Raw genomic sequence first — 72,089 nt, 5'->3', positions numbered from 1 at the left:
GCACACGTATCTAACACCTATAACATAATCCAAAAAGGCATATACATGAAAACATTATTAATTTACCACTTCAGGAGCAATATACAACTTCATAGGGTAAATCTCAAATACAACAATCAACATGGTAACACTTGGACCTTCGGTCCTTTCATATCAATTATTACACTGAATGGTCATGCTCAATTATATTCTAGTCAGTTTCTTTATCATCACCCACATAGTCAAATAAAATAGACTAAATGAATAATAAAGTAAATTGAGTTGCCTCCCAAGTAGCACTTGATTTAATGTTGCAGCACGACGCATATATTCCGTGTTACTCAGACTTCACTAAGCTTTCATGCTTCCACAATTTTGATTTCACCCTCTGTGCCCATATATGCTTTGATTCATTGACCCTTCACTGTGAATTTTGAGCTATTTTTCTTTTATAGCTCGACTACACCATGTGGAAAAACTTCACTCACTCAAAGTGGTCCTAACCATTTTGACTTGAGTTTGCCAGGAAATAAACGCATCCTTGATTTGAAAATAAGGACTATGTCTTCGGGCGCAAATATTCGCTTTTTGATCTTTTGGTTGTGGTATTTCTTTATTCGCTCTTTGTACAAGGATGTGCTTTCATATTCATTTAGGTCAAATTCATCAAGATCATTTATTTGATTCATCATTTGTTTAGATGTGGCGTCCCAATCCATATTCAATTTCTTCAATGCCCATATAGCCTTGTGTTCTAACTCTATGGGCAGATGAAAAGACTTCCCAAAGACAAGTTGATAAAGTGACATACCTATGAGAGTCTTGAATGTAGTGCGGTAGGCCCATAGAGCGTCATCAAGTTTTCTTTACCAATCCATTCTATTTGCGCTCACCGTTTTTCAAGTATTTGCTTTATTTCAGATTGAAAACTTTAACTTGTCCACTAGTTTGTGGATGATAAGGAGTCACTACACTATGCCAAACCCCATATTTTTCAAGTAATGCTTTGAATAATTGATTACAAAAGTGGGAACCTCCATGGCTGATTATTACCCTTGGTTTACCAAATCTTGGGAAGATGTTACGCTTGAGGAATGAGGTAACACTCCTTGCTTTATTGTTGGGGAGTGCGACGGCTTCTACCCATTTAGATACATAGTCAACCGCAATAAGGATATACTTCATTCTACTTGAACTCACAAAAGGACCCATGGAATCATTTCCCCAATTATCAAATAGCTCAGTGACAAGGATAGGTGTGAGTGGGAGTTCATATTTCCTTGAGATTCTTCCTTCTCTTTGACTATGATCACAAGACTTGGCCAAATCATGAGCATCTTGATGAATTTTTGGCCAGTAGTACCCACATTGCAGAATTTTGTAGGTTGTCTGGATACCACTATGATGACCTCTGACCTGTGACTAATGGCATGATTCCAAAATACTCATCATCTCGACTTTGAGTGCGCATCGATGAATAATCCCATCGGCATAAAAATTGAACAAGTATGGTTCTTCCCAAAAGAATTTCTTTGTATCGGACATAGACTTGCGGCATTGGTGAACATTCAAATCAGATAACACTTTATCACTTACTAAATAGTTAGAAACTTTGGCAAACAATGGAATTAAGCTTTGTGATATTTCCAATACTTGTTCATCCGGAAATGTGTCATCTATCTCAACTCCATCTTCTAATTTTAACATTTCTTATTCTTCAAGCCTAGAATGATGATTAAAAACTTGATTTTCAGTTCCTTTTCGATCTTTCACTTTGAAGTCAAACTCTTGTAATATTCATACCCAACAAATAATTCTCGGCTTAGAATCCTTATTTGCCATGAGATTTCTCAATGCTGCATGGTCTGTGTGTACAATGAATTTGGTTCCCAACAAGTAGGATCTGAACTTCTCAAAAGCAAACACAACAACAAGCAACTCTTTTCAGTCATGGTATAGTTTATTTGAGCAACATTAAGGGCTTTGTTAGCATAGTATATTAGATATAGAATCTTCTTGCGCTTTTGTCCTAATACTACGCCAAGTGCTACTCTACTTGCATCACACATGATCTCAAACGGTTGCTCCTAATCTGGTGCAATGATGATTTGAGCTGATAATAACGTTTTCTTCAACTCCTCAAATGCTTTTAGACAGGCCTAATCAAAAACAAACTCCATCTCCTTCTCAAGTAGTTTGCATAAGGGGTGAGCTATTTTGGAGAAGTCTTTGATAAAGCGTCGATAAAATTCGACATGTCCCAAGAAGCTTCGAATGCCTTTGACAGAGATGGGAGGGGGTAATTTTGCAATTACCTCAATTTTTGCTCAATCTACCTTAATGCCTTTGTTTGAAATCTTATGACCTAACACTATGCCCTCTTTCACTATAGAGAGACACTTCTCCTAATTGAGCACAAGTTTGCACTCTTTATACCTTTTTAGTACATCTTGGAGATGAGCCAAGAAATCATCGAATGAGTCACCAACCACTGAAAAATCATTCACGAAAACTTTAATTGTTTCTTCTACCATATCTAAAAATATAGAGATCATACAACATTAAAAGGTCATCAGTGCATTATACAATCTGAAAGACATCCTTTTGAAGGCGAAGGTCCCATATAGACATGTGAAAGTGGTATTCTCTTGGTCTATGGGTGCTATAGAGATTTGATTATAGCTTGAATATTCATCAAGAAAATAAGACCATCTTTTACCAGCGAAATGGTCGAGCATCTAATCTATGAAAGGCATTGGAAAGTGATCTTTTTTGTCCATGAGTTTAGCTTGTGATAATTATACACACTACCCAGCCGGTGATAGGCCTCATTGGAATGAGTTCATTCTTTGTGTTTGGTACGACAGTAATACCACCCTTATTTGGTACACATTGGACAAGACTTACCCAATTACTATCTATGATTGGATAAACAACTCTAGCATCTAACCACTTAATGATCTCCTTTTTGACTACCTCTTGCATAGGTGGGATGAGACGTTGTTGGTGTTCAATATTTGGTTTGAAATTGGGTATGAGTTGGATTTTGTGAGTACATATGCCAGTTGTATGCCTATGATGTCGGCTATGGACCATCCTATTGCTCTTTTAAAATGCCTCAAGACGAATGTAAGAGCTTCTACATATTTTTGGTGAAGATCAGCAATAATTATGATAGGAAACGTGTTGTTGGGTCCCAAGAATGCATATTGCAAGTGGGATAGAAGTACTTTGAGTTCCAAAGTCAAATATTCCTCGATGGATGGTTTCACGGGCAGAGTTGCTCTATTCTTCAAGTCTAAGTCGAGTCTCTTGGGTGCGTGATTGAAAGTCCCAAGGCCATTTAATGCACAAACTATCTGATCATACTCTCCAATGTGATCTTTATCAAAGTTCATGATGACAACAGCTAGAGCTTCAACACTCTATCTCTCTCCAATAGGCATTTCTAGTTGTAAATCATCGATAACATCAATCACGAAAACAACTCTACATTATTTTGATGCTTCATTGCTCGGCACACATCAAAAATCACCTGTTAATTGGTTTGTCAAAACTTTAGTTGGCTAGTTTCTATGTCTACCAAAGCACGTTCAATTACCAAGAATGATCTACCCAAAATAGTAGGAACATCAAAGTCTACCTCGGAGTCAAGAATGACTAAGTCAGTAGTGGAATATAAATGATTCAACCTTCACTAGAACATCATAAATAATGCCCACGGGCTTCTTCATAGTACAATTTGCCATCACGAGCCATATTTACATCGATTTGGGGGCTCATAAGTCCAATTGTCGGAATACTGCTAGTGGCATCAAGTTAATGCTAGCACCCAAGTCGCACAACACTTTTTGCAAAGTTGAATACCCCAATGGTACATGGTATGGTGAATGCACCTGGGTCTTTTTTCTTTTGCATACGATTTTGAGTGGCGATTGCACTATAATAGTGCAAGTTATCAGCCATTTCAAAGCTTATCGTTCTCTTTTTTATGACAAGATCCTTCATAAACTTGGCATATCCCAACATTTGTTCTAGTGCCTCTATTAAAGGAACATTCACCGAAAATTGTTTCAACATAGAAATAAACTTAAGGAACTTTCCATCTTCAGCCTTCTTCTTTAATCTTTGTGGAAAAGGAGGAGGAGGTATTGGCATTAGAATTGGAGTTGGAGCAACCTTTTTTGAATTATCTGCATTTTACCATGCTTTGCATCTCCTTTTTAGGATATTTGGTGCTTATCTATTCACCTACTACGTCTTCCTCAATTCTGCTTTTTGTTTCATCCTCACTAACAGCCACATTGTGTGCATCATCCTCAAGTTCTGTTATAGGTAGATCCATTGTTTGAATGCCACTTCGAGTGGTTACCACCATGCATTGCCCATCGGTTACCACCATGCATTGCCCATCATTCTTTGAATTTTGAATTGTATTACTTGGGAGAGTTCCTTTCTGGCGTGGATTCAAAGATAACGAAATCGTTCCCAATTGTTGCTCAATAAGCTTTATGGATGTAGAGTGTGACTCAAATTTTTGATTTATTCCAAAAAAATTATTCCATATCTCCTTAAGATTATCCTCTGTTGCATCATACTTTTTCATCTTCTTAGGCATCATGTCTTTGATTCTCGCAAGTCCAGAACCCCCATCTTGATTTTCGAGAGGGATGTATGCCTCACTATTGTTATTTTCTCTCCTTCTCCAATCACCTTCTCTATCTTGCCCGCGGTTGCAATTATTGTATCCATTCTAATTGTAATTATTCTTGCAATTAGAGTTTCCTTCATGATTGTAGTTGTTGTCGCAGTTTTAATGGCTTGATTGAAGTCGTTATAGTTCCGATCTTGATTTCCTTAACCTTGGCGCTAAGAATCCTGATTGGATGCTTGGGCGTTAGTCTGGAAACCCCCTACTTGATCATTTACATAGTATTCCTCGTATCCACAATCGTCATAACTTGGTGCCCTACCTTGATGGTCGATTGCATTGATTTTCTCTAGTCCCATGCTTTAGAATGCCAACTTGATTTCAGTTTTTAATTAAGTGAGCTCTTGTGGTACTTCTCCATTTTGTATGTTGGGACTTTGATTTGTGTGAATAGAAAAGGATCTTTTTGAAGTTTATGTGTCCCTAGTTCTCTAAGTTCTGTTGGTCTTTGTAATACAATCAAGTCTCTCTATAGTATCTTAGAAGGTATTAACAAGAATGCTCCGCTAGTGATGGTATCTGCGACAGCCTTTCCATTATCATCAAGTTCACAAAAAAATAGCTCAAGAAGTGACTTGTCTTCTATTCTATGATTAGCATGCTTCGTAGATACTTTTCAAATCTCTCCCAAGCTCTATAAATTGACTCTCCGACATTTGTTGGAAGTTGTTGATTCGGTCTGTTAGTTTCAACTTCTTACACAATGGGAAATACTTCTCCATGAATGCCTTGTGTAATTCATCCCAATTTGTGATGGAATTATAAGGAAGTTCGAACAACCATATTGAAGCTTTGCAGTAAGTGATAATGGAAAAGTGCGCAGCTCAATGACATCCATATTTAAGCTTGCATCGCCAACACTGCTCTGACAAACGTACGCCACATTCTGGATATGAATGTGTGGATCATCGGATGGCAATCCAGAAAATAGTTCCCTATTATGAAGCATTTGAATCAACCCACTTGTGATACTAAACATAGTTCCCGACGGCAATGGAGGTCACAAAATAGCACCCATAGTTCCGATGGTGTTACGATTGACCCCATAGTTGTTCCATATGCTGAATTTTGGGCATTGTCTAGGTTGAGGACATTGTCTCTCCATTGGTGGATTGGTAAGGATGTTTTGTGGTTGATGTTGTGGTGCATTGTCATGTTACTCTCCAAGATGTTCTGGGTGATCACCAAGGTCGTGTCCGTCGTTGTTATTATTGTTGTTCACCATCCTACGTAATGCTCTTTCAATTTCGTCATTAAATGGAATCAAGAAAATACCTTAACTTCTCATATTGGGCATGCACTAGGAATCAAAACTTGTTTGAACACAAATAAAAAGAAAATAACGTAAAATAAGGAAATAATGACTACAAATTAAATAATAAAAATTATTCTTAATCTAAAAGCCAAATTCCTTGGCAACAGTGCCAAAATTTGATACTCTCAAATTACACCTCCCTAAAGAAGTATAAAACGATCGTTGATCAAATATAGAACCTAAGAAGGTTAGAGTTTATCCCACGAAGAAAATAGTTTAAATTTTAAATTAATCATTTATTATTTTATTTAGTAATCAAGTTATTTCCATAAAAAATGAGGATTTTTATAAAACTAATGAACATACCAAATAAGAAGCATCAACAAACAAAAGTACGATTTAATGTGGTTTTAATCAATATAAAATGAAACTAGGGTTTTATGTTTTCCCCATGAATCCGTAACTAAGTAGACTCTTTTATTAGTAATCCTTTCCTAATGTGTTACTAATCCTTTCCTAATGTGTTACATGTAGAATTGGTAAGTTAATTTTACCTAAGTCGTTGATCCGGCAAATAAGTGAATTTCACTATGCAACTTGATCCATCTACGAGTGTATGCTTTACTAAACCTTACCAATGATCCCAGATTTAGCTATCCCTTTGATCCATTCAAGCTAATTAGATGAGAATGATTAGCCTCAAATCTCCTATTTAATCCCTTTTCCCATTCATTACCTCCTTGATCCGGCAAGTAAGGATATGGCAAGTTCTAACATTGGCCACTGTTAAAAAGAAACCAAAACAAAGGAAAAAATAATACATGCATTCATACTATTCTCGAATGACTTTTTATTAAGTTCTACATTGTTAGTTCTTCATGGTTCCCACAACTCTAGCTGTAAAATTAGCTACTCATAACTAGTTGATCACAATCAATAATATTTAAATTAAAAGAAATCATAAACTTACCATGATAATTGTGAGAATCCAAAATTCTTCAATAAAATTCTAACATAAAATATCGATAACAAAAACCAAAATTCAAGAATAAAAGCCCAAAAGTAGTTCAAGCTCTATTCTCAAACCCAAAAAATGTGCATGCAATAAACTAAACCTAAGAAGTGTATTTATAGACAAAAAATCCTAAGTAAATATGAATTTGGAGAACATAGGAAACTTTAAGTCGGTTTGGGTCTATGGCTCATTTCTACGGATCGTAACAACTCTGACGAGTCATAGACCCAACTCATAATTCTTCACAGTGCACTAAGGAACTCTTCTTCTTCACGACCGCTCTATATCGCTTGTACCTCTGAGGGTGACTCATCAACTAGAGGCGTACAATTCATCATCAGTAACTTCAAGCTATGAGTGTGTTCTACGACTTGTAGGAATTTGGATGAGCCATAGAACTGACTCATATTCTTCTCGTTTACCTTAGTCATTCACTTCTTCTTGATGACCCGTAAGGCTGAAAATGAGTCGTTTACATCTCTCATAATCTTCAGTTCCATTTTTATTTTTTTTATTTTTGACGATTGATACCTACAACCCGTATAAATAAAGATAAGTCGTAGGATGAGCTCGTAAACACAAAAAATTCCTTCATTTAATGCGGTGATTCCTAAACCAATTCTGCGACTTACTTTCCTGCAAAATAAGCACCACTACCATCAAATATGCTAACAAATACTAAAAAGACATGCACATTCTTCAGTTTAAAGCATTAAAAATACTGTAAGTCCATGGTACATCAAGATACTCAACTTAAAATGGTTGCTTGTCCTCAAGCGACGCTACTATACTGAAACACTAAAATGATACAATGCAAAACAAGATTAAGAATGTACAGCAATCACAGGTTATTAACTCTATACCCTTTCCAATTTTCATCCATGATAATGTTGCAACCATTATTCAGATCAAACTAACTTATTAGATCAATATTAGACACTTCAACACCAATAGACAAATTATCATGCCCAAAACAACATTCACCATTTTTATGACTATTTAGACAATGCCACTTGTGCCCTTTCTAAATAGAAGTCCCTTTTTTACTCATATTTGTAAATATTTCTTTAAACTCAGGTTCGTGGAAAACACTCACACTCACACTCACGAAAGAAATTCAGACTTTCATGCACAATACCATAGGCTTGCCCTTATTTTCAATATTCAGACTCTTGAACCGTTGCATTAGGATCACTATAAGACTTTTTCGGCTTGTAATGTAGGCTCTGGGACAGGTGTGGTACATTTAGATTTTAGTGACTTTCGACCCTCCTTAAATACTACATTATCCTTGAGTCCACATATTACAACCCACAATTCATTTCACTCTTTTTCTTTGCTTTTTGCTTTTGATTTAGGTGTGGATTTTGTTTGTTTGTTTCTCAATATTTTTCTTATGCTTTGTACTTTTCATTACTAAATCTTGCTAAACCATTTATTCATCTTAGACATAATACCTTTTTCTTCCTTTTCACGCATCTCTTTTCAAACCTTTTCTTTTCTTGCTTTTCTTTTCTCATACCTCTTGTTTTTGTACTTTGCTCTCATATTAGCCACCCTCAACATAGGCTTTTGCCTGACTTGAGGTGTACATTATCCTAGGAGGGACCAGGTCTAAAATAAGAGATTACAATTAGCATTAAGGACGTTTGAAACACACATTTATTTAATCAAAAAAATCTTTTAAAAGCTCATATCTTTGGTTCAAAGGGTAAAAAAATGTCTGGTTGGTTATTTTAAGGATAAGTGGACTAATTCAAAGATGGACTATGATCCTTTCCTTACCAACAGTTCAATTATCACAGTACGACCAACAGGGCAAGTTCTAGATTAACCCAAATAGTCCAAATACACAAATACCTCACATACACTTGGTATCAAATTTCATTATCAATCATCAATCTTTGGTTGATATTTCAGTTTAAGTCATGTGTTATCATACCAGTTCACATCATATCACACAAAGATCCTACATAATCAATATATCAAAAAAATAGTCACAACATTACAAGTAAATTTTGGAGGGGTCTATTTGTTTTCATTTAAACCTTCTAGCCATCATGCCATAGATCCCTACTCTTATTTCACATTTACATCCTATACGTGCCAGTTCAACATAAATTAAACAAGTCCTATGGGGAAAAAGAACACAGGCAAAAAAAACCCAAGGATTAATTAAGTGTCTAGGGTACTCAAACTTCTCCTAGATACTCGTGCATTCATAACCACCCCACCCCTCCTTGAAAAAGCCTCACACTATCCTCAATGCAATACAACAAAAAGTAAAAAGTACTAGGAAGAAGAAAAGGAACCTGCGGCGCATAAGCGCCGAAGTCTATATAGTAGCATCCGGGTCTCTAGGTGTAGATCCTGGTGTTGTAGCATCTGGCACTATGGAAGTCTGTGCATCATCATGAGGGATAACTCGTGAGTTCAAAGCGCCAAAAGCACGCTGCCTCTCCTTCTCACGTCGTATCTTCTCGCATATTTTAGAGGCTTATGTGTATTCTTGTAGATCTTGGCGCTCATTTATCTTTATTTTCATTGCCCCATCCCTGTCCGAAGTATCATCATCAGTATGGGGCCATTTTTCTCTTTCCACCTTCATTTCATCATCTGCAAACAGATCAAATAAGTGTGGTGGCTGAACAACTAGCATTACGAATGGTATAGGGGCTAGTGTAGCCAAGGACGTGACCTCCGCACATAGTACTCCAAGCTTTGTACGAATGGTATCAATGTTACAACTGGATGAGGACTGCAACCTCGCATTCACCCTCAGCTCAAAAGCATCAATATTGAATTTATCTCTCTCGATCAGCTAATGCACCTTAAAACTTTGCCGACATGCACTTTTCTGATTCAGTAATGGCTTTTCGGACCTATGGCTTGTGCTGCTGAATCAACTGACCTAATTGGGTCTTAATTTATGCCTGACGTTGCCTCAAGTTGTGTAACTCTTCAACCGAGATGGTGACTAAACATGTATATTGTGGACACAACATACTCGTAGGTAGGACTATTGAGGCAGTCGAGACAACCTCTTATAGCTCTATAGGGGGTGTCTTGAGGTCCGGAGCTGCTGTCAATTCAGCTTGCACAGTCAACTGAACAGTCGCAAAATCAGGTAGCTGCATATCCGAATGGGGAGCACGCTGCTATCTAATAGGGTTTGTGTTATCTTTAATGAGCCATGGGTTTTTATTTTTGTTCACTTTAATCAGTGGGTCGACCCCTATAATCAGCAAAACTATAGCATCCGTGCACAGTGCAAACACAAGATAAGGAAAAGTGATCTTGGTGTTCCACCGAATAGCTCTCTCCTAAATCTCTGCAATGATGATTTTAACAATGTCCACTTTATATACCAGCATCAAGATAGCAATGATCACTACCCTAATCTGGAGTTAAATGATTGTCGGCATTGGTTGGGCAAAGTCAGTGGCAAACAATAGCCCACCAAAACTTAGCCACAAAGTTCAGCGATTCTTTCTTGATCAGAGTTGGGTGTGATATCCAATTTGGTATTATGCCATTCTCTACTATATATCCTTCTACCCATCTAAGTAGTTCTCCATGTTGCATCGGGTCCCGTATAATAGTTTATCCCTCACTACTTTCATTTTCTAATCAAACTCGATCGTCAAGGCTATTGGTGGAAATTTTGGGTCGTAGAGGACCTATTGGACTGTCTCCTCTGATAAATTAACCGAGATATCTCTGACAAATATAGTCAAAAGTACTGGCTTCTCTAGCTTCTTTACCTTGGAATAAGACATCTGTTTGATCGTAGACGCGTACGAAGCATAGACCTCACATACCATGTTATTTCTGTAACTCCTAAGGTGCTCTGCCATCCACTCTAGTTTGTGGTGATGAAACAAATCATGAATCTTTGGGACTGCCTTTAATCCGGTTGTTTTCACACGTGGTTCCTTAGTAATGGGCCTCCATAATTTATGGAAATTGTTCCTCTCTTTCCCATCCTGTAGAATTCAAGTAGCCCTGTAACACACCACTGCTTTTGTTATCCTCCTATGTGGATTAGTATGGAGGGACTCTCGATTGTCGACTTGCCCTTGGGGGGAAAAGATCCTGAAGCAGATTGGGGTATTGAGTCGCCATCGCTTCCCTCCGCTTTTGCTAAATCCCTTTCTCTCCAAACTGGAGAGGTGTAGATGTTGCTAATATATGGGGAGGGGAGGAGTGTCCGCTTGGTTTCGGTGATGAGAAAATATTTTTGGAGTGCTGTGATTTGGGATGTCAAATAAGGGGCATCTCAAATTCATTTGAGTGTTCCTCCTTGGACCTAGTATTGTCGACGTCCGTATATTGGTCCTATATTCGCTTCTTTAGAATCTCTCCAACTTTCTTTCGTGAAATTTGTTTCTTCCCACCACCTTTCTTTGGAGTTCATTTGGGAGGCATTGTTACCTATGGAGGAAGAGTTAGTACATAAACATAACTAGAAAAATAAAAAAAGAAAGAAAGAAGCAAGAAAAAAAATTTAACTGGGAAATGACTATTTTTTTATTCTACGAAGGGTTATCTACGGGCCGTAGAAGATTCTACATTTCGTAGAACCACCCGTAGACTCAAACCTGTAGGATTTTTATCTCTAAATCTTGTCTACGAATAGACCTTACGACTCGTAGAAGTTTCTATGGCTCGTAAGGTCATTCGTAAATTTCGGTCTGCTGCCTGAGTTTTGGTACTTAACTTGTACGAGTTATTCTTATGGGCCGTAGAAAAGTCCACGACTCGTAGGATTTACTTGTGCAAGTTGAGTATCCAAACACTTAGATATTTGAATTTTATCATTTTATTTGGACGAGTCCAATTTATGAGCCATGGAAGATTCTACGACCCGTAATTAGACTCATAACACTTATTTGTTGTGAAGACTTAACCACTGATCTTGATGTCTCATTTATGAGGGGTAACTATGACTTGTAAAATGATCTATGAATCGTAGGAAACCCTCGTCTGAAACTTTGCAAGTTCAGTGATTTCCTTATAAATGTAGTTCAACAACAAGTTCAAAAATCCCTCACTTGTTCAGTCTATTGAATTATAAACATAATTTCATAAAATACCCAATACCCCCAATTCACAAAGCAGTTCAACAAGGTAATTTCACTCGTAATTAGTCTCGTAAAAGTTGTTGCTTGTGAAAGTTGAACCACTGACCATGAGGTCTTTTGTTTATGAGCGGTAACTATGACCTGTAGAATGAGCTATGAATCATAGAAAACCCTAGTCTGAAAAACTTTCAAGTTCAGTGTTCCTTCACTAAGACAACAGACTGCCAAACTCAACATACCCAGCCATTCGTTTTTTTTCATTCATTGATTATAACATTAAATTTAGTATCTTTCTAGCTCCCTAATTCACACAACCAATTTAATAAATGGAATTCAAAATTGTAAAATCCCTAAGTTCATTACAACTGATAATAAACATAATAGCATTGGGAGATTTACTTATCACATTTGAAAATTTGATCCTTGGAGTCTTAATTTTGTGTTGGGACTTTTCACACAAAGAATGGTTTAGGAAACTGAGTTGTTTGACTGTTTTTTGGGCTTTAATGGGGGAGACGGATTTTAAAGTGGGTTTGGCAAATATGAGAATTTGAGAGGTTACTTTGGGAAGAAGGTGAACAGTGGTGAGGTATAAGAAAAAAATTTGAACTAATATTTGAAATTCCCCATTTTTATTTCATTTATCACGGGTTGGGTCAGTTAGCTTATTAAGCCCACGAAAATGAATAATTACGGATCGTAATATCTATTACGAGTCGTAGTCTAGCTTCGTAAATCACCTTAACACTTACACTTAATGAAAGAAAACATACATGGAGTCCACAAATGTAGGCTATGGGTCGTAGAATGTTCTACGAGTCGTAGAGTACACACGTAGACTTAAAGTTGCATCATGTTTTGAATCTGAAGTTTGACAAGTCAAGTTTACGAGCCATAGAAGTTTCTACAACCCATAGGTTTCTAGTATTTTCAATTCGACATGACCGCATACTCAACCTTTGGCCTATTTTTTTATGCTTTTTGTGACTCTAATTTGACACGGAACCTAACAAAGTCTATGCTATCCTACAAACTATCAAATGTAAATAGAAATAGACAAAATAATATAGACTAAATGAATAACAAAGTAAATTGGGTTACCTCCCAAGTAGTGCTTGATTTAACATTGCGTTATGACGCAAATACGCCTTCTTTTCTAGCTCGACTGCACCATGTGGAAAAACTTGACTCACTCGAAGTGGTCCTAACCATTTTGACTTGAGTTTGCCAGGAGATAAATACATCCTTGAGTTAAAAGAAGGACTAAGTCTCCGGATGCAATATTTCGGTTTTCAATCTTTTGGTCATGGTATTTCTTCATTCGCTCTTTGTAAAAGTAAGGATAATACAAGTTCTAACGTTGGACACCGTTAAAAAGTAATCAAAATGAAGGGAAAAACAATACATGCATGCACACCATTCAAGAATGACTTTTTATTCAGTTCTACTTCGTTAGTTCTTCATGGTTCCCACAACCCTAGTTGTGGAATTAGCTACTCATAACTAGGTGATCACAATCAATTATATTTAAGTTAAAAGAAATTGTAAACTTACCATGATAATTGTGAGAATCCAAAATTCTTCAATAAAATCCAAACGTAAAATATCGATAATAAAAATCAAAATTCAAGAATAAAAGCCCTAAAGTAGTTCAAGCTTGATTCTCAAACCCAAAAAACGTGCATGCAATAAACTAAACCTAAGGAACTCTTCTTCTTCACGATTTCTATCTACGGCTTATACCTCTGAGGACGACTCATCAACTCGAGGCGTAGACTTCATCATCAGTAACCTCAAGCTATGAGTGTGTTCTACGACTCCTAGGAATATGGACGAACCGTAGAACTGACTCGTTTTCTTCACTTTTCCCTCAGTCTTTCACTTCTACTTGATGACTTCACTTGACGACCCGTAAGGCTAAAATTTAGTAGCTTACTTCTCTTCTAATCTTCAGTTCCACTTTTATTTTTCTCTTCTATTTTTGACAATTGATACCTACGACCCGCAAAATAAAGACGAGTCATAGGATGAGCTCGTAAACACCAAAAATTCCTTCCATCATTGCTGTGATTCCTCAACCAATTCTCTGACTTAGTTTTCTACAAAATAAGCACAACTACCATCAAATATGCTAACAAATACTAAAAAGACATGCACATTCTTCAGTTTAAAGCATTAAAAATACCATAAGTTTACGGTACATCAATTTTCCTCTAAGTGTTCTCCACTGGTGAAAGAAACACTTAAATAGAATGGATTTATGTAAGGTATATGAATTGATAATGGTCATGTCCCTTTTCTCTCTTATCAAGTTCCAAGCAGAAGAGCAACTAATCTCTCATGTACAATTTGGTTTCCATATTGGTCTATCAGAATGTCACGACCCAAACTTAGGACCTAGACGTGACATGGCGAATGAGGAACCTAAAAGTACCTCAAACAAGTCTTTTTGCATTCTTTTAGCCTTTCATAGGTAATGACAATAAATAAACACGCAGAAATCATAATAGTAAATTTTCAACTTACATATGTCCAACAATACATCTAACTTTTAGATTTAATAGGGCTAACACAAGTCCCTATCTCACCCTTAATCATAATATAAAAAAATGCCATAGTAAGTGTCTAAAAATCTCAACATATCATAAGCTAAAAAGATAAAGGAATATTGTTCTCGGAACATGGGAACTCACCAAAAGTATCCTTTAAACAAAATCTCAACTAGCCACGTGGAGGAGAACAAGGAGGAGCATCGGTCCCTACATGGTGATATCATGTAGGCAAAAGAGTATGCATTACTACTTTGAACGTACTAAGTATGTAGGAATGCATTACAAAGTAAAACATTTAGGAAATTTATAAGGTAAAGTACATAAATGAGTGTATGCATGAGTAATCAAGTAGATATCATTTAAATCATATATATGTGGATATATACATGCACGAATAATCATGTAAATAGCATTTGAAAAGTTCATTTGTGAAAAATTGACTATAACCAACATTAAGACCATGTGAGCTATTACATGGAATTTGACATAACCCCCTACGTTGGCCTGGGAGTCTACTTGCCTAGGGTAGAATTCCATCAACTTTACATTTTAACTTTAACTTTAAGGGCTTTCATTGATCCATTAGCCTAAGCCTACAAGGGATCCTATGTTGGCACAAAGTTAATGAGACAAGGGGTTGCTACTAGGATTCCCTTACTGAATCCCACCTCAATTTTCCATTCGGTGCTAAGTCAATCCCACTGAATAATTTAATACTTCAAAATATTCATAGCATAAAGCTTGAGAATTCAAAACATCATATTCAATAGAATAGCTCATTAAAATATTTGGTGATTCAAATATGCAAGAATTGTCTGTATTGCATAAAGAATCCATCATTTATAGCATTTCATCATTCTTTTATTTAATAAGACTCCCTTTTGATCATAAACATTTATTTGGAGACAAAGCTTTCAAGTCAAACTTCAATTGAAAATATGGTAAAACTAGGTAGGTTCAAATCAATTCAACTTTCAAACATTTATGTAAATGAATATGCATAAATACTTTGAAATCCATCAATTAAAAACCATACTTTAAACAACCCACCATGAATTTTAAGAACCTTTAAAGAGCTAAATAGAGAAAATACTTGCAAACCATGAATTCATGCATATGAAATCATGTTGCATCAAAATAGATCAATAATCATTAGTTTAACCATGATTCATGCTATTAGGTAGAAATAAGAATTTACCCATAAAAAATCTTACTCGAAATTAAGAGATTTAGTCGATAGAGTTTTGAACTACATGGGTGGAAGAATCCATGGATAAACACCCACATAACTTAGAGTAAAGCTTAAAGAAATTAAACATAATTTATCATATAATCAAAATACTTTAGACATGAGAGTGGAAGGAATACTCTCATTGAAGCCTTACATACCTGGAATTCGAAGCGTTACTCAGAATCGAAGGATTTAATAAACACTCTTGAATCCTAGCATTTTCTACTCGCTGGAGCATTTTGTGTACTACCTAGAGTATATGAATCACTGGAAAAGTATTTCTACACTAGTAAGAACTAAAACTATATTTTGAGAATGAGTAAATAAGTGTATAGAGAGAAGAGTTGCTTGAGAAACTTGATGAACAAAATGATGAAATAAGGTGGGTATTTATAGGTGTTAAGGAGGGATCTAACAATAATTAAAATAATTATAAAGAAAAATCTAAAAATTTAATGGAGGATTATGATGTCATGGGTGATATCAAGCGGAGGACTATTGATGTCATGAGTGATGTCAAATGATCTAGATCTTCTATGATTGGTGAGATGAATCTCTTTTTTACGGAATACCCTTTTTCGGATCTATTTTTGAACAAGATAACTTGCTAATTAGGATTTGATGTATCACATGAATTGTATATCTAGAATTCTTATTTCATATCATTGAAGAATCAACTGATTTGTAGTAATCATAGTGAGATATGAGTTTTCTTCTATAAATACTCTATTTTGTCACAACACCAGATCTTGCAAAGATTAATTTATTTGACATACTTAGCCTCCAAATCGTAAGCTATGGTCTCACAAAAGTTGTAGGTAATGATGTTGAGGTTATTTAAAAATTTGAATCACCTAATTAATACCATTCTATAAAAAGTTTTGCCCAAAATACAGAAGCGGTATTATTTTTTATTGAGAATTGAAATACCATATACAATGTTTTTAGGGAGGGTTACATTACCTCCCCCTTGGAAACATTCGTCCTCGAATGACATAAGACTTAGCTTGAGTAGAGTAGAGTGCAAACCAACAACCCATCATTAATGAAATTGTGCAATTTAAAACATCGTTTGAAATATATTTCATAATTTTGTATGCACATGACAAGAAAAGTTGAAATGCAAGGATTTAAAGTAATTGAGCAAGAACAACTTAATACCTTAGGCTTGAGTAGAGGGAAAAAGATGAGGGTGTCACTTCATCACATCTGCTTCTCATGTATTACTTTCAACTTGTCTATTCCTCCCAAGGGCTTTGACGGATGCAACATCCTAGTTTCTCAACCTCTTGACTTGTTGGTCCAAAATCTCAATCGGGACTTCTCACAGGTCAGGTTTTCTTCAACATTCACTTCTTTCAAAGGCACAATGGAACTTGGATCACCTACCCGCTTCTTCAACATAGACACATGATATACCGGGTCAATCGAGACTAACTCCAATAAAAAATCACGTTCATAGGCCACCTTACAAAAAAAGCCTTAGGGCCCTATACCTTTATACGAAATTCTATTCCAAGAGTACTACCCCTTACTACCATATTCAACAAACCACGAGACCGAATAAAGAAATACCTAATACATCATACCTTCACCCACATGCCATCAATACCACATCAAGCCTAGTTCTATAACAATTCAAATACACTCATCTGAAAATTTTAACAAGAAGTCATCAATAGCATACTACAATCACTCACGTATCTACAACCACGCATTCAATTCTATCATTTTAACCACTTTATGGCTTCTTTGAAGTCAACATCACTTGAGAATTTTTATGCCTACCTTAGCATTTCTACTTCAAAATTTGCATTAACTCATACCAAGGGTACACCAATATACTCTTATCTATCTAATGCACACAAAAAGATCAATCTAGCTCTTCATCCATGTCTATAACCTTAAAAGAAATTAGCATGCCACCACCATCACTATATAGAATACCCACTCTATGTCTATCTATCATGACTCATCTAATGTCATCAACAGTAGAACACACAACTGACCTTGATAACTAGGTACCCTATCTCCCCCTTGTGAGAGAACTTTAATCTTCTTATAAACCACTAATTTCTTTAATTTAACTAAGGTTGGACCCATGTCTTGCCTTTCTTTAACATCCGCTACCAATGATGATTTTGAACTATTTAAAAAAAAATACCACCTTCATTAATATCAATCACCTTTTAGATTAAAACTCTACTTGAAGGCATTTTCTATAAATCGCAAAGAACAACTATTAGGGGGAAAATACCTAGATATGCTCTAATACACGACATGGATCATGAAAGAAAAGAAACTTACCTAAACGCCTCATAGTCTCTTATTCATAATTGTGGCGTGCTTCACAACCATAAACAAGACCCTACTCAACATAGTATATTGGACTTCGAGGACCATTCAATACCTCGGGTTCTGATATCAAGTTTATCACGACTCAAGCCTAGGTCCTCGACATGACATGGTGAATGAGGAACCCAAAAGTACCTCGAATAAGCCTTTAGCATTCTTTTAGACTTTTATAGGTAATGATAAGAAATAAACATGCGAAAATCATATTAGTAAATCTTTAACTTACATATATCCAATATTACCTCTAACTTTTAGATTTAACGGAGCTAAGATAAGTCCCTAGCTCACCCTTAATTATAATATAAAGAAATGTCATAGTAAGTGTCTAAAAATCTCAGCATATCATAAGCTAGAAATATAAAGGAGTATTATTTCCAAAACATGGGAACTCAACAAAAGTAGCTTTGAAACGAAATCTCAACTAGTCACTTGGAGGAGAACAAGGAGGAGCATTGGTCCCAACAGGTGATATAATATAGGCAAAAGAGTATGTGTTAGTACTTTAAATGTACTAAGTATGTAGGCATGCATTACAAAGTAAAACATTTAGGACATTGATAAGGTAAAGTACATAAATGAGTATATGCATGAGTAATCAAGTAGATATTATTTAAATCATACATATGTGGATATATACATGCACGATTAATCATCTAAATAGCATTTAAAAATTTCATTTGTGGGAAGTTGACTATAATAAACATTAAGACCATGTGAGCTATTACATGGAATCCAACATAATACCCTAGGTTGGCTGGGGAGTCTATTTGCCTAGGGTAGAATTCTGTCAATTTTACATTTTCACTTTAACTTTAAGGGCTTTCATGGATCCATTAGCCTAAGCCTACAAAGGCTCCTATGTTGGCACATAGTTAATGAGACAAGGGGTTGCTACTAGGATTCCCTTATCGAATTCCACCTCAATGCCCCATTAGGTGCTAAGTCAATCCCACAGAATAATTTAATACTTCAAAATATTCATAGCATATAGCGTAAGAATTCAAAATATCATATTCGGTAGAATAGCTCATTAAAACATTTGGTGATTCAAATATGAAAGAATTGTCTTTATTGCATAAAGAATCCATCATTCATAGCATTTCATCATTTTTTTTATTTTATAAGACTTCCTTTTGATCATAGACATTACTTTCATAAATATTCATTTGGAGACAAAGCTTTCAAGTGAAACTTCATTCAAAACATAGTAAAATTAGGTGGGTTCAAATCACTTCAACTTTCAAACATGTATGTCAGTGAATATGCATAAATACTTTGAAATCCATTAATTAAAAATTATGATTTAAATAACCCATCATGAAATTCAAGAACCCTTAAAGAGATAAATAGAGAAAATATTTCTAAATCATAAATTCATATATATAAAATCATTTTGCATCAAAATAGACTAATAATCATTAGATTAACCATGATTCATGCTATTAAGTAGAAATAAAAATTACCCTTAAGAAAATCTTATTTGAAATCAAGAGATTTCGTTGAAAGAATTTTGGACTCCATGGGTGGAAGAACCCATGGATAAACACTCACATACCTTAGAGTAAAGCTTAAAGAAAATAAATATAAGTTATCATATAATCAAAATACTTTACGCATGAAAGTGGAAGGAATACTCTCATTGAAACCTTACATACTCTAATATAAGATTGGTAATTAAACTTTAAATACTTAATAATCTATGCATTTGGAATCGTGATATGAAAACCCATAAAGTTTCATACTTGAATTAAATAGAAGACTTTGATAATTCATTTGGCTTCATGGATGAAAGGATTAATGAATCAATACCCACATACCTTAGAGTAAAGCTTGAAAATAATTGAGTAAATAAATATAATTTATTATATAATCAAAATAATTTAGGCATAAGAGTGGAAGGAATACTCTCATTGAAGCTTTACATACCTGGAATCTAAAGTTTTACTAATAATCGAAGGACTCAATGAACACTCTTGAATCCTAGCATTTTCTCCTCGTCGGAGCATTTTGTGTACTACCCGGAGTATATAAATCACCGGAATAGTATTTCTACACTACTAAGAACTAAAACTATATTTTGAGAATGAGTAAATAAGTGTATAGAGAGAAGAGTTGCTTGAGAAACTTGATGAACAAAATGATGAAATAAGGTGGGTATTTATAGGTGTTAAGGAGGGATCTAACAATAATTAAAATAATTATAAAAAAACTCTAAAAATTTAATGGAGAATTGTGATGTCAAATGGGTGACTACTCATGTCATGAGTGATGTCAAATGAATCTAGATTTTTTATGGTTGGTGAGATGAATATCTTTTTTACGAAAAACCCTTTTCTCAGATTTATGTTTGAACAAGATAACTTCCTAATTAGGATTTTGATATCTTACATAAATTGTTGATCTAGAAGTGCTATTTCATGTCATTGAAGAATCAACTAATTTGGAGCAATCTACAGTGTGATATGAGTTTTCTTCAACAAATACTCCATTTCATCACAGCACCAGGTGTTGCAAAGATTAATTTATTTGACATACTTAGCCTCCAAATATTAAGTTATGGTCTTCACAAAAGTTGTAGGTAATGATGTTGGGGTTATTAAAAAATTTGAATCACCTAATTAAGACCATTCTATTAAATGTTATGGCAAAAATACAAAAGCAGTATTATTTTCATCGAGAATTAGAACACCATGTACAATGTTCTTAGGGGGTGTTACACAGAAATTTGAGGTTGATACTGAATATGGTCAGCAAGAATGGTAGAGACACACTATGAGTGGGCCATCTGAGTGATCTTGTCCACATCCCATTGGCCATCTATGAGAAAAGATGACACTTTGGTGTTGTTTAATTTGTAGCTTTCAGTTTTGACATTGGTTAAGGAACAGTTCCCAAATAATTGCCCCCCCAAAACAAAAAAGAGCCAGAGTGAATATTTCATTCGATAAAAGGTTCAATCTTGTGCTTATTTTTCATCAACTACTTCCACACCAAAGATTTACCTATATGCCATTTTTTAGTGATAGGATTGGATTTCGTACAGTACTTTGCTTTTAAGAATTCACCCCATAAGGTACATCTAGTTTTGAAAATCCACCACTGTTTGTATTAGAAAAAAAGAGTCACATCAGGAATATATCTTACTCCTATTCCTCCTTCCTTATATGGATAGCTTAGGTTTTTCTAGGATGACCAGTGATACTTTCTTTTATCATTTTTCCACCCTCAAAAGAAATTGGCAGTGATGGATTTGATTTGCTTGATAGTAGTTGTAGGTGGGGATATAGAAAAGAGGAGGTGAATAGGGAGGGCTTGTATCACATGCTTAACAAGAGTAGCTCTTCCCCCAAAACTCAGGATTTTAGATTGTCATCTAGTGATTCTAGAACCACTTTAGTAATTAATTCAGAGTAGTAGATAACTCTTTGTCTACCAATATACAAAGGGCATCCACGGTATGTAATTGGACTATTCTTTTAGTTGAAACTAGTAACCTACTTGATCCTCACAATTGTTCACTTTAATGCATTGGATGGTACCATGAAATGACTCTTATCTCTATTGATGAGCTGTCCAAATACTTTTTCATAAGCATCCAAAGTCTTTATGATAAAAGTCAATGTAACTTTTCTCCCAGAAGAGAAGATAATTACATCATCTACAAAACTGAGGTGGTTGATCTAGGACCTTACTTCTCCATATAAAAACCATAGTACTAATGAAGATTATTCATGAGTCTTGATATAACTTCATCTCCTAGAATAAAAAGTGCAAGAAAAAAAGGGTCACCTTGCTTTAGACCTCTGGTTGAGTGGAAACAATAATGCCTTGACCCATTAATTATGATAAAGTATCAATTACCAGACATAATTCTCCAAGTCATGTCAATAAAAATTTCTCCAAACCCCATATTTCTAAGAATCATACCAGGAGACCCTATCATAGGTTTTAACCATATCTAGTTTGATCACAACATTACCTCCCACATTAGGCTTCTTAATATGAGGAATAATCTCCTGTGCCGGCATGATGTTCTCAGAAATACTCTTATTTTTGACAAAACTAGACTGGTTGAGGGACATGATATTGGGAAGGATGGGGGCTAATCATAAATAAAGAAGTTTAAAGATGATCTTATTAGTGAAATTGCTAAGACTAATAGGTCTGAACTCTGAAATCTTATTAGGATGGATCACTTTTAGGAGTAGAACCAAAGATGCATGAGTAAGGTACTTAGGAGCGGTCTATCCATATAAGAAGGAAGTAATCATATTTAACAAGTTAGACTTGATGGTCTCACAACACACTTGGAAAGAATTACCATTCATCCCATCAAGACCAGCAACAGAATTTGGATTCATTCAAAATACCATAATTTTTAACTCATCCATAGTAGACATAGTCTAAAGGTCCTTATTCTGCTCCTCAGTAACCATTTTAGGAATATATTATATAGTGTGCTCCTAAATATGCTTCTCCTAACCAGTGAAGATTTGATGGAAGTTTTCACATGCAGCTTTAGTATTAATATCATCTCCTTGTAACCATGCACCCTCTTCATTTTAGATTCTATGGATGTGAATTTTTCTCTCCTCCCTCTAATTATAGTATAGAAATAGTTAGAGTTCATGTCCCATTATTTAAACCAGTGGAGTTGAGACTTATGTTTGAGAATAGAATCCTCTATTTTTAAATGTCTTATGTATTTAGCATTTATGGCATGTAACTTGATTATGTTCCCCTCAATATTGTTGCTGATCAGGTCCTCCTCAGATTTTCCGGTCATTTCTTTATAATCTGTAACCTTGGCATAAATATCTCCCAGTTTAGTTCTAGACCAACTACTGAGAGTTGAAACCAACCTCTTCTTTTTCTGATGAAAAACCCATATGGGATTTACCTCCAATTTTCTCTCCCAACAGTTCTGGACAGTTTCCGAAGAAAAGGTTGATCTTTCCAGCAGTTAAGGAACTTAAAGTAATTGGTATGAGATTGTTACCTTTCCGCAACTTCCATAAGTAAGAGAAAAAGATTCGATCCTACAGAAGAAAGATGAGTGATGGAAATGTGTGGCATGATCTCCGACCATTTATCATTAACCATAGCCCTGTCCAATCTCTTTCAAATTCTAAAATTGATACCCCTCTAATTAGACAAAGTGTATTTTTATCCATTAAAACCAATATCCAGTAAACCACAGGCTGATGAATTCAAAACTTTTCTCATATTATAAGGTATGCCTCCCAACTTTTCTTCAGGGGTTGTGATTACATTAAAATCACCAACTAAACCCCAAGGTATGGTAGTGTTAGCATGTTAGAGGAGCTTACCCCATAAGGGTCTTCTCAAGGGGTCTTTACATTTTGCATAAACAAAAGTAATTCTGAACAAGTGAGGAGAAAATACATAGCTAATCTCAAAAGTTATATTTTGCCATTTGGATTATGGGTTGCATGATTCATAAAATAGGGCAGCCTAGTGCACTAAAGCTCCCGCTATGAGCAGGGTTCGGAGAAGGGCCTGACCACAAGGGTTTATTGTACACAGCCTTACCTTGCATTTCTGCCAGAGGTTGTTTCCAAGGATTGAACTCGTGACCTCCTGGTCACATGGCAACAACTTTACCAGTTACTCCAAGGCATGATTCATATTGAAATGAATTCTAGCATTGTTGAGAGAGGAATTATCAAAAAAAGGTTCAAGCAGGGTAATAAGAGAAAGTTGGTGAATATTTTTAAGGGTATTGAGTCTTTCCATGGCCTCCTGGGTATTGATACCCCTTACATTCCAAATAATGATACTAATCATTTGGAATTTTTGGATAGAAAAAGCCTAGTATTTGGTCTACCTCTAGGGGCAGAATTTGTGGGGCTAATATGCTTGGGAATGAACCTGGTTTGGTGTATCCCCCCTAGGTGATAGACCCTGATTGTTGGTGATTTGTCGAAGCTCATCATTAACTCTCATGTTAGTAGAGGGACTGAAATCTCTTATCAACTGTTCATTGAACTCATCCTCCTCATCTTTTTTCTCTTCTGATTGGTTATCTCAATCTATCTTATTTTCAGATTCAATAACCCCATATTCATCTATATAAGGAGGAGGTGTAGGATTTGTATATTTAGTAGTGGATATATCTGGAGGTTGTTTCTCAAGATATTTAATGTTGTACTAGAGAGGGGTTACATCCATACCAACTCTATCATCCTCAAGCATAAATTGTTGACATTGCTCAACTTTTTATTACTCTTGTTGGAATATATTCATTTGTGAAATCTGAACCTAATTAGTGCTTACCATCTACTCTTCAATTCTCCTCTGAAGATCATCTCATTTTTTTACTAAGCTTATTTTTCTTGCTAGTAGCTCCTTAAGTACTGGTGCTAGCAACTGAGCCCAAATATTTAGCTAAGGAGCCCCTGTTATGAGTCTGAATATGAGCTTCTAATCTGTTAGTAAGAGTGTTAGCATGTTGAACACTTCTTTGTTGCTCAGTTTGCATGTTGGTTGTCGTTGTCTGACCCAGTTGCAGCACCTTAGGTCCTGCAGGTTCCCCATTAAGATCCATACTGATATGGCTTCCACTCATACCTATTGTGTTACTCTGTCCATCCTCTGAATCACTGATGTGAACAATATCATTGTTTTGTTTTTTCTCTTGTTGGATATAATGTTGAAGTATAGCAAGGGCTCTAGAGTCAAACCTAGGGTCAGTCATTAGGCTCTCATGCAAAGCATGGGACCCTTCCCCCTCCCTTTGGACACCTCTTCCTATAGGTTAGTAGGTTCCTCCTTACCCCTATCATCCATACCTCTATTAACTTTATCATCCAGAATATGGAAAGCATTATTAATGGGGGCTTGGGGTTGTGGGAGCATTAAGTCAATACCCGGTCTCTTCTCTTTATGTTTGTTTTTGTCTCTTTCCTATTTTTGGTTATTGGCATCTATACAAGACTGATCAGATTCATCTTTTGGGTGAGGGGATGGGAGACATAAGTCAATACCTGACTCTTTCTCTTATTTCTCATGCTCATTACTTCCTTGCTGATTCTGCTTACTATTTTTTTCAAAGATCTGATTTTGTTGAGCATTATTTTGATGTTCCTTATTCTTTTGGTTTTTTTTTAAGTCTGCCATTCTTGTTTTTTTTCATTTTCTTTATTTTCCTCATGGTGCATTTGATGCATTGATCATAATTTTCTCTGGTACCTTTATCAATATCAGATATAGTATTCTCAGATTGTTGTGTAGAGTTCAGAAAACTTGCCTGATTATCAGTAACTTTCTTGGCCTTGGTTTTTCTTGCTTCTTCTGCTTCTTTCCTTTTTTTGTTGTATTCCTCATCTCTCTTCTTTACATTGTAGCCTATAGTAATATGCCCTTGATGCTTGCAATAAGAACAATATTCAGTTATACCCTCATACTGTATAGCATGTCACCTACCTTTTGTGTGATCCTCCTCATCAAATCCTATCCATACATGTGGGGGGTTTTCCTTGGTAATATCTAATTGGATCCTTACCTTTGCTACACTTCCCCTTAGTTTTTTGGAGTGAGGCTGCATCCAATATAATGTTTTACCGATAGGAGATAAGAGGGCAGTTAGGAACTCTTTGTTGTAGCAGTGCCATGGCAATTCTGGTAAAATGACCCAAATAGAAACTGTAGGTGTTTCTTTTTCAGCTTTGAAAGTTTGGGTCCATATTTGAAGCCTCATAAGTTTCCCTTCAATGTACATCTTTTGCTTATTACACACTAAAATATGGTCTTCCTCATTGTCTAAGTCTATGTAGATGTGCCTTGTATTGAAGTGTGCAATCTTAACACCTCCAGTAAGTTGAGTTTGGAGGATAAAAATTCTTCTAATAAGCTCAATTTTGGGCATAGTATTAGTAACTTACCCACCAAAATGTACATGCATCTTGAGGCAAGTTTCATAAGAAAGTCTTCATTTTTAAAGATTACAGCAGGTCATCCTTGCCTTGTAGTAATTGTAGGTGCTGAAATAGCAATTGGCACCTCATTTCTAGCTTGATTGGCTCTTAATCTTGTTGCATAATTTTGAATAACAGTGAAGGGATCTAGTTCAGAAACAAGACCTGTTTTAGGATTGTGGAACTGAGAAGGATGCTTTGGATTTTTGGAAGGCTTATCATTAGTAGTTTGGTTATTCTGCTGAATATAGGGGGGTATGTTTATCAAAGTTGGAGGTGAGTTTGGTTAGGTCTTGAGGGATATGAGTGTTAGCTTTTGGAGAGGTGCTAAGGCCAGTGTTGCCTTTTTTCCCATAGTCTGCACTCTCTGTATTAGTGTTATGACTATTAGACTCAATAGAGATAGGATTTACTCTATTTTCACCATTAGAAACATTGCCATCCTTAACAATATGCTTCATGGAGGGGGTTAAGTCATTCAAAATATGATCAATTGCATTAGATTGCAATTGATCAACATTATTAATATAAGAATCAGAGTTATCACCCTCTAGGTAATTATGAGATAAAAATTTAACTTGGTTTTCTTGTAGTGAATTCTGCATTTTATCCTTCAAATGTGTATGCACTGCATTTGATTGAGCTTTATTATTGTTCGTTTCATTGGTTCTATGATTTGCCATCAACACTTGATCTTTTAGATCATCCATAGTGCTCATGGCTCCTCCTTTAGTGTGAACCTTCATCTGTACTAAGTTTCTATTCAATGGAACAGTGATCTCAGCACCAACTGAGAAGTTGGAAGTGCTCAGTGCTTCCTCAAGCTGATTTGTAATCTCTTACTGCATTCTCAACCATTTGTAATCTCTTACTGCATTCTCAACCATTTCTTTACTTTTTTGATCATTTACTCCTTGTTACTCCATTGTTAAGTGCAGAGCCTCTAGAGTGCGATTACCAAATTCATTACTTTTCAAATTCAAAAAGTTCTGGCCTGATCCGAGTGAGGCTGTTGCATATGGGGAGTGTATCTCCTTCCCCTTGGTCTTTTGGCATTGAGTTTGACTATTTTGGTTGGCCAGAGCTCTGGCTACCATGTCAAAAACTACTCCATCGACGAAATCACCATTAAAATTAGTCAAATTTGGTTGTGAAGATAGCTCTTCATCAGGAGAGCAATCCCCTATGTCTAAATTACCTCGAATTTCATCAGAATTGCTTTGAAATTTGGGGCGACCATCAGGTAATTCTCCTACGATTCTCCCAAGAATCGCCTGTTGTGATCTGCCAATTGGTAAGGTGGAATTGGTTAAAATTTTGTATGGAGATAGATCTATAGGCACTAAATCAGCCCCATTACCTTGAATTACTCGAATCATTCCAACTTGAGAATAAAAATAATTCTTTGTGCCCAGACTAGCTGCTCCTCCGAAATTGCTACAAAGATCATGACACTATAATTCAAATTTGAAGAGCTAGGAATGGAAATAGGCAGTGATTCCAGTCGGGTTTTGTTCGTGAGAGGATGACGCTCCTCCTGGACTAAGTCTGGTGGTCTAGGGAACTCTATGGCGGCGTGGTAGCCTTTTTGGAAGAACTGGGTACTGTTCATGTGTGTATTCTTAATGAGAAGAAAGAGTATTTTAGAGAAAGAAAATTATCCTTTGGTTGCGATCAAGATTCAAGGGAGTCTAAATGAACATTTGGATATTAAGATATTACATTAACATTTAAGTAATAAATAATTAAATTTGTTTTTTTTCTCATCATTTGAGTGCATAAAATTTATCTTTATTTAAAAAATAATAAATATAAAATTGAAATAAAATAATAAATTAATCTAATATTATATTAATAAAATATTTTAAAATTTTATATGATAATTGGTGGTGGTGGTGTGGTTGTTTTTGTTGGCGTATGATAATTAGTAGTGGAATGATACTAATAACTGATGTTGATGGCGATTAGCGATATATAATATTGACTAATGGTAATAATTTTCAATAGTGATTAGTGGAAGTAATAATGACTAGTGGTGATGATTGCCAGTGATGACGATTGATTTTGGTGATTGATGATAGTTGTGATTATGGTTGAAGTAATGATGGTGGTGGTGGATGGTAGGTGGTGGTGATTGATGATGGTGATAGTTACTGCTAAAATGGTGGTTGTGGGTGAAAGTAGATGGAGTATGGGTAAATTGTCATCTTTGTAAAAAATCTTAAATAGTCATCGTAATGATATTAAGAGGTTGTTTAGATCTTAATCATTCAGACTTATTAAGTGCTTGCAAAAACAATAAAAATAAACACACTTAATAATTAAGATCTGAATTATTAAGACTCAAACCTTGAAAACAAATCAACTTAATAACTGAAATATGAATAATTAAGAATAAGACCTCCATTAAATGTAAAGAAATTAAGTGTTAGCATCTTGTGTCAAGCGCATGAGTTGAAAGCCCTTCAAGATTTATTCTCAAAGATAGAGATAGTAGAATACATCTCGGGATCACCCAAGGAATTCTACGTCATGGTGATAGAATTAGAAGACTGCCTTGGAGTGACGGCGGACCCGATGGCCCGTCAAGGGTTTGATGGCCCATCAAATGGATCACCAGAAGGTGGCTTGAAAGGTCGGATACTTGATAAGAAAAACGACAAGGCTAACGAGTCATCGAGGGTGTGACGATCCATCATACCCACCGTCACACATCAAGACGGTAGAATGGGTTGTTTTTGCAATGCTTTAAGGGCTACTTTGGGCCATTTTTGTAATAAATAACCAAACACTATAAATAGCTAGCTTGTCTTCATTCTTAGGTTAGATTTCTTTTGTTATTGATGAACAATACTCCTAGAGAGAGTTTAAGAGCTTGGTTAAGTTTTGATTGTCTTTTGCGTAGAAACGTAAGTTGTGGAGCGAATTCAATTCCCTCGAGGTCTTCGTAAGAGTTAGATGCTTATTTTTGATTTCGTATTTGTTCTTATTTTCCTAGTCCGAATCGTATCACTTCGAGGCTAGAAGCAATTTCCTTTGGGGCAAGATACAGTTGCCTTCGGGTCTAGATACTTGCCGACGGGGCTAGGCATGCGTCCCTGGAGCTTCTACAAGGGTGGGTAGTTAGAATTGTTTGTATAATTCAAGTCATTTCAGATTTTGTTGAATATATTATGATGTCAATTCAATATATCATGTTAAGTAGTCCCATATGTAACGATATCTTTCAAGTAGACAGACCTTGACAGCCTTGCTAAGGGCTAGAGAAGTAGATCAGAATAACATCACAATTACCTATCCTTACAGACGGCATCAAACTATTATTTGTTTTACAAAAATAGTCATCTTGATTAACAGTAAAACTTGTTTAAATGGATTAAGGATAACGAGCTAAGGCTAATCAAATTTAGTTTCTTAGAGCTACAACATCAAGGTCGTGATTCAATAAAAATATATGATCTTCTAAAGATAAGGTATGAGACAAGCGGGGGAGGGAGGCTGGAAGTTCAAGGCTTCTTCCATAAGAATTCTCTAGGACGATGACCAAAAAAATAACATTAAGCTTCTTGGGATTTTTCTGATAATGATTGTAATCTTCGGATACTCTCTATTCACTTCATCGTCGTTTTTTATAGGCCACAAGAACTAAATCATCACCTTGATAAGAAATGATGACGCACTGGGCACTGAAAAACTCTCTCATAGCGCGTGTCCTATATTCAAACGTCTCACTTAAAGTTAATTGGACTAGAAGGGTGTGCGGCTCGAGATTGATTATTTGTCTCTCGAGGTTCATTATGAGCAGCTACAGCTATATATCAGTCTTCCTGGATGAACTATTCTTTCGAGAGCCCAACTCATGACTAACGTCCCTTCATAATTGAGTTTGCCAAGTGTCACGGTCTGATATGCTCTTTTCACCCGCCTAATTTTAACCCCGTACACCTTGCCTCAATAAATATATTTTAAAAGAATTATAAAAAAAATTATTAATTTCTAGTATAACAAACCAAGCATTCAAAGAAATAACTCATGCACTATACTTTTAGCATAACTAATCATGCATTACTTGTTTTAGTATAACTAATCTCTATTTTAGTAATGCAAGCGTAACTCCAAGTAGCAGCCAAATAATCCTTTATAGTCTTTCTTTACTAAGTTAGTTATTTGAAGGAAGTGAATTGCTTGCTTAATTTCATTGAACTTGGTCAATATATATAAATTACAAGATATGTTAAATACAAAGATTGATACTAATAGTTAAAACTAAGGAACCTAAATATATGCTTGCTATAAATACAAAAATGCATTATTAATTAGAATATATTCAAAATATATTATTAAAGGCATAATATATTTTAACATATTCTAACACACCCCCTCGATCGAAACGGGAGGTTCTCGTATGCTTAAACTATCCTGAAAATCATTAAATAAAATGCGCGGAAGCCCTTTTGTGAAAATATCTGCAATTTGATAACGGAACGACACATGTAGCACACATACTTCACCATAGGACACTTTCTCATGAACGAAGTGAATATCCATCTCAATGTGTTTAGTGTGTTGATGTTGAACTGGGTGGCCGGATAAGTATATCGCACTCACATTGTCACAATAAACTAGGATAGCCTTTTGAATGGGACAATGCAACTCTAGTAGTAGATTTCGGATCCAGCATGAATCAGAAACAACATTAGCAACACCCCTGTACTCTGTCTCTGCACTACTACGGGAGAGAGTAGGTTGTCGTTTGGAAGACCAAGAGAACAGATTATCCCCCAAGAAAAATACAATACCCAAAAGTGAAATGATGGATGTCAGGACACCCACCCCAATCAGCATCTGTATAAGAGATAAGTCGATTAACTGAGGATTTATACAAATGCAAACCGTGGGTTAAAGTACCCTGAAGATAGAGTATAATACGCTTGAGGTATGCATGTGCTCATTAGTCGGAGCGTGCATATGAAGACAGACCTACTGCACGGTATATGAAATGTCTGACCGAGTGAATGTGAGATACTGAAGAGCACCTGCAACACTATGATACTTAGTCGGATTATCATACGAAGTATCTGCGGTTACACTATGTTTGGACTTACTATCAACAGGAGTAGAACAGGGACTGCAGTTAGACATTCTGGCACGTTCAATAATTTTTGTAGCATATTATGTCTGAGATAAGAAGACACCGTGGGTGTTACGAGTGACAGCAATACCCAAGAAGAAACTCAGATGACCAAGGTCTTTCATAGCAAATTCAGAAGACAAGAGAGCCATAATATGCTTACGAAGATGGTCAGAAGTAGCTGTAAGAATAATGTCATCCACATATAACAGGATATAAGCAATAGCAAAACCATTCTTGTAAATAAATAAAGAGTGATCTGACTTACTATGAGAGAACCCAATGGTAGCCACAAAATTAGAAATTCTTTGGTACCAAGCCCGAGGAGCTTGTTTTAACCCGTACGAAGGCAAACATAGTCTGGAAATTATTTTCTACGGAAACCCATGGATTGATGCATATAAACTGTTTCATTGAGACGACCATATAAGAAAGCATTCTTGACATCCATTTGATGAATGGGCCAAGATTTAGAGAGAGCAATGCTGAGAACTGCTCTAATGGTAGCCGGTTTAACCACGGGGCTAAACGTTTCATCACAATCAATGCCCTGCTGTTGTGTATTTCTGTTACCAACAAGATGAGCTTTGTAACGCTCAAAAGAACCATCAGAATTATGTTTATGATGAAAAATCCACATAGACCGAATAACATTCACATTAGGTGGCCTAGACACTAATTCCCAAGTCTTATTTTCAATTAAAGCATTAAATTCATCTAACATTGCACTTTTCCAATTTTGATCACGAAGTGCACTAACAGAATTTTTTGGGATAGGAGAAATATCAGTAGTGATCGCAGTGTGGTAGTTGGAAGAGTATTTGGGTTGGGTTTAAAAATTCTATTAGATGCATGAGTGGTCATGCGGTGTGAAACGGGGTTAGTAGGCCTAGAAGTGGTGTAAGGAGGGGTCAAGATAGTTGGGCTGAGTGCAGGAGATGACGGGCCTGGACACCACTACTTGAGGTAGTGGCGTCATAGAGAGGAAGAGAGGGAGTGGGCTGCTGTAGCTGTTGGGCTAAAGGAGAAGCATCATGAGGTGAGGTGTGATCTGGGCCCGTGTGAGACTGCGACCCAGATTAAGGAAGAGGCCAAATTTATTTTGGGTTGCACAGGTTGGTCTGGTTGATTAGGTGGGTTAGTTTGCAGTGTAGGTTGAATAAAATTTTATGACAAATGATATATTAAATGGGAATTAATAGTGTCACTAAAAATATCATAATCCGAATGTTTTATTTTGTGAAGTTTGGAGAATGGAAATTCAGTTTCAACAAAACGAATATAACAATAGATTATAATTTTACCACTCGACATGTCATAACATTTTAAACCACGATGATTAGGAGACGGACCTAAATAAGCATAAGGAGTGGATCTTTCTTGTAATTTATGAATAGTATATGAGAAGAATAATGGAAAACATAAGCAATCAAAAACATGCAAACCCGAATAATCCGGATCACTTTGATATAAGATTTAAGCAGGTGATTGATTATTCAATACCTTGGAAGGAATGATGTTGAGAAGATATAAGGCCATGGAGAGTGCATGATGCCAAAAGGATAGTGGCATGGATGCATGAGCAAGAAGAGTTCAGATGATATTATTGATGGATTTTATGTGTCTTTCGACCTTGCCATTTTGAAGAGATGTATGAGGGCATAAAAGACGGAAAAACATGTCATGTTTCTCAAAAGATTCCGTAATAGTTCCATTTATGTACCCCATACCATTATCACACTGAAATGTCTTAATATTACGTTCAAATTGAGTTTTGACTAAAGCATGAAAAACTGAGAAAAGATGTTTGACTTGAGATTTCTTGGCAATAGGAAATGTCCACAAAAACTTACCATAGTCTTCAAGAAAAAGAACATAATAACAATGGCCGGAAGTACTAACAATGGGAGAAGTCCAAAGATCATTATGAATAATATCAAACGGAAGAAAAATATATGAAACCGAATCATAAAAAGGTAGCTTAGAATGTTTCCCAAGAGGACAAGAAGAACAAAAAGTTTTACAAGCCTTATTACAATCAATAAACTTTTTACTACAAAGAGACTTAAGTATATTATCGCTAGGGTGACCTAGACGACTCTGCCAAATATCCGAAGGTAAAGCAATAAAAGCAGATTTATGTTCCCCGTCTGTAAGTCATTAACAAAGAAACCAAAATGGTCAAATGATATAGAAACCATATTATCTGTGGTAAACTTACGAACTGAGACTAGATTTTTGATGAATTTTGGAGCATGTAAAATATTGTTTAAGATAAATGGTGGATAGGGTGGGGGAAAAACAGTGCGATCGTGACCAATAATTAGAATTAAATGACCACTACCGACAATAATGTTATGATTCTTATTGCTTGAATTAAAATAAGAAGAGAGAATACCTGCATCTGCCTTCATGTGAGATATAACACCGGTATCCATGTAGTAGTTCCCATTGAGTTGAGAAAATAAAAGAGAATGCATAGCGGCCTCAATATCGGTGGGTGTGTAGCTAGGAGCAGTAGGTCCAAGAGCATTAAAAGATTGAGGTCTGGGCCCAAGTACGCCTGGCCTAGAGGTTGAAAGGTGTTGGGCCCCTGGATTGGGCCTTGGCTGCCACTAGAATGCAGAAAACAGGCAAGGAGGCACTGTCCAACCTCCCCAACTAGGCTGCCACGTCGGCTGCCACTGTGGATGACTTAGATTGGGTCCACTTAGGCTTTGTTGAGCCGCCTTTTTCTTGCCATTTAATTTTAAATTATTCCTATTTTTATTATTATTATTTCTTTTGTTGCTAGCAGAGGAGTCATTCGAAGAGAAAGAAGGTGTGGCAACCATGACAGCGCTATCGGCCCAACTTTCGGACACACCATTTTCACAAGCTTGGCGAGCCTTGATGGTACGCTCAGCCATTTTCAACCTGGAATGACAACTTTCAAAGGAGGGCAATGGCTCTTGATTTTATATAAAATCCACCGTACCACTATACGCCTCCGGTATGGAGATGGTAAGACGTAAAACCAGGCAGCTATTAGTCACCAGATCATCAACATCAGCCAACTTGTCTGCCAGAGATTATAAATAATTACAATAACTATCAATTGAGGTGAAACCTTCGAAAACAGTGTTCGTAAAGTCCTCCTCGAGATAGGTGGCTTTGTTATCTTGAAAAAGAGATTCAAGACGGTTTCACGCGCCCTCTGCCGTGTCATTACATTTGAGGATAGCTAGAAGAAGATCAGGAGCAATGGTAGTGTAAATCCATTACAATATAACAATGTCCAAACGCTTTCAAAGAGCCGGATCAGCCGACTTGGCCGTAGTGTAGGCAGTCAGAGCCGATGCTTCCGTGGGTGGAACCAAATGATCGTAAAGATCATAAACCCTAGCAAGATTGATGAATAGAGTAGCCTAAGAATGATACAAGCCTTGCTCATTGTTTAATATTACGGGTATGAGAGACTTAATATTAGTGACGGTGAGAGCGGAATGAAATTTGGGCGAATCTGCCATGAGAAGAGATGAAAGAAGATAGGAAGAAGAAGAGATGAGGCTAGGATTAGGAGATCGTACTAGTCTGATACCATGAAGGAAGAGAATTGCTTGCTTAATTTTATTGAACTTGATCAATATATACAAATTACAAGATATGTTAAATATAAAGATTGATACTAATAGTTAAAACTAAGGAACTTAAATATATGCTTGCTATAAATACAAAAATACAATATTAATTAGAATATATTCAAAATATATTATTAAAGACATAATATATTTTAACATATTCTAACACTATTTCCTGCTTGTTCTTTTTTTTTCTTTTCAATTTGTTTGGCATAAGAAAGAAACTATTTTTTTTAAAAAAAAAAAGATGTAATCTTAAGCATGTCACAATATTTATGATCAGGATTATAAAAAATATATAATTTTAAGTATATTAATATTTATCAATATTTGTATGTAAAATCTCTCATTAAGAATAAAATAAAAATATTTAAAATTACATAATTATTTTTAAATATAAAAATATGTCATTATTATTTAAATAAATTAACTAGGAGATATTAATGTCAAACTAATTGAACTAACGGATGAAGTATTAAAAAATAAACTTCCTATATTTCTCTCATGTAATTTTTCTAAACTTCATGTTCAAATTCCACATTCCTCTTCATAACATTTTTAAGGGAAAAAGATCAAAAATACTCCTTAATTAGTTATAGTAGGTTAAATTATCCTTTTTGAGAATGATTATTTTTTTTAGAATATTATTCTTTGTTATGTTTTTGAGTCAAAATTGTCTTTGTGGTTACTTTTTTTGCTAAAAATGCCCTCAACTAATTAAAAGGAACAAAAATATTGTTTCTCTAACGGTTGTTCCTAAATAAAGGGAAAAAAAGTTCAACTTCGACCATAAACGTAACGAGAGGTAAATTTGATGTATTTTAAATAGTTTGAGAATATTTTTTTGCCCTTTTTTCTTTTTTTAATAGTCATAAAAATATCATAACATGTCAGATGAGCAAGATATGCGAAAGATGGGGAGCTTGCCTCCTCGTTCCCTTTTACCTATGCCATGATGCTCATGGGCAGCTTAACTCTAATTGAATTTCCTTTTTAGAACTACATGTTTTAAGTTCATTTTTGGCATGTGCCAAAAGTTTTGTTAAGATTTTTTTTTGTTCAATCAAACAATACATTGTTAGGATATACTATTAACCATGTATTTAGATATAGTATTATTTATTGAATAATTGTTTATTTATTTATTCAATTCTATAAAGTGTTATATTAAATAGATCATTTTGTCACATATGTGTCCTCAACTTATATAATAGATGATTTGGTGTATAGAGTTTGAGCTTATACACAAAAGATTAAATCATCGATTCTTATAAGTTAAAAGTTATAGTTCACAATCGTGGATGAGAATTTGGACAAGCCATCAGAAAGATTGTATCACGAGATTAAATGTAATTTATCTTGATTATGAGAATGGTATCGTTCTAACTTCTCGTGCTAGTGCATTTTGTATGTATTGAACGGGATCGAGTAGAGATAGATGTTTTAGACTGACTGATAAAAAATATTCTCTAAGCTATTAAATGTACTTATATTCTCAATCTTGATATAACGATTATGATCTGTATATATTAATTATTGTTTTGATTTATTAAAAGGTGAGATTCTGAGATGGGTCAATATGTCTGATAAATTAGAAGATAATAATATATATCGGTGAAATAATTAGTTAGTTGATGAAATTCATGTCTCAATATAGAGATTGATGATACACCTTTTTGTTAGAAGCTTATAAGTTTTCATGTGCAAACCCGACCGGTAGATTTATGAATCTGGCACATGAAATAAGTTAAATATTGCTCTAAAGGAAATTAATCATTGAATTAAATTTGTCAATAATTTAATTTATTGATTAGTATTTGTAATCTTAACATGGGGAATTACCTAAGTGTTTAATGGGGAACTTTGAAATATAAATAGAGGAGTGAATTTTTAGTCGGAATGATTCGTAATTTATTATGGTAAGAATAATTTAAATTAATTTTTGTAATTATTTCCATAATAAGAAGTCTCGGTAATTAATTCAGTAGTCCCTACAGTGCCTATTTCTGAAGGAAAAGAGAGGAAGCACGTGGGTTTCTTGTTTTTTCAAGAATAGTGTGGGTTGTCTTCTCCTTTTTGGACTGGAAAAAAATATCTATAAATAGGAGTTTCTCCTAACTAAAAAAAACAATCAGTTTTCTATACGATACTTGCCCACCCAAGTATTGAGAGAATTCAGTTGTTAATTAATTTGGGATTACCGTAGAAGACAGTAGAACTGAAGTCTGACTTGCTTCAAGATATTTATTCATGCTTCAAGAGGTATTTTTTGAGTTAATTTTCAGCATACTTTGTATGTGATATGTATTTGTAGTTATTGTCTATAATTTATGTAAGCAGTAAAATTCTGAAATGCTTCCGCTATATGCTATTTTTCAACAATTGACATCAAGAGCCATGCTTACATCTTTATAGATGACCTGAAAAACGTATGTAAAATTGTGTATATGTTTTTCTGAATCTGCCTAGCCGAATAATAATCATAAGTAATGATCGCTTATCTTCGTATTAATTAATGAAACATATGAGAAAAGATAAGCGGTTTCGATGGCGGCAACACAATGTGCAAAAGTGCAGAAATTGTCTTAAACATTTATTTTTTTTGCATGCATGTTGTTGTGATTGTTAATTATTTTGTTTGGGAATTAACCGGTGCACATGTCATGGAAATTGACACCTAAAGTGAACACTTTTACTAATTATAATTGAAAACTTTTTCAATATAAGTAATGTAAGTGTTAGGTGGAGCCTTGATGCATGACGGCGGCTTTGTGAGTGTTCTAAATTTCTTTCTCAGTTCGTGTATGTTGATTGTTACCTGTACATTAGATTAATATTGGCTTTTTCTTTACATAAATTATGGAAATCTTGATATGTATTTTTTCTTGAAAATTTTTTGTATAAAATTTGAAAAAAATATATATTATGGTGATAAGGGTTCTTTCCAATGATTACCAAGATTAAATAGTAATGAAGTATTAAGTTTATGTGTTGTCTTAGACCTTCCTCCCTATCGGATGAATTTAATACAAGTCATTATGTATTTAATTTCTAGTTTGACAATCTGTATTAACTCTCCTAAACTGAATAATATATGATTGAATCAATATAACTAGGGTTTTGATTTTCACTTGAGTTAAACTAACAGTAGACTCTCCATTTGAGTTAGGTCTGTAAGAGTTTATAGAGTGAATAATCAGTCATTATATATATATAGAGTGAATAATCAGTCATTATATATGTATATTGTATGAGTAGTTCTCCAATTCCATCAATTGGCTATTCAAGATCATGAATGTATATGTATGTGATGAGTTTGAATGTGAATATTCAATGTTTATATGATTGTTTAATTGATCTATTGTAACTATTTTTTCAATCTCAGATTCAATATATCTCCTTTTAACCTCCTTAGCACTATTTTGGGTCAAAATAAACTTGAGGGTCCTAATTATTTTGACTGGAGGAGAAATCTTGACATCGTGTAAACTATTGAAGAGTAAAATTTGTACTCTATGAAGAGTGTCCATCGAAACCAAGTGAACAGTCTAGTGATGAGGATAAGTTAACTTATCAAAAATGGCAAAAAGCTGATGAGATGGTGCGATGCTACATTCTGGCTTCAATGTCAAATGTGCTGCAACATCAACATCAAGCTATGTTTTCTGCTTTTGAAAGTCTGGAGAATCTCAAACAAATGTTTGGGGACCAGAGTCGATCAACTAAGCAGATTGCCATGAGAGATCTCATGAACACTAAGATGGCTGAAGGCACTCCTGCTAGAGACCATGTTTTGAAGATGATAAGTCTTCTGAATGAACTAGAGATCTTGGGGGCTGAAATTGACAATGACTCCCAGGTTGAGATGATATTGCAGTCCCTGCCATAAAGCTTTCAACAGTTTCATCTGAACTATAATATGAATAAGATGAGTCTATTTTTGGCGTAACTGTTGAATGAGATGCAGGCGGCAGAGATAATTGTCAAAAAATAGGCACCACATATGGAACTATATGTTGAGAAAGGTTCTACTTCTAAATGAAAGGTGGACAGATGTCACAATCCAAGTCTAGGGCTCAGACGTGACACGGCAATGAGAAATCCGCAGGTACCTCACCCAAGCCTCTTAGCATTCATTTAGCCTTTCATCAGTAATGAAAATAAATATCAACTGGAAGAAAAAGGGGAAAGCGAGATTAAGGGAGAAAATCATAAAATAAGAGTCATAATCAACCTTAGATCATCATACATTTATGTCCAAACATACCTTTACTAATAAAGTTGACGGGGGCTAAGACATGTCCCTGGCTCACCCTCAAATAAACTAACAATGAAGTACCAAAATAGGTGTCTTAATGCCTCAAAATAACATATGCTAGAAAGGGGAGGAGTATTGTCCCCGAAACAATGAGAACTCACTAAAAGTGGCCTTCAAACGATCCAACTAACCACGTGGTGGAGAAGGAACATCGGTCCCTACATGGTGATATCATGTAGGCAAAAAAGTATGCGTTAGTACTCTGAATGTACTAAGTATGTGAGATATGCATGAACAAGTAAGAGAACCTAATCAATATGACATAAGATGCATGACCAATCATAATGAGAATGAGTATAGCTTAAAAGCAATCTTTAAATATAAGAAATTATTGGTCAATGCATATCATAAAACTTCAAAGTAACACTTACTTCATGTTATATAACTTGGGAGATGGGACCTTTAACCTTATAAGAGATCATGGACATATGAAAGATATTAGTAGTCATAGTAAAAAAATACTTTAAACATCGAGAGAAGGACCTTGTAACTTAGTGAGAGCGACCGTTAACCGACATAAATCATGTGAGATATAACATGGAGTCCCAATCTTTACCCATACATCATAGGAAAGGGGAAGACTACTTGCCAAGGTAGACTCATATATGCCTAAGTAGATCCACTAAGCTACATAAAGGATCGAGCCTCAACTACGGGTGATCCTCTAAGGAATCAAGTCTCTTCTATGGGTGATCCTTTAACCTACGGTGGCACGTAGTTATGGGACAATGAGATCTTTCTATGCATCTCTTGCCTTTGCTACAGGAGAGAATGCCTATCCCAAGGTCCACTTAGTGCTAGATAAACTCTCAATAGAATAGACAAACCATAAAATATAAAGTCAATTATCATGTGGGAGGGGCCATATCTACTACCCGTCTACTCTTCATAATAATAAAATCATAGAATAGGTCCTTAACTTTGTCTCATGTGATGTGAGTGTAGACCTTTCATCATCACATATATTTATTCATAAAATATCTTTTGGACTTTAACTCACCCTATCATTAACTTGCTTGAACATTAGAGAATCATCATTCACAAAACTTGTTTGCAAAAAGCACCTTTAAACTCATTTGTAGACATTGTCAAACATTCATTTGGAGTCAAACTTCATTTCAACTTTACTTTATCATAAGAGACTATGTGGGTTTATTTCATAAAGACCTTCAAATACATTTAAAGATTAATTGTATGCATGAGAGTGATATAAATGCATCAAATCAAATATCTTAGGAACAACCCACCATATGCACTTTAAAACTACTTTTCAAACCTTCATATAAGAACCTTGATAAACCATCCATTTCACGTAAATAAGAATCAACATAAGTCAATATAGGTAAATAAACTTCAAATATTCAAGAATATATACATTTAAAATCGTAGTATGAAAATCCATTAAACTTATCACTTGAAAATGAGAGTTATATATATATATATATATATATATATATATATATATATGAGTAAATAAACTTTAAATATATCATAATCTATGCATTTGGAACCATCACGTAAAAGTCTATAAGATTTCATCATTTAAAATTGAAATACTAAGTTGAGAAAATATTTGGGCTCTATGGGTGGAAGAACCCATGGATGAAAACCCACATAATTTAGAGTAGAACTTGAAGAAATATGGATGTTAGGTCCTAAATGGGAAGCTTGAATCCTTTGAGTTTGAGAGCAAATTTGTTGAAGATGATTTGAGAGAGGAGAGGATGAAGTTTAGGATTTTGTGGAGGCAAAAGACTGCAAGAATGACCCCAAAACGCGTCCAAGTTCATCTATATATGTTCAGGGAATTGTCTAAGTTTTTCTGACTTGAAACTGGAAATTTTTGCTAAATTTTGAACTAACTGGGAGTAGGTCCGCGACGTGGAGGTTTCCCCCTTTAGTTTATTTTTTTGAAATTAAAATTTGAGCCAAGATTGACCAATTTGATAGAAATATTTTGGACTTGGATTGGTGTTAGAGATCCCTTATGACCCTACACCATATCTAACACTCTTTAAATACTTAGGAATTGATCCTAACTCATATATACAATTAGAATTCATCGAGTTTGAGACAAAAAGGGTCCTCCGAAGCCATTTTCCCTACCTTACCCTAGTATGACACATTCCAACCTTTAAACCATGTCGGACCTTACAATAAAAGAAGAAAAAGGTTCACAAAGATAAGGCAGTTGCACATCCAACTAGAGGAGTGAAAAAGCCTAAGGGAAAGTGTTTTCATTGCAAGATGCCAGGTCATTAGAAGGCTCATTGTCCAATTTTCTTAGCCAAGCAAAAAAATAATTCAGGTAACTCACTTTCACTAGTCGTTGAAACGTTTAGTGGCTATTTCTACCACATCATGGTGTGTAGACTCAGGAACCACTGATCACATCTGCACTTCTTTGCAGGGATTTCAAGAGACGTGCAAGCTGATTAGAGGTGAAGTTAATGTTTTTCAAGTGGATGGTTCGGCAGCTCCAGCTTTAGCATTAGGAAATATTAGTATTTCGTTTGGTAGTGGTAGATTTTTAATTTTAAAAGACGTTTTATATGCACCTTCTGTTAGAAGAAATTTGATTTCAGTTTCTAAAGCTTTGAGAGATGGTTATGATGTTATTTTTCTGATAACGGCTGTGTTATTAGCTAAAATAAATATTTTATCTCTACTGGTACATTAATTGATGGTGTTTTTATTATTAATGTCTCTTCAGAAATGCAACAACCTATAGAACTGAATAATGTTAACCTTTCAAGTAAAAGAAAACATTCTTCTGAATTTAATGAGACTTATTTGTGGTACTTGCGTCTATGTCATATAAATCTAGATAGAATTTCAAAGTTGGTTCGAGAGGGACCTTTAAATTCATTTAAAGTGGAGGCAGTACCAATATGTCAATCTTGTTTAGAAGAAAAAATGATTAAGAGACCTTTCCCCTCAAAAGAAAATAGAGCCAATGATAAATTAGAGCTAATTCATTCTGATTTGTTTGGTCCGATGAGCATTCAAGCAAGAGGTGGATATGAGTATTTTGTGACTTTCATTGATGACTACTCAAAGTATGGATATATTTGTTTGTTGCACCGTAAGTCTGAATGCTTTGAGAAATTCAAAGAGTTTAAGACAGAAATGGAGAAACGACATGAAAAATATATCAAGTTACTGCAATTTGATCGTGGTGGCGAATACCTCTCAAATGAGTTAATTAGTTACTTATCAGAATAAGGAATTACATATCAAATGTCTTCACCTAAAACTCCACAACAAAATGGTGTAGCAGAAAGAAGAAACATGACTCTTTTAGAAATAGTTAGATCTATGATGAGTTACTCTGATTTGACTTAGTCGTTTTGAGGATATGCATTAGAAACTACAAATTATATTCTGAACTTAGTTCCTTCTAAGTCTATACCTGTGACACCCATTGAATTGTGGACTGGTCACAAATCTAGTTTGAAACACATTCGAATTTGGGAATGTCCAGCATATGTGCCGAAAGAGAAGGCAGAAAAATTGAAATCTAGAATAGAAGTATGTGTTTTTATTGGATACCCCAAAAGAACGAAAGGTGGTATGTTTTATAATCCTAAATAAAAAAAAATCATTTTGAGTACCAATGCAAATTTCTGGAAAGGGATTTTTTGAGAACCATGTTTCCAGAAGTAAACTAGTTTTACAGGAATTAAGCAAAGAGATAATAAATCAATCTACTGAAAATAATGAAAACCAAATTCAAAACCCAGATATTAGAATTAACACACCATTATATTTTAGTAGTGGGAAAGATGTTAATAGACATATAATTCCACGAGTACAAGTTCCTGAAAATCCATTGCATCAAAGTAGTAGGAGTAGTAATGAGAAAATTGCATTAGAGGAAGAATTTGTCGTCATCTCCTCACCACAAGGTGTTAAGGATAACATGAAGACTCAAGATCCTACAAATGATGTGGTTCTCCCACAAAATCATAATAATGCAACTCTCTCTGAACCTACCCCTGTGCCTATAGTGACTCATCGTAGTAGGAGAGTGATAAGAAAACCACTTTGGTATGCACTCTTCGGAGAGTCTTTTAACAGAATCCCTGAAGATTTGATTATCGAGCTGTGAATTTTGACAAAGCACTATAAGATAAAGATGCAGAAAAAAGAATCATTGCTATGAAATCAGAAATGGAGTCCATGTACTCCAATAAAGCCTGAGATCTTGTAGAACCACCTGTAGATGGAGTCAAATCCATTGGATGTAAGTGGATCTATAAGAAAAAGTGAGGAGTAGATGGAAAAGTGCAAACTTATAAAGCTAGACTTGTTGCAAAAGGGCTTATTCAGAAAGAAGGGATCGATTATGAGAAAACCTTTTCGACAATAGTCATGCTTAAGTCTATTATAATTCTCTTATCTATTGTTGCTCATTATAATTATGAAATTTGGTAAATGGATGCCAAGACAACTTTTCTTAATGAAAGTCTTGATGAGAGCATCTTTATGTGACAACCAGATGGTTTCATAGAAAAGGGAAAAGAACACATGTTGTGCAAGGTTAAAAGGTCTATTTATGGATTAAAGCAAGCTTCTAGGTCATGAAATACTTGTTTTGACAATGTAGTCAAGACTTTTGATTTTGAGCAATGTCTTCACGAGTCTTGTATGTACAAAAAGTGGAATGAGGATAAAGTGATATTTTTGGTATTATATGTAGATGATATTTTGCTCATAGAAAATAATGTGGGCTTGATGAATTTAGTTAAGGAATGGTTGTCCACTAATTTTGATATGAATGATTTGGGAGAAGCTGCTCACATCCTTGGGATCAAGGTTTTGCGTGATCGGAATAAAAGGATGTTAGGCTTATCTCAAGCTCTTTATATTGATACAATTCTTACCAGGTTCAGCATGCATGATTCCAAGAAAGGATTTCTTCCTTTTAGACATGGAATTTCCTTATCTAAAAATTAATGTCCTAAGACAGATGAGGAGATAGAAAGCATGAAGGCAATTCCTTATGCGTCGGCTGTGGGAAGCCTAATGTATGCGATGTTGTGCACTAGACCTGACATCTGCTTTGCCATGGACATGATTAGTAGATTTTAATCTAATCCTAAATGAGAACACTGGACAACAGTTAAGCATATAATCAAGTACCTGAAAAGGACTAGGGATTACATGCTAGTATATCATTCGAATGAGTTGGTGCCCATAGGGTACACAGACTCGGATTTCCAATCTGACATGGACTCTAGAAAGTCGATCTCAGGAAATGTATTTATTTTGGAAGGTGGAGCCATTATTTGGAGGAGCATTAAGCAAACCTACATTGCTAATTTCATCATGAAAGCCGAATATGTAGCAACCTCTGAGGGAGCTAAGGAGGCAATATAGCTCAAAAACTTTCTGAAAGACTTGGTGGTTGTCCCTGCGATAGAAGCACCACTCATAATGTATTGTGATAATAGTGGTGCGGTTGCAAATTCAAAGGAACCAAGAAATCATAAAAAGGCAAAACACATTGAACATAAGTACCATTTGATTTGAGAAATAGTGCAAAGAGGAGATGTGATGGTTGCAAAGATTGCATCAGAAAACAACATGGCAAACCCTTTCACAAAAGCTTTACCGCAAAAGTCTTATGATAGGCATGTTGAAGGAATGGGTGTTAGAGTTGTAGGTGCATGGTTATGAGTCTAAGTGGGAGATTGTTAGAATATATTATTAATCATGCGTTTAGATATAGTATTATTTATTGAACAATTATTTATTTATTTATTCAATTCAATAAAGTGTTACATTAAATAGATCATTTTGTCATATATGTGTCCTCAACTTATATAATAGATGATTTATTGTATAGAGTTTGAGCTTATACACAAAAGATTAAATCATCGGTTCTTATAAGTTAAAAGTTATAGTTTACAATCATAGATGGGAATTTGGACAAATCATCAGAAAGATTGTAACACGAGATTAAATATAATTTATCTTGATTATGAGAATGGTATAGTTCTAACTTCTCGTGCTAGTGCATTTTGTATGCATTGAACGAGACCGAGTAGAGATAGATATTTTTGACTGACTGATAAAAATATATTCTCTAAACTATTAAATATACTTATACTTTCAATCTTGATATAACGATTATGATCTGTATATATTAATTATCGTTTTGATATATTAAAAGGTGAGATTCTGAGATGGATCAATATGTCTGGTATATTGAATGATAATAATATATATTGGTGAAATAATTTAGTTAGTTGATGGAATCCATATCTCAATATAGAGATTGATGATACATATTTTTACGAAAAACTTAAAAATTTTCATGTGCAAACCCGATTGGTAGATTTATGAACCTGGCACATGAAATAAGTTAAGTATTGCTCTAAAGGAAATTAATCATTGAATTAAATTCATCAGTAATTTAATTTTATTGATTAGTATCTGTAATCTTAACATGGGAAATTACATAAGTGTTTAATGAGAAATTTTGAAATATAAATAGAGGAGTACAATTACGAATTTTTAGTGAAATGATTCGTAATTTATTATGGTAAGAATAATTCAAATTAATTTTTGAAATTATTTCCATAATAAGAAGCCTCAGTAATTAATTATGTGGTTCCTACAGTGCCCATATTTAACTAGAACTCAGAATTCTATTTCTAAAGGAAAAGAGAGGAAGCACGTGGGTTTCTTAGTTTTTCAAGAATAGTGTGGGTTTTCTTCTCCTTTTTGGACTGAGAAGGAATCTCTATAAATAGGGGTTTCTCCTAATCAAGAAAGACAATCAGTTTTCTATACGATACTTGCCCACTCAAGTATTAAGAGAGTTCAGTTGTTAATTAATTTGGGATATATCACTGTAGAAATCGTAAAACTGAAGTCTGACTTGCTTCAAAATATTTGTTCACGCTTCAAGAGGTACTCCTTGAGTTAATTTTCAGCATACTTTGTATGTGATATGTATTTGTAGTTATTGTCTATAATTCATGTAAGCAGTAATCTGTATGATATTTTCCAACATACATGTCATACAAAATGAAAAAGGAGAGAATAGTACTTTTTCGATCTTTTTTTTTGGTTGATTTAGCATACGTGTGTAAATTCATAAAAATTGTTGATCTGTGTGAGACACAATAAATTTATCCAAGTTTGCATCAGACAACTTTTTTTTCGAATTTATGCGAGAAGAAAAAGATATCCTTTTGCATGACCCGTTACCTGAGCTTCGTAAGCTATTGATTTGTTGGAACTATAACGCGATAAAAAGTGTCCTTAAAAATAAGTGTCTTTCACTTTATGTCTTATTAATTTCAATCCCTTTGTGTGATATCAGAATAAAACAGTATTTGCACACATTTTATTTGAGCTTAAATGTTGACTGAACTTTATTCATGTTTTAGATTCTTGTCCCGTTATCTTCTAGCCAGATTGAATGATATTCAAAGTCTTAAACCCTGAATTAATACTGTAGGGCACACACAGATTTGGATGATCAGAATCGGATACCAAAATTCCAAAACCATATATTTATTTAGGGAGTTCACCGCTAGAAAATGATGAATTAGCTACGAATAAAATTTTATAGTTAAACAGTAAAACTCTCATTTAGCTATGAATGAGCACCAATTATAAGAAAATTCAATTAGTTAGAAGTGTTTTAGCAACGGATTAACTAGAGATTATTGATAAATTTCGTAGTTAATTTCATATTTTCTTGTAATGATTATTTCCCTCCAAGTAAATCACACCTCATAACTATATAAGACACTATATTATTATATATAAAAATATTGTTTCTTATAGATCAAACAAAACAAATTTGGGTTTGGTATTGGTGTCCTATCCAAAAAGAAGAAGGAAAACTATTATTGTTATTCGGTGTTATAGCTCCCCGGACCTTAAATTTAAAATTAGTGAAGTTTGAAGGATTTGTTTTTTTGCTGTTGAATTTGAAATTGCAAATCGAATACGAAATTTGATTCATTGCTCGCTGACTGAGATTTCAGTTACTGTTCTTCAAAATCGGATTTGAAATAGCTTGTCAAAGATTTCGTGCCATTAAAGGAGCTCGAAGCTTGATTTATGCAAACAAATTTTGGTTGGAGTGGATGATATCTCAAAAGTCGAGAGAGGTTTGAATTAAAATTTAAGGCTATTTAGATGAAATTTGAGCTAGTTTTGGACTGAATTTCAATCTTATTTCGGTGAAGTTACGATAAAATTGAATCGAATATGTATTAAAGTTATATCATAATTATATGTTGAGTTTGTATAAAAAATATTTTTTTAAGTTTGCATATGTGTTGTAGTTGTATTAAATTAGTATGAATACTGAATGAAAGTTATACAATTATTATGTACGAAATTTTGATCAAAATTTAAAACCATGTCCAAGATATACATATTTCATATAGATTCTACACTTTTTCATACATGAAATTTGTTAGAAAAATTTCAAACTTTAAACGCGATATACATTTTATACGGATTTCATTTATGAACAAAATTCTAATCCTTGAGCGACACATTTCATGCCGATTTCATCTAGTTTTCATGCACAAAATTTTGAGCCTTTTTTTTTGAAGTCTTTGAGTGAATATTTCCAACCCTTGGGGTGAAATTTATGGTATGGTCTGTAAAAAAACTCTTGATATGTTTTGTAAATTGAAAAATCTTGTCACTTTCTGTAAATATGTTTCTTATTATGCAACCATATTTTATAAATTATAAACCAAAAAAATATTTTTTTTTCAAAATAATAAGATCACTCAATTATTACTATTTTTCTTTAAAAATACTAAATATCTTAAACTTTTTTTTTTCTAATTGACATGTCATGCCATTGATTTTTTTTTTAATAATAAATCTATTTAACTCATTAAACCTATTTGATCAAACTTATATTATGATCTTATACACTACAAGAAAAGTGAAAATAAAATAAATAAATATATATTTGAGGGTAATACAAAACCTTTTGCAGCTAATCTAATTTCCAGCAAATTCTTCTATCAAATAAAATTTGATGAATCTTCGTAGGTAATTATTGCCTAAAAAATTTAATTCACATGAAAATTATCTGCAAATTTTTGTAAAAAAAAATAAAAAAATTCCGCTAGTAGTTGTCCAAAAATAATAATCAAGAAACCGTAAGATTGATACAGTGAAAGATTGTAGAAAAGGGTAATTTATTAGTTTAACCTTTATTTTCAATTTCATCTCACCATTTTTATTCTTTTATGACTACTGTTTATATTTTATCTTATCACATACTTAAACACTAATATATACCCTTACCTCATTTTAAGCCAACAAAAAACAAACAATAATTAGCTAAATTTTTTATTTTACTTCAATAAGACACATATTATACTAGATTAAATTGTTCATTAATAAAGATCAAAATTTTATTATATTTTTTCATTAATGTACTCCTATTTTATCATTCATTAAATAAAGATATACATAATATTTACTTTCTTTTTTGTTCTGTTGAAAAAATATACCGTTGAATATGAATTTCAAAGTACACAATTAATTTTTTTTTCAATGATTAAATTGCGTTTCATATCATGTGTAAAAAATTTTAAAAAAAAATAATGTAAGTCAAAAGAAATTGATGAGATAAATAGATCTATTATTAAAAAAAGATTTTATAGACAAGGCATGCCAATTAGGAGAAGAGGCTTTTGAAATGTTTAATATATTTTTAGAAAAATAGTAATAGTTGAATATAATAATTTAATTTTTTTTTTTTTACAATTGTAAACAATTTTTAAAACTTAAATGACCATTTAGGAAACGCAAATTTTTATATGGTAAAGCGCCTCTTTGGATTGACTTATTTTAAATATTTTTAAGCCAAAATAAATTTTAAGCACTTAAGGAAGGTTTTGGATTATTCAAAAAATAATTATAGCCATTTGATCTCAAGCTAAAATGAAAAAAATAAATCAAACGTCATAAATTAGAATTTTTAATTTTTAACTTTTAACGTTTAAATCAAAAGTCAATCCAAACAAAGTCTAAGTAGTGATCACGCTGTTGATGACCTAGTCCAACTAAAATGTTACGAATTCCCTCCTTTTATGGATGATTTTGTATAGTTAATTTTTTTCAAAGTAATTATTTGATATTAAAAAAATTGTTCTTCCAATATACAAAAGTTAAATAGTTACTAGTATAACTTATTGTTATCCTAGTTAAATGTAATATCTATAGTTGATGGTTCATTGTTTGAATTAGCAACTTGTATAACAATTATGTCTGAGAGCTAGCTCTAAATCCAAAAGAGTTGGTTGTTTTGTATGTTTTTTTTTGGTTGAATGACAATGTTACTGGTTGATCGAAAAAAGAAAAGAAAAACTTATTATGATTTAGGGTGTGTTTGGTAATGAAGGAAAATGTTTTTCAAATTAACTTATTTTCCACAAATTTAAGGAAAATGACTTTTCTTAGAAAAGTAAGGAAAACATTTTCCAAAATCATTTTGGAACCTCACATCTCAATTTTTTATCCTAACTTAAATCTCGAGTATCGATTTTCAATATTAATTTTAAATCCGACTCCTGATGCTCAATTTGAGACCCATCTCTTAACCTCGATTCGAGACCTGACTCTTGACCTCATTTGAAGACCCGACTCTCGACCTCGATTGGAGACCCAATTTCCGAGTTTTCAAATTGAGTTGAGATCGAGCCAGGGGCTGGTCTCAAGTCAAGGTCGGATCTCAAGTTAGATGTCGAGATCAGGGTCGGGTTAGGATATGGGTCAAGTCTCAAGTCGGGGTCGTGATTGGATCTCAAATTGAGGTCAGGTCTCTAGTTAAGTGTCGGGGTCAAATCTCGAGTCTCCATCGGGGTCGGGGTCGGGTCTCGGTTCGAAATCAAGTCTTGAGTGAAGTGTCGAATCTCGAGTTGGAGTCGGAGTCAAAGTCAAGTTTCAAGTCGGCGTCAGGATCGAATCTCAAGTGTCGGGGTTGGGTCTAAAGTTGGATTCGAGATTGAATCGTGGGTCGGCGTCGGCATTGGGTCTCAAGTGTCAGAATTGAGTGTCCAGTCGGGTGACGACGTTAGGGTCGAGGTCAGGGTCGAGTGCCGAGATCGGATCTCTCATCAATGTCGACGTCGGGGTCAAGTTTTTGTCTCGGGTCGAGTGTTGGGGTCGGGGTCTTGTCTCAAGTCAATTGTCAAGGCCGATTTTGGATCGAGTGTCAAGATCGGGTTGGGTGTCGGGGTCGGAATTAAGTCTCGGGTCGGGTTCGATTCTCGAATCAGGTGTCAGGATCAAAGTTTAGGTGGTGTGTCAGGGTCAAAATCGGGTCTCAGATCAGGTGTTGGGGTCGGATTTCAATTCAAATATTGGATATTGAATCGACTGTTGGTGTCAAGAGTTGTAGTCATGTGGGTCGGGGTCAGGTCTCGAGTCAGTATCGAGTCACAGATCAAATTTTATAAAAGATATTTTCTAAAAAATATTTTTTATTCATCATTCATACACTAGAAAATATTTTTCAGTCACCAACCAAGTATGAGAAAATAAATTAAAAACCTTCTTCTTTTTCAAAAAGACATTTTCCGGGAAAACATTTTCCTTCCTATCAAACACACCCTTAATCTTAATTTGTAGAGCGTATGAACTTATCCTAAGTACTCTTTTCGTGAACAAGGAAAAAAAAAAGAATTGTGAGCTGACATTTGCACGTTCAGCATTCAAATATTTGGAGATCGAATCCTTTAAGAGATTTGGACAACACAAGGGCCAACTCCCCTCCCTAAAGTTGAAATGTTTCTTAGGGGTCAGCATCTCATGTCCCTAGTACATCTTTAAAAAGCTTAGTGGCTCTATGTCAGTAGTCATATAAAAAAGTTATTACTAACTTTAAGATTCTTATTAAGTCAGAAACATATGCATGTGCACATCAACTTGAACAAGATCCTAAATCAATTGCAAGACCATATACTAGTAATTAAATTTCCTCTTCCTAATTAGAAAAGAGCCATATGTGTGAGCAGAAAAACCATATACCATTAAAGCATAAGCTAACAAAAGAATCCAAAATAGCAACATTTTAGTAAGATAGTCGTTGAAAGCAACAGCAGAAAAAGGCCAGAAGAAGATATTCAACCCGCCATATAGAGTGATAAAAACATACCAACATGTGGCAAGATGGCAGTAAAACCTGACCATTCAAACCAAATACTAATAGTAGCAGTGAGTAGTAATAATATTAGGGGCAGGGTAAGAGGGGGGAAGGAATACAATGCTGCTTGCTGACAACCCAAATACCATGTGAATGCTCAGTTAGCCAGAAACCATATACTTCTAATTCAAGTACTACTACAACAACAACACAACACTTGCATAAATATGAAAATAAAATAAATAAAAACCTTCTCAGAAGGAACACATGTATATGAAAAGCTAACATCAGAAAAAGCACCGCCCCACCACCCATTGAACAAGTACTCTTTTGGCTCTCAAATCTCATTTCTCTGCAAAACAAAAAGCAACTATTATGGTCAAAACATACAACATCTTTTGTCCATAACAATCAATTAAGAGTAAACTAAGTTACCATTAGTGGTGATGAACAAGTCTTGTGAGGGATTTGATATTGAAATTGAGAGTTGTGTTTTGGAAAATTTATCATCAGAATCAAGCCATGAATGCTTGTTGTCTTTGGGTGGCCATTCATCAAAGAAATGGTGCATTACTTTCTTGGGCTGGTGATCTTCTTTCTCGACATCATTATGATAATAATACTGTCCTTGTCTTGAAGTGTCATTGAGGCTTTGAAGTTGTAAGTAAGAATGACCTGTACTCTGTGAAGGTGAATAAGTTGTCCTCTGTTTCATTGGTGAAGAACTCATTGTAAGTGGTGACAATTGCCAAGTATCATTCGAACCACATCTACTTCTCATTGTCCCTGAAGCCTCTGAGAAGAAAATATGCTCGTCTACTTCCTCTTTCATTTCATTTCTGTTTTAACCAAAATAGAAAATCTTAAAAGACTTTTTAACATAAAAATGACTAATTTTCTACAAGGTGATAGAAATTAAAATTAAACAAACCTGGAATAAGCAGGAGATTCGGAAAGGAACTTGGGGGTATTATGGTCTTGAGTTGGTCTATAAAGAAAAGGATAGTGGTGGTGGGGTTCATGAGTGTTTGTGTTTTTGTTGATTGATGAGATGGGAATTGCTGTTTGGGGAGTAGGTCTTGTTGTTGTTGATGTGTTGTTAGTAGTCATAATTTCCACAGGCTTTCTTGAACGGTTTCTGCCTCTGTGCATGTGTCTCTCACAGTACTTGGAATCTGGGTAAGCTTCTTTTGAACACCTCCACTTCTTTCCATCTGTTCTTCTGCACCTCCCTGGCTCTGGATCTATTTTCTTCCCAAATCCCATCTGAAAACAGTTCCATCCAACTGCACCCACAACAACAATATTAAAATAATATAAAATACAATATAAAATGAGACGAAGGGTAGTAGAGGAAAGAATGAAGAGTAGGTACTATGGTGAGGTTGGTGGATGATGAGCTTTGAGGAAAGGGAAGAATCCAAACTCCTTCTGATGGTATAGAGAAGATCAGCAGGAACAGGCATTCCAGAGACCATATACTTGTAAATAAGAGCTTGATGTTCAAGTTCTTCCCACTGATTTGCTGTGAAAGGAAACCTACTACTTCTTCCTGTACTACTCATCATGGATCAGAAGATATCTTTTTCTTCTTTTGAGAACAGATCAGATATACAAAACTACTAGTAGTTGAGCTCTTTGGAGAAGAGAAAATACACTAGTAATAGTAGGCAATGTATTTATTTATTTTAAGGGACCATTTGGGTTGCAGAATCTTCTGTACATGGATAAAACTAATGGTTCTGATCAAAATATTTCTCTCTCTCACACACACACTGGGGGCTCTCTGAACAGTGTACCGAGCAAAAATATTATGACTGAGGGCCAAGCTCTGTTGTATCTGCACTGCAACTATCCTGCCTTTATGGCAGCTATTGTCTCTGACAACACATACGGAAATCCATAAACTAAAGGTTCCCTTTAAACAAATCACTAATTATTACTTTTTTATTTCTCTCTCTTTCCCCTTAGCTTATCAGAATCAGAGTTGGTGTTTGTTCTGATACCATACCTGCTGTCCCAGTGACCAGTGCCTGGTAGATAGATCATGAGAAGATGTACGGTGTATAACTTTTACTGCTATACTCCTCTTAACCCAACCCTTACCTTTTACTTTTCATCTCTGTTACGTTAATCAGTACTTACACCACTCACACTCACTCCACTTACAATTTGACCTTACTTCTATTCCTAGTTAACCACCCCCCTTCCCTGTTCCATCTTCCTTTCTAGGGTAGAGGGGTGATTTTAAATAGCGACAATTTTAAATATATATAATAAATTAATTAATTTTTAATAAATATAATATAATATTTTTCAAAATGCTTATAAGTGTCTTAAAAATATCTTGGAAATAAGCTGCTAATGTAATTCATTATCCTTAATTTTTTTGAAAAATTCGAGTTCAGAATATCGATCAAGGGGTCAAAACATGTAAGAAAAATAGTCTCGGTGGATTTTTAGGATCCGTAGATCGAAAGATAAATTTTTCAAGGAACTGCGCAAACCAGTAAGGTCCGCGACAAGTCTGCGTCGCGGACTTGCTTGCCTCTGTGTCGCAGACCTGGCAAGGGTTTTCTGGCCAAATTTAGTTTTTAATAAAGGCACTTTAGATTTTTTCCTAAATTGTTAGCTAATGAACCTAAATGTTTTTAGGACCTAATCAACTCTATAAATTAACCTAAATCCCTAATTCTATTCATTCTTCTATAATTCACATACTCTAATATTTCTCTCTCTACAAAAGACTCTCAAGGACTCCATTGAAGACTTCAAGTAAATTCACTCAAGTTCTTCATCAAAACTCTCAAGTTTCTCCAAATTATTTGGTGTTATCGTTTAAGGTATGTGGGTATTGATTCATGGATCATTTCATCCATGAAGCCCTATCAATTTCTCAAGGTTTTCTATCAAATTAAAGTATGGTATTTTATGGGTTTTATGATCTCTATTTCTATTGCATGAATTATGATTTAAAGTATAATCATTAGTCTATTTTGATATAAATTGATGTATATTATGAGTATTTTGAATTATACTTTCAAAGGATATTATATATATGAATTATGTATGGGTTGATATAAAGTTTATGATCATGCATGTTTTCAAGTGAATTACATAATTTTCAAAGTCAATTGATTATGCAATTGAGTTTTACTCTAAGTTCAAGGTATGAATTTCATGCAAGTTATGAAGTAAGGTGACTTAGGGCCCTATGTGGTGACCTAAGGCCTACAAGGTGACTTAAGGCCCTATGTGGTGACCTAAGGCCTAACGATATGAATTAGGCAAATATGATTGTAATGATGAAAGGACAATTCTCACATTACAAGTATGTTATGAAAATGAGCTACTCTATGATTTCAAACCTATGATTATTACCATGATATATATAATTATGATTTTATGTTATGTATGTATTCCGTGGGATTTGACTTAGCACCGAGTGGACTTGAGGTGGGGGCCCTACCAAAAGCCCTAGTAGCAACCTCATGTCTCATAAACTACGTGCCACCGTAGGTTGCCTTCATGGCTTACCTATTGAATCCATTTATAGCGTATGTATGATCCGCCTAGTGGGGTAGAGTCTACCTTGGCAAGTAGATTCTCCTTTTATGCATTGTATGGATAGACAACGAGATTCCATGTTATAGCTCGCATGGTCTTATTGTCGGTTATGATTCCTATCCCACATATGTATGATCTCTTAAGTATGTTATGATTTTGAAGTTATGCTTTTAAAATACTTTGATCAATATGTTTTTCTCATGACTTTACTTGTCCTATCTTATCATGTGTTTTACTTGACCTTTGCATTCAATGATTTACGTTGCATGTCACGCCTTCATACTTAGTACATTCCAACGTACTAATGCATACTTTTTGCCTGCATTATCTCATAATGTAGGGGTTGAGGTTGAAGATCATATTCGTCCACATAGCTAGTTAAGCTTTTCTATCCGGCGGTGTATGTGGTGAGTCCTCATTTATCGGGGACTAGTCATCGAGTTGGTTATTTTTCAAAGACTTTCTTTATGTTTTATTTTGAGGGTGAGCTAGGGACATGTCTTAGCCCCCGCCCATATTCATGAGTAGAGGTATCTAGTTGGACAAATATTTCGAGTCTATGTTGTCATGTGATATTCTTCATTTACTATTCATGGTTTAAACTCTCTTATGATGTTTTTGCTTTTACTTTACCTTGTGTATGCTTATGATATGTACAAGAGGCTTAGTTGGAGTCCTTCGGGGTTTCGATCGCCGTGTTATGACTAGGCCCTAGGTCGGGTCGTGACATATAGTCATATTTTATTTACATAAAAAATAATTAAAATTATAAGAAATATACAATGACTATATAATATAACTTGCCAAAAGTCATAGAAAGTATATATTGACTATACAATATTGATTACTTATACGTGAGTTATACACTGAATATACATTATGATACATTCAAAAACTGAATATAGCATAACTATACATAAAATATACACTGACTATATATGTCTATACAACAAATGACCATTTTTTGATAATTACTTTTGTCAAATGGCCATGTGCTGTAATTAAAAGGACAGCTCGATACACTAAAACTCTCGCTATGCGCAGGGTCTGAGGGGCCATGTGTTGTAATTATTCTTTTTAAATATTATTTATAATTATATTTTAAGATGACAAAAAATATGTTCAAAAAATGATTTTTTGTTTATTAAGATAAGCTTAAATTTAAGTATTATAGTTTTAGTTTCTTAAAAAATAAATGATTATGATTATTTAAAAATAAATAAAAGTAAGACTACTCTATCTCTCTAGTAATATTTTTCCTCTATTCACTCTTTTGATTTCATAATAAATCAAATAGAAATTACAATGCTTTTTAAGAGTAGAATATATGTGTTTGAGGATGTTTAGATTGTCACGCCTCAAATTTGGAGAGGCGCAATCAACACATGTTGTCTCATTTGTCCAAGTGAATCGACTGAAATCATATCAAAAGACACAATCTACAATAAATTGGGGCTGATGAGGTCCGAACAACACCAATCGTTCGTAATGTAAAAGCAAAAAGAATAATAAAGCAGACTGATAAGATTGCTTTAAACCCAAATCTGCACAGAAGCTAGCCCAACACAAATATATACACAAGACTGCTAGGGTCACTGTCTGAAAATCACAATTAGCAACACGATCAACAAGGCTATGACTAACCACAGAACCCACAACAAACGTCAACAAGACTCTAAGATGAATTTCCAACACCTAGTCAGTATAGGCCCCGACCATACCCGTCATCTCCATAGAGCAAATGAAGACCTTAGACTCAACAATTGCAAATGACATGAATTGAATGTGGTGTAGGCAAACACCTCGATCGTAGCCTCAAGTGCATGAAATAATGGATGTGGTGTAGGTGAATACCTTGATCTTAGCCTCAAGGGTATGAAATGCAATGCATATGCATCATGCATATGTATGTGAGTAAACAGTAGTATCACAACAACAATCTCATCTAACTCAATAATTCATACAGAAATATAAAAATCTCTATATGAGTTGTTAAGGCCATTAAAATATCTAAAAGCACGTAAATTGCTATGCGGGATAATACAACCATAATGATCTGTGTAAAAACAAGTAAAACATGGACATGTATGTACACAAAATAGCATCCCCACAAGTAACTCATATGTAACTGTTCGTCATTCGTACTACAACCATAATAACACGATCAATCTGACAATCACCATAAGATGATAATCACAATAATATATACAACCATCTCCTATTCCTTAACTTGGCTTGGAGACGACATCACCTTAATACTTTTTAATAAAAACTAATACCGACACCAATTTAGAGATTTGCAAAGGACTCTTTGATAGCACACTACACACAACAATCACAAATATTACGGAATTATGTCAAAAAAAGAAAAGAATAATGCAATATACCTTGCAGTAATTTGTTTTCTTTCATATTTATTTTTCTATTTTGCCCCTTGATGTGTCGCGTATTTATGACATGTTCGACTCTCAAAACGGTGAATTAGTGTGCGTTGCAAACATATTTCTGTAGATATGATGTGGTTTTGTTTGTTTTGCAGGAAAACTAAGTCATGCACAAGTTTAGATGATTTATTGGAGCTAAGAAGCTATTTTACTGAGTATTCAGGAGTACGAGCCTCACCCCGGACTATAATGACTTACACCAGCCGTGGTGGTGGGCGTAGAGATAATGAGAGAAGAAAGTTGTACTAGAGAATGTGGTGAAGTATAACTCCATGGAACCCACCACGGACTGTAGTGCCTTGCACGGGCCATGGTGGTATTGTATACTGATCTTGTGAAAATGCTAGTGCTAAAATTTTGGCAAAGTGTAACTCTACGTAACTTATCACGGGACGTGGTGTTCATTGCGAACCATGTTGGATGATCGTAAAGGCGGAGGGAAGAAGTTGGAGAAATGGCAAAGGCTATCAACACGGAAGTCAGTACGGGATGTATTCATCACCACGGGGCGTGAGGATTGCCCGTGAAGAATTGAAGATATACACAGTGTTGTAGCCCAAGTTAAACACTATGAAGAGAGGACCACAGACCGTTAACTCTAGTATGATCCATAGTGGTCAAGCGTGAAATATGCCGACTTCAATTTTCTTAGTTGGTTTAGAATTTGGTTTTGTATTTCTATAAATACCCGAATTTATTTTATTTTGAGGGTTCAATATTTAATATTATTTTGAGTACTTTGTGAACACATTGAAGCTACACTTAACTACTTTTGGATTTTGATTCTTGAAATATCATTTTAGTTTTTATTCTTGATTTATGATTCGTGTGATTTATTCAAGGTTGACTTCTTCATCTGTATTAATTCATGAATTCTACAAAAATTCTTGTTCTTTTACTTACAAGTATGAGTAGCTAATCCCACAACTAGGGTTGTGGGAACCATGACGACTTAATTAAATAGGCAAAACATAGGATTGATATTCGTGATTTGTTTTTGCATGTATTGTGGTTTCTTCATTTAAAAGTATTTCTTAGTGAGTGCACACATTAAGAACTTTTCCGTATTCATTACTTTCCCATAGTAATTCGAAGAGTCTGGATTTGAAAGAAAGGATAAACTTCGTTTAAGTTACTTAAGACCAGTAGGAGATAATACTCTGAGATGTAGGGTGAGGGTTAGTATAGTATACATTCTGAGACTGGGAGGAGATGAATGAGATACGTCTAAGAAGAAATGAGAGGTGAATTAGATGTTACCCAACTCGCTATATTTTGTATGCAATACATTGAACGATATCATGAATACGATTAGCCTATTAACTTACAAGTCATGGGGAACACAATCCTAGTCTAGTCTTCATATAGTTTACAATTTCAATCTTATTTATTTGTCACCGCATTATTATTTAGTTTATGAAACACAACCAAAGCCCCGATCTTTACTTTATGCAAGTTTATTTTCGGGAAGTAGCAACTACGACTGAATAGTGATAGCTAATAGAACTTGTTTCAACCTATTCCCTATGCTTTTGACCCCGACTCTTAGTTGGATAAAATATACTGCTAAAATCATATATATCTCTTTTGAGAGGTGTAATTGAGCGTTATCACCCCTTTCCGTAATTGGTATGCTGTGTTTTTAATGTGTTGGGATGGGCAACATGCTTCTCGAGGTGGTCAAAAAAGTTTTAGGTGAGTTTTCCTAATTTTTTGAGCTGTTATATAGAAAGAGCTAACTTTGATCGACAATCAGAGAATTTGTTGTTGTATAAGAATTTCGCCAGTTCCATCAACTCCAAAATATCCATTTTGGATTAATAGTATTGATTTTTTGATTTCCGAGACTTTTGGTGTGAGTTTGAGCACTTAGGAGAGATGTTGGAAAGTTTCGCAAAGGATTTAATTTAGTCAACATTCTTAGAAAATGGGCTCGAATGAGATTTCTATCAACGTTGTTAGCTTTGAAACATTGAGTTTGGTCTACAATGGACTTTGGTTCAAATCCTAAGGTACTTAGGGTGATTTTGTGGTGTTTCGTTGTCACAATCCGAGACCACCCCTAGTCGTAACACAGTGCTTAAGATCACAAGTGACCCCAAGCTCATGGTCTGACATGACACTAGAATATACAAAAATAATATCTAAATATAACTAAAATACTAATATGGAAGCTATAATTGAAATAGTCTATTAAAACCAAATAGACAAATATTTGAATAAACATAAGCTGAAGCTAAACTGACTGTCAGAAAGCCTTTACTAAGGTGAGTTGCTAGAATTGTTGACATCCAATTTTGTCCCTCCACAAACATATATTAGTTATCGAATTTCTTCAATTTATACAATTTTAAAATATTTTTTTTGCAAAATCCAAATATTTTAAAGTAATTTTGATATTTTATAATTCTCGAACAACATATATGTGTGTGTATATATATATATGTATATATTTATGTATATTTATATATATAATTACTACCTTTTACTATAATTCAAAAATTACCGCAAAAAGATTTTGTTTTTAACTAAAAATTATGTTAATTAGTTTAGTTTAACTAGTAGCTTATATTTTTAAATTAGTTAGTTTATAATTTATAAAATAATTTTATTTTGTTAAAATTCAGAAGCTTGTTAATTAATTAATGCTAATTCATCTTATTTTATTTATGTTAGCTGAATTCCCTAATTAAATTCAATTTGGCTAATTTCTTAATTCAATTGGCCATAATTAAAACCATGTGCCCTTTTTATAAATTGCAAATCTAACCCCTTTTCATCCCAATCCGATTCACAACATAACCCAATTTCCAACGCACTTGCTTACCATATACAACAACATACAAACTAAAAGCCAATTTTCTATACTACCACTCCAACGTGTCGAATTTCACTCCCCACCTGTACAAACTCAATTCCCACTATTAGCCATTACACTACTACAATAGCAACACCACATCACCCCAATTTTTAGCAGCCTTCCCACCACCAACAACTCCTAGCAACATACAACTACATCACCAAGCTAACTTCAATTCTTAACCAACCTAACTCCAATTTCCTATAATGCCAAATATCCATACTAAATTCCAATTTCCAGCAACATACAATAACCCACTTTTCCCATCCTTACATTACACATACACCTCCACGTGTCCAATTTCCTCAAACTATATACTCAACTTCATACAAAATCCACAACTCAACAACGTATACAATTATAAGCTCATCACCGCCCATTCTTTTTTTTTCTTAAAACATTACATACACATAGCAGCCCAATAAATCAGTATCCAAATAAGCCCTTTCCCAATTCGATATTCCCAAAAAGCAAGACAACAATTGTGCACATATGCGTACACCAAACACGTCTTTTTCTTCTCCAGTCACCAGAAAAATAGCGCACTCGAGGAATGGATCCTCTACTATTTTGGTCCTTGGCTCATTGGATTCTAATCCACGTATTAGTTTCGAGAAGCTTTGGTAGATCATCTACCATCTACGTTGCTTCAAATTCATCCATTTTTATTGAAAATTTGGTACCAATTCAACATATTTTTTATCCAAAAAGATATTTGAATTTTGAATTCCATTCAGATCTTCCCCCCAATTCGAACCTTAATTTGTCTTCTATAAAAGGTCCCTTTTTGGGTCATCTAAAGGAAGAGAGGGGGGGGATGGATTTTCGAAATTACGAAATAGGGGGAAGAGACTCTAAATCTTACACTAGTTCATCCTTTAAATACAGATTTTTTAATTAAAAAAATCCATAAGAAAGCACTCCGAGTCCCTCAAAATTGATCGGAAACCAAAATCTTAACTCTCTTTCGAACTCGGCGTCGCCGAGCTTTTGGTGGTGGAAGCTTCATCGCTGCTAGATCATCTTGTCCTAAGTTTGCTGCCTCGGAGAAGGTACCACCCTCCTATTCCATGTCTTCTTATTAGACCTCTATTCAATATTTTATCGGTAAGAATGATCGCTATCTTGTTTCATCATATACATGGCCTATTTTATAAAACATCTTTTAGAGGGTTTTGGGTTTGTTTTCATTGCTTAATTTGACTTTATTATGTTTGTTTGAGAACATGAACTAGAATTAATTTTTAATTTTTGTTGTTTCTTTCTATGCATGAACTGGTTTGATCGAGTTCATTTTTGAACTCTACTACCTCCTTCTTTACATCTTGAGTTGGGTCATGGTGGCTAAAATGTTTGGTCCCTTAAAGTCAGCCCATCAAGTTGCCCAAAGAGACATGGCAAACAAAAGTCGATGAACGGTCCCCCTAGTTGAATCACAGGTCTCGGAGCTAAAAATGGGAATGATATACATCAATATATAGTGATATACACAAAATGCAGATGTCCCAATAGCATAATCCAGGCGTGCAGAAACTAAGCATTGGGCTAGATTTTTATATTTTATTTATTTATTTATTTGATTTAGGTTGTAATAATTTATTTACTTATATTATTTATACTTGCTTCGATATTAATTCTAGTTTGGTTTTAACTTAATTAAATTTCTCTAAAGATGAACCATTTCATGTTAATTTACTCTTTAAATAATTTTCTACCTCTACTTTGTCATTTTTGATAAACTTTTACTTTTTTTAAAAAATTATTTCCAAATGTTTAAGTTTGATAATTTTTTTAAAATAATTTTAAAGTCTTTATTTACTTTTAAATTAATATTTTTAAAAGTTAGTCAAATAATATTCAAATCATCGAATAAACGCGCTAGCGGCCATTTTGAATGTTAACACCTTCTCAAAGTGAAAATAAGAGTCTCTTTCCCATTTTCTCTAAATTTTTAAGACTTTATCTGTTAGAATTTTTTTAAATTAAGTTTTCTTAATTACTTTTAAAAAATTAAGTTGCGACTCTTCTTTTCTAAAATTGATTTTTTTTCTCTATAAAGTTGAAATTAATTTTAAACCGTCTTTTTCCGAAATAACAGAAATGACGACTCTGCTGGGGAGATAATTAGGTTCTAACTATTAGATTTGATTGTTTCTTGGACTAACTGTTTTTGTTTGTAATAATTAGTAATTCTTGCTTTTTTTAATTGCTCAATTATGTGTCTAATTTATATATTAAATTGTCATTTGCATTTCATGGCATCTTTCGATTGAATGTATAGTATATTAAAAAATGGTTTTGCGGAACCACAACCAGACTTTTTACACTTGACTCTTTTTCGGAATGATCGACAATTTATTGATACGCCATGCGTCCAATGGTTTTCGGGAGTTCCAGCCTGAGTTGTTCGCTTGGGTTACCAGTTTTACAAAAGTCACTCTTAGTCAACCTAGCGTAGAACGAAACCAAATTCATTTAATTAGCGCATTGGACTAAGTTAACCCAACACCCAAGGCGTGGTGGTCCCATTAGAAATATCACCCTAAGTCCAAAAGGCCCACGACCCAATTGGACGCTCATGCTTATATGCTTAATTTGAACAACGCTTACGCTGTTGGGTGAATCATTGTTCCTTGAGGTTGGGAGCTTATTTTAATAGTTTAGTCTAGTAAAAAAAGAATCTTCAGAAGTTGCTATTCTATCCAAAAGAGGTTGATGTTCAGAGATGTCAAGAAGTTAAGAACGAAGGATTTTCCACGAAGGCTTAGTTTAGGATTGTACCCCTACGTGAGACTGGTTATTTGTATCCCTTTTTCTCCATTATGTATCCCCATTCAGTTTATTCATAATATTTGTATAAATATAAGTTTTTGGGCAATGAAACATTTAAAATGATGTTATACATCCGTCAAATCATTAGGCCTACCCTTGGCACAAAAGGGTCATATATTTGTTTAGAACGCGCAATAATTGTTTATATGCTTTATGTCATAATTGTTTGAGTGAATCTGTTGCTCTACTTAAAGATATTTTAGCCCACTCTTTTTCAAAATATTTTTTTCTAAATTCCCAAAGTAAAAATATCAAGTCACTATCGAAAGTGCGACCAAATGCTCCTAGACTCTTTAGTTTTCCTACAAAATTCGAATTTCACTTTCAAGTCCTCAATCTTACTCTCTCCTCTCAAAAAAGGGATGATTTGTTATCTCAATTCGAAAAAGTCTCAAGCTAGTAAAACTACGTAGGGCTTGGTATCTCCTTCGTGAGATTTATAGGCAACCTTTCAACGTTTGACCTCTATCTTTAAAAAGCTTGCTTTTCCCCTTCATATTTTACAAAGAAATACCAATATCATATCAGTAGATGTCGAGATATAACCATGAAAGATGCAAGGAGATCTTGATTCAGCGCAAGCCATCTTTCTTGATACACTAAGAGTCAGTTTGGATGGGCTTTAAGTTTGTCAAAACCAACTTAAAGCCCCTTTTTAGCTTTTGGACGTGTTTGCCTAATGCTAACTTAAAGCCATAAAGTTTTTAAAGTTAGTCAAAAATGAAAAGTTAGGATTCCTAACTTTTTTTTCTAAGTGCTTAAAATCATTTTCTTTGACCATGGAAATTATTTTTATATCCCTTATATTTTAATTAAATTTCCAAACTATCCTTTTTATTATTTTAACCCTAAAATTCACATTATTTTCCTCATTTAAGCATTTTTATCCAAACACTCAACTGTTTATTTATAAAAATAACTTTCAGCACTTTAAAGTTCTAAAAACACTTCATACATAAAAGTTACTTTTTAAGCCCATCCAAACGGGCTCTAAATCCTAAATTCAATAGACAAATTTCTATTTATTTTGTCATTTTTAATACTCGTGGGTTTTCTTATCTTCAAACAAAGCAACTCTTATGTGTTTATCTTTTCCTTGTGTGGTATTTTGCACTATTTGTTATGAATGCAGACTGACATGTTTGATTTTTGAGTTATTTTCTATATAGGTAATTAGAATTGATCTGTGTTGAATTCAAACTGGCCGACCATCCTTACTTCACAAGATCTAAAGCAATCATACCTCACTTCCCTGACCAATCTTCAGAAAAAAGCAAAGGCAAATGACTGGTACCCCTGAGGAAACAAGAATAGTGGACATTACCATCAGAAGTTCTGAACCTATCGATCAGAGTGAATTGATCGCTCAATTGATACAACGGATCACAAATAAGAAGGAAGAGCTACAACAGACCAAGAATCTGTCCAAATTAGCTATTGCAGCGCATGCACCTCCTCTCTATAACAGAAGACCTCCACCTCCTTTTCCATCACTCAGCTCCCCATTTCCCAACTACATCCCTACCCATACCACAGGACCCATCACTTCCAAAACTTACACCATTGATTTAACTGTGTTTAATGCTCCTTATGCCAACACTTCTTACCAGACACCACCCCCACCAAATCAGAATCAAATACCCAATACTAGTCACTCCCAAAACTTCACACCAATTTACCAAATACAACCATTAGTTTCCCACAACCCACAAGTTTTTCCTAGCCAACCTACACACCATTCAGTAACATTTCAAATTCCACCCGCTTATGCAATCCCTGAACCATAACCTAGCCTTTTTGTGCAACCAAAATTAGATGATTATGAAGAAATGGAGAGAGAGTGGAGGTTGAAAGAAGAAAAGGGCGAGCAATAAATGAGCGCTATGGAAGATGCCATCTCCCAAGCAATAAAGAGTGTTCAATCTTCGAACAAAATCACAGGACTTGAGTATGAGGACCTTTGTATGCACCCTGATTTGGAGATATCCAAAGGTTACAAAATTCCAAAGTTTGACACCTTCAATGGCTTTGGGAATCCCATAGTCCTCCTTTGAGATTATTGTGACAAGCTTATAGGTATTGGAAAAAATGATGCATTGGTCATGAGGTTGCTCAATAGGAGCCTATGTGGAGAGGCGTTAGAATAGTTCACTTCTCAGGAACTATGTCAGTGGTCAACATGGGGGACTTTGGCCAAAGATTTCTTGGAAAGATTCCAATTTAATGTCGAATCTATCTTTGATAGATATTATTCGAAAAGATAAAACAAAAAACTATGGAAAATTACTGTGAGTATGCATACCGTCGAAGGAAAAAAGTAGCCAAAGTACAACCTGTGATGTCAAAAAGTGAAATAACCATTATTTTTATTCGGGCTCAAGAGATTGAGTATTATGAAAGGATGTTTCCCATGATGGGACAAAAGTTCTCTGAACTGATTAAGATGGGGAGAAGCCATAGAGGATGGTCTTAAGTCTGGAAAGGTTATGAGTCTTAGTTCTTTGCAAGCCATCAACAAAGACTCATCATCTGTTGCCATATGATTTCCTAAGAAAAAGAAGGAGGATGTGTCTGTTGTGTCATTTAGCCCAAGACCAAGACCACAAAGATATTTTGGATCTAGTTCTGCCATTGGAAACTCCTATCAATTCTTTTTCCCAAAAAACTACCTACTATCTCCATAAATTCCATTCCTAGTCTACTATGCTCAACCAAAATATCTAGCATCCCCACCTATCTAACAAAATCATCCACCAGCACACCAAAATCCAGGACAAAATCACCAAGCCAATGCACCAGCCTACAAAAATCCTGGACAAAATAACCAAAATACCAACAACCTACCTTGCCCTAACCTAGAAAGAAAGCCTTCTCAAGTCTTCACTCCTTTGGCAGAAATATATACCCAACTTTTTTGAGTGTCTATGGGCAAAAAGAATGATTAAGTTAATAGAAGAAAAGCTGATAAATCCTACATAGAGGTTCTTTTGAGCAGACCAACGATGTACCTACCATTTTGGAGGGGTGGGACATTATACAGAAGGTTTTGTCAACTTGAAACATAAGATTCAAGGCTTAATTGACCTTAGAGTTATCAGTCTCGAAGCTCCTGCCTCAAATGTGAACCATAACCCATTGCCTGATCATAGGGGAACAACCATAAACATGTTCAAAAGAGAAGAAGATTGGCTTACCAATAAGACCAGAAGAAAAGAAGATGTCAATTCACTCATTCCAATAGTGGCCTTATTAACCATAAAGGCTTGTCCAGAGTTTATGGTGATAACAGTGCCTCATCAGGCATTCGCTTTGGTAGTAGAAGAAAGCCATGACCAACCTAAAGAAAAGTTTTTTGTGTAGATGACTACGGACAAAGAATGACGCATTCTGGAAGATGTTATATTCTGAAAGAGGAGACTCAGGTAACGCAAATGAAAGGGAACCAAAAGAGGCCAATCAAAGAAGGTGAAGCAGAAGTGTTTTGGCAAAGAATGCAATCCATGAAATACTCCATTGTCAAGCATTTGAAAAAGACCCCAGCTCAAATTTCTATTTGGGCTTTATTAATGAATTCTGAGTACCACCGACAAGCATTATTGAAGGTACTTGATGAAGTATGTGTACCGATGGGAACAAATGGTGAGAATTTTCCCGCCATGGTGAGTCGTGTCATTGGAAGTCACCAAATCTCTTTTTAAGGAGAAGACTTGCCACTTGAAAGAGTGATGCACAACTCATCCCTATATATCATCATCAAATGTAGGGGCAAGTTTGTGACTCGAGTGTTAATTGATAATGGCTCGCTACTTAATATTTTCCCATTATCAACCCTCACTCAGCTAGATTATGATGAGTCAAAATCCATCAAAATTGGATAAATATAAGAGCATTTGATGGTGCACGAAGAGAGACCATGAGGGAAATAGACTTGTGCAGAATTTACTAAGGAGTTTCAGGTAATGGGTATAGACATAAGCTATAATTAGTTGCTAGGAAGACCATGGATATATACGACCGGGGCAATTTCATCCATATTGCATCAGCTGTTGAAATTTATTTGGAAGGACCATGATATTGTCATTTAGGGTGAAGGAAGTGACCTTAGTTATCCTAGCTCCTCAGTTCCTTTTATTGAAGCATCTCCTAAATCTACTGATTTTCATATGGTGGAGATAATGAACGATGATGATGAAGATACGAGACCTCAAGTGCCAATGGCACCAGTGTACAAAATGCTTGCCACAATTATGTTAAGAAGCAGGTGTGAACTTGGGCATGGGTTAGGAAAGAACTTAGATGGGATATTTGAACCTCTTCCTATCCCATCTAAAAATTTCCACTTTGGTGTCGGTTATATCCCTACAGAGAAAGAATTGTTTGAAGCTAATACAAAGAAGAAGCATGATCATGACATACCAAAGCCTATTCCATTCTGTACTAGTCATTTTTTGACAATGCTTCAGAGTTTGAGATTGATGATCTAGTGGAAGGGATGGGAAGATTTTTTGACAAAGAAGATTGCATCATGGACTTGGAGGAAGAAATGGGGACATCGAGCATCCGTGATGCTGAGCCAAAGGAGCAATTATCAATTTGGACATCCGTGCCGCTCTTAGTCCCTCGATCTTCTTGGTAGATAAAGATATATTGTTTACTTTCTTTTAAATCAGTAGTAGTCCAGAGAAGGACCGAGACCCACCCCTTTTGTTATTTCTATCTAGTTATGCTTTAAATTCCCCTTGTGATGTTTGAAAAAAAGCAGATTGACCCACAATCATGGCCAAAGTTTGTATTTTTTATGGTTTAAATGAAGACCTCCTTTATTGCTAAATTTACTTATTATTTTCTTATCAGTCTATATTTTACTTATCTAACTTTGTTTGCTTATGATTTCAGTAAAAATAACTTTAAACCTGCTAATATTATGTAATGTCACAAGCTAAATGAACAAAATAAGATAGATAATGATGAGTTCGAGGATTGTAATGAAGAGGCTACGATACTCGAACACCTCGCCGAGGGATTGAAGTATTTTGAGAAGCAATATAAGTCAAATCAAGAGAAAACTGAGGTTGTGAATCTAGGAGATAACGAGTGTATGAAGGAAATTAGAATCAGTGTCCATTTAATAAAAGCTCAGAAGAAGGAACTTATCAGATTGCTTAGAGAGTACATTGATATATTTGCTTGGTCTAATGATGACGTGTCAGGTTTGAGTATAGACATCATTTCTCATAAATTACCGATCAATCCAAATTATAGTTTTATAAAACAAAAGACTTGAAAGTTCAAGCCAATTTTGAACTTGAGGATCAAAGAAGAAGTTACCAAGAAAATTCAATTCAGAGTTGTGCAAGTGACACAGTATCCAATTTAACTAGCCAACATTGTTCTAGTGCCTAAGAAGGATGGCAAGATCAGAATCTTTGTTGATTATAGAGATCTGAACAAAGCTAGTCCTAGAGATAACTTCCCATTGCCAAATATCCATATTCTTATTGATAATTGTGCCAAGCATGCTATGCAGTCGTTCATGGTTTTCTATGCAGGTTATCACCAGATTCTAATGGATGAAGAAGGAAAAGAAAAGGCAGCTTTCATCAAACCGTGGGGTGTGTATCATTATCTAGAAATGCCATTTGGTCTTAAAAATGTTGGGGCCACTTACATGAGAGCCATGATGATTATTTTTCATGATATGATTCACAAGGAAATTGAAGTATACGTGGATGATGTCATTATCAAATTCCGTGAGAGTGCGGATTATTTGACTCACTTGAAAAAGTTCTTTGATCGTTTGCGCAAATACAACTTTAAATTAAATCCCGCTAAATATGCTTTTGGTGTGCCAGCCGACAAATTATTAGGGTTTATAGTCAATAGAAGGGTTATCGAGCTTGATCCTATTAAAATCAAGGCGATTCAAGAATTACCTCCACCAAAGATCAAGAAGGAAGTGATGAGTTTCTTGGGAAGATTGAACTATATCAGTCGATTCATAGCTCAGTCCACGTTGATTTGTGAGCCTATCTTTAAGCTGCTGAAAAAAGGTGCATTGAAAAAATGGACCAAAAAGTGTCAGACAACTTTCGATGCTATCAAAAGTTACTTATCTAATCCACCGGTGTTAGTTCCTTTGAGGGAAGAAATTCCATTGTTGTTATATTTATTTGTCTCAGATAGTGCATTTGGATGCGTGCTAGGTCAACATGATGAGACTGGAGAGAAGGAATGATCAATCTACTACTTAAGCAAGAAGTTTACTCCATACGAGGCTTGTTATACTCTTTTGGAGAAAACTTATTGTTCTTTAACCTGGATTGCTCAAAATTTGAGACATTACTTGTCTTTATATACTATATATCTCATTTCTAAGATGGATCCTTTGAAGTATATCTTTCAGAAAGCGATGCCGAATGGGAAGTTGGCAAAATAGAAAATGATTTTAAGTGAGCTCAATATTGTGTATGTTACCCAAAAGGCAATAAAAGCACAAGCCTTAGCCGAGCATCTCATAGAAAATCCAGTAGACGAAGCATATGAACCGCTCAGAACTTATTTTCCGATAAAGAGGTATCATTTGTAGAAGAAGATATCTCCAAAACATACCCTAGTTGGAGGGTATTTTTTTGATGGGGCAGTGAATCATGAAGAAAATGGAATTGGAGCAGTTCTAATATCAAAATCTGGCAGACATTATCCTATGGCAGCCAAACTATAATTTTGTTGCATGAACAACATAGCTAAGTATGAAACATGCATCATGGGTCTAAATATGGCTATCGATAAAGACATTCAAGAGTTACTGGTAATCAAAGATTTAGATTTGCTGATTTGTCATGTTCAAGAGGAATGGGTTATGAAGAATTCAAAGATTGCACTGCACATGAAGTTAGTGCGCAGGTTGTGTAGAAGGTTCTGTAAGGTCGAATTTAGGCATACTCCAAGGTTGCAAAATGAATTTGCTGACGCTCTTGCTACTATTTCCTCAATGATCAAACATCCGGATACAAGTTACATTAACCCTCTAAAGATATATTTGAAAGAACAACTCGCTCACTGTTCGCATGTCGAAGCAGAACCAAATGGAAGGCCTTGGTATTTTGGCATAAAGAAGTATCTAGAAAACAAAAATTGTCCAAATAATGCGACTTTCAATCAGAAGAAAGCAATACATTGAATGGCTAATAATTTCTTTCCAAGTGGAGAAACCCTTTATAAGAGGACTCTAGATAAGGGACTTCTCAGATGTGTTGATGCCATTGAAGCTATGAAGCTTCTCGAATAGATCCACGTGGGAGTTTGTGGAACTCATATGAATGGGCTTACCTTGGCAAAGAAGATCCTTCGAGTCATCTATTTTTGGATGACTATGGAGAATAATTATTGTAAGTATGTGCAAAAATGTCATCAATGTCAAGTGCACGGTGATTTGATTCGAGTACCTCCTCACGAACTCAATGCTATGAGTTCTCCTTTGCCATTTGTAGCTTGGGGTATGGATGCCATTAGTCCAATAGAGCCAGCCACCTCAAATGGACATAGGTTCATTGTAGTTGCCATTGATTATTTCACAAAGTGGGTGGAAGCATCCTTGTATAAATCAGTTACTAAGAAGGTAGTAGCACACTTCGTCTATAATAATTTGATATGTAGTTTTTTTTAATTAAACGGACCTTACCCAAGGATCTCACCCCTCGTGGCAGTCAGGGGTTGAGCCGAAAACCCCCAAGTCTTAACATAATATAATAGCCAAAAAGTACAAGGAGGGAGACATAAACCTTACCTCCAAAGTTATGGTGGTTCATAAGTCGAGTAGCCTACTAAGGCTATTCGACTTATCCCCAATTACAAGATGAAGCCAACTTAGACTATGCAGCTAAGAGAGGACTCCTCTCAATACAATAATTCTAATAAAGCGTAAATGAGGGAGACTCTCCCCTTACATAAGTATAAGGAAAAGTCTATACAATTATAGATAAGGAAAACTATAATAGACAAATTAACAACCCTACAAGAAGATCATAGTTCTGTAGTTGGTTGATGTAGTTGAGGATCTTGTTGACGAGCACACCGTGCAAAGCTCAACAATACTAGATTCCATCATTACCAATAATGGAGAAAATCTCAATAGTCATTTGATGAAAGAGATATGTAAGCAATTTAAGATTAATCATCGAAACTCAACCGCATATCATCCTCAAATGAATGGAGCCGTAGAAGCTTCCAACAAGAACATCAAAAAGATCTTGAGGAAAATAATTGACAATCACAGAGGTTGGCATGAGATGTTTCCATAGCTTTGTTAGGTTACCGAACGACTGTCAGAACATCAATTGGAGCAATCCCATACTTGCTAGTATATGTGATGGAAGCCGTAATCCCCACCAAAATGGAAATACCTTTGTTGAGAATCATCAAGAAGCTGAATTAAGCAACGCTGATTGAGTCCATAATCGAATTAAACATTTTGGCTTTGATTGATGAAAAGAGAATGACTTTTGTTTGCCATGGTCAATTGTACCAACAAAGAATGATTTCTGCTTTTAACAAACAATTAAGACCAAGAATGTTTGAAGTTAGTAAGTTGGTTCTTAAACACATTTTCCATGTCAAGATGAGTATAAAAGAAAGTTCGCACCAAATTGCAAGGACCATACATAGTTCACAAAGTGTTATCTGGAGGTGCCTTAATATTGTCCGAAATGGATGGCCAAGAGTGGCCGAAACTAGTCAACTCAGATGTCGTCAAATGATACTATGTTTGAAGGTTCAGAGTTTTCTTTTATCACTTTACCTGTAATGTGTCATTTCCTTGTAATCATTTCTATGCTTGTTTGTTTTAAATTGACCCTCTTCTTTGTAATGAACTACGTATAAAAGAAAGTTCGCACCAGACGATGGCGCACATAATGGGACAAGTTTCACCGGCGTAGCTATCGCCGGTGATAATATCGACGCCGGCGCCGGAACTCCGGCAAGCTTAAAGGACCAAACTCAATGTCAAAATACTCAGCTGGACATGGAGCACCTCACAGGCATAAACAACCAGC

The 72,089-nt window shown here is 34.8% G+C and overlaps 1 protein-coding gene and 1 pseudogene across 1 annotated transcript; one reads left to right on the top strand and one right to left on the bottom strand.

The window, feature by feature from the left end:
* Nucleotides 1–37,627: 37,627 nt before the first annotated feature.
* LOC129892798 (uncharacterized) lies at nt 37,628–38,912 on the top strand (annotated as a pseudogene).
* A 12,564-nt stretch (nt 38,913–51,476) lies between these two features.
* On the bottom strand, nt 51,477–53,210 carry LOC129892178 (growth-regulating factor 1). Its single transcript, XM_055967737.1, has 4 exons — nt 52,709–53,210; nt 52,265–52,619; nt 51,769–52,172; nt 51,477–51,685 (listed from the first exon to the last, which is right to left on the bottom strand). Exons 1-4 carry the CDS (start codon nt 52,899–52,901, stop codon nt 51,678–51,680), a joined length of 960 nt encoding a protein of 319 aa, XP_055823712.1. The 5' UTR covers nt 52,902–53,210; the 3' UTR covers nt 51,477–51,677.
* Between the last annotated feature and the right edge of the window lie 18,879 nt (nt 53,211–72,089).

Source organism: Solanum dulcamara, chromosome 6 (assembly GCF_947179165.1).
Source record: "Solanum dulcamara chromosome 6, daSolDulc1.2, whole genome shotgun sequence".
NCBI lineage: Eukaryota > Viridiplantae > Streptophyta > Magnoliopsida > Solanales > Solanaceae > Solanum > Solanum dulcamara.
Note: the sequence above shows the minus strand (reverse complement) of the source record. Positions and strands in the feature narration are given on the sequence as shown.

What these genes read in the sequence shown, in the direction of transcription:
- LOC129892178 (XM_055967737.1), bottom strand. Translation starts at nt 52,901, where the DNA reads ATGATGAGTAGTACAGGAAGAAGTAGTAGGTTTCCTTTCACAGCAAAT. An exon ending in CATCCACCAACCTCACCATA is followed by an intron (nt 52,620 to 52,708) that starts GTACCTACTCTT and finishes TTGTGGGTGCAG; the next exon opens with TTGGATGGAACTGTTTTCAG. An exon ending in GAATCTCCTGCTTATTCCAG is followed by an intron (nt 52,173 to 52,264) that starts GTTTGTTTAATT and finishes TGGTTAAAACAG; the next exon opens with AAATGAAATGAAAGAGGAAG.